Consider the following 72,089-nt stretch of genomic DNA (forward strand, 5'->3'; position numbering starts at 1 on the left):
CTGTGAGTGTGTGAAAAAAAAGAGAAATAGTAGTGTGCGATTTGTATCTAGAAAATAGCTTAAAATGTTTCGAGAATTGGAAAAAAGGCTTGCAATTATATGTTACAGGCTGTGCTTGTACGATTGTGTAAGTATGTGTGGTTATACATCCTGAAAAGGGGATATTGGTTCTGTGCAAATGTTCGTCTGTATGAGTCTTAAAGATGTTGAGATTTTGCATTCAAGTTCTTGTATACCCAGCTCAGTACAACTAAGTTTAAAAATAGTATGTTTAAAATTATTATAAAATATTAAAATAATAATATCTACATTAATCCGAAATACACATGTAAAAGATTTTTTTTTTCGTTTTGCGCATTCTTTTCAATTAAAAACCAGAATCGAATTGAATCAGTTCAAAAGCAATTTTTGCTTTTCGCCTTACGTGGTTTTAGCTAGGATCCCAACCTTCGTTTACCACCGTACTCCCATAGGCTTCGTCTTCTCAATCTTCCGTCTTTAATTAATCGAAGGAAAACTCTTGGTGTTCTTTTTCTTCACAAATTGATTATTGGCGAGATTGATTCTAGATCCCTTCTGGCCCGCCTCACCTTTTCGGCCCCCCGCAGGTTTACTGATTACGCTTCACAAGGTTCGTTTCGTGTTTTATGCACTAACTTTAATAGCCTCTTTCACGTTGTCTTGTTATTAATGATATCTTGGATTTAATAAAGACATCCATTGGCTTTGAGGGTTCAGTCAAGAGTGTTCTCTTGGTTTTATTCAAATATGTATTTCGCTTATAATATATTATATATTAAGTGAACTCTGCCGCTAACAGCGTCGGCAGAGAAAGAGAGAGAGTTGCAGTACGTATGTGCCCATATACATATTCATATATATGTACTGATGGTACATACTCAAGAAGTGCTTAGGCCAGCGATCTCACGGTGCGGCCAGTCCGCATAAGTGGCGGATCGTATTACTGCACTTATGTATGTATATTTGTGATTGTATAAACATTGCGACAAAGTGTCGTTATGTTATGAGTTGTTACTTTACTTAGAAGTTAACATATGATTCACTTGACATATTGTATACACTACAATATGTTGGGCATATGCTCACTTGGCATACAACATACTACACCTCCCTTTTTTAAAAAAAAATAACGTAATATAGTGTAGTTATTTAATATAAAAATGATTAATAATATTGTTTATTTTTATAGCATTATATACTATGTTGTATTTATGTAAGGTTTAAAATTTTTAAAGTTTAAAAGAGTAAAAATTTAAAATGTAACAAAAAACAAAATTGTTTTTTTTTTTTTTTTGTTTGATAAAAATGTTATATATATATATACTTATTTTTTTTTTTTTTTACTTATTTATCTTTTTTAGTCTATCTTTATGCACTTTTTGCTCTTTTTTTTGTTTTTTATTATTATATTATTATTCTTTTCTATGCTAATGACCTCAAATGGTCCTATATAAGAAGATTCTAATTTATGACCTGTTTCGTTCTTTAAATAAACTTGGTCTCCTATTTCTATTTTAAAATCTAATACTTTCTTATCATTTATTTCTTTTTGCTTAATTTTATTCTTTTCTAAAAGTATTCGCGTTTTCTAATCTAAATTTAACTTCCTTAGAGTAATCTTCTTTATTATATATAGGGTCTATGGTATTTATGCTATTAAATTGTATTGGTAAGTTATTTTGTCTACCGAATACTAGTTCATATGGACAATAGTTATGAGTTACTGATGGTGTTGTGTTAAAACAATACACGAAATACTGTAACCATATGTCCCAATCAGTTTTATCTACTGAAATATATGAACGAATGTACTCATTGAATGTCCTATGACTTCTTTCAACGGTACCTAATGTCTGGTGGTGGTGTGCTGTAGATGTTATATTATCTATTTTAAATATTTGCACAGGTCGTTAATAATGGAATTTTTGTATTCTGTTCCCATGTCCGTAATGAACGTCTTCATTGGACCGTACTTCAGAATAAAAGATTCAAATATAGCTTTTATGACAGTTGTTGCACTTTGTTTGCAACAGGAATTGCTACTAAATACTTTGTCAAATCACATATTAAAGTGACAGCGTATTCATTCCCATGTTCTGAACGTGGTAGTGGACCAATTGTGTCTACTATAACTCTGTCAAAAGCATATATTGGTGTTTCCGTCAGTATCATAGGTGATCTGGTATGTTTCGTCGTTTTCGACGTCAGACATTTAGGACATTTATTAATGTACTCTTTGACATGACGAGTCATATTTTTCCAATAATAATGCCTTTTAACTTTGGCCAAAGTTTTTGTTATGCCTGTGTGACCTCCTTGTATCGGACCGTCATGGTATGTAAACAGTATTGCTTCTTGATCTTTTATATTATTTATTTGGGTCACCGGCTTGAGTAGCGCTACTCTTATTGATTTTAATGTTTTATTGCCCATATTTTTAAAAGAGTCTATTGAAATTGTTTCAAAGATCTTTTCACTCGGTGCCACTTTGAGTTTGCTGATTTGAAGTATACCGGCTTGCCATTCAAGCCTTTGGAAAAACTGACCTAAGTCAAGGATTCCATTGGAATACAAATCGCTAACATCGATTCTTGCTACAACTTTATTTCCTTGTTTTAATAAACATTTGGATTCTGTTATACGCAAGGTCACTAATTTTCGTACCTCGTCGTTTTAAGGACTTCGTATACGTTGGGCTTAGAAGCTTTTCAAGAGATTGTCTAGGCAAATCTACTTGTTCATTTCCTGCGCAGGAATTTTCTGTTTACTTTGTTGCCTGGTAGTGACTTTCAGGACTTTTGTTTGAATTTCTTTTAGATCGGATATTGTTATCCGTGAGAGGGCGTCAGCCACGAAATTATCTTTACCCTTTAGATACTCCACTGTGAAGTCGTATTCTTCTAACTCTAGCCGCATGCGTGTTAATTTGGAACTTGGATTAACCATTGAAAATAGATAGGTTAATGGTCTGTGGTCTGATTTGATTGTAAAATGTTTGCCATAAATATATGGTCGAAAATGTATTATTGCCCAGTGAATTGCAGCCAATTCTTGTTCTGTAGTGCTCTTGTTACTTTCACCTTTTGTGAATGATCTTGATGCATATGCAATGGGAAGTTGGAGTCCATTGTGGTTTTGAGTTAAAACCGCTCCACATGCTTGTTTGCTTGCATCTGTGATTATGCAAAATTCTTTGCTAAAATCTGGGTATTGTAACAGAGTTGGTTCCATTAGTTTATTTTTAAGATATTGGAATGCTTTTTGGCATTCATCTGTCCATTCAAAAGGAACATTCTTTTTACATAATCTTGTTATGTGCCGTGAATAGTCAGCGAAGTTTTTAATAAAACGTCTATAGTAATTGCAGAATGCAACAAAACGTCTTGCGCTGTCCGCATCATGTGGGACTGGGTAATTCATGATGACATCATATTTTTTGTCATCAGGTAATATCCCTTTATCTGTACACTTGTGACCAAGAAATGTCACTTCGTGCATGAAGAATGAACATTTATCTGGATGTAATTTAAGATTGTACTTTTTGCAAAGTTCAAAAACATTTGTGAGATTTTTCATCATATGTTTTTCTGAGCATCCAATAACGATTAAATCGTCCATGTAAAGGAATGCTTGAGATGGTTCCAGACCGGAAAATGCTATTGTCATCATTCTTTGAAATGAATTTGGGGCTATTTTTAGTCCAAATGGTAATCGCGTGAAGCGATATGAGCCATTGCTCGTTAGATCTCTTGACTTTTCATCAAGTTCGATTTGATGAAATCCTGACATTAAGTCAAGACATGAAAAATATTTTGCTCTACCTAATTGATCTAAAATATCGTCAATTCTAGGTAGTGGAAACTTATCGGACAGTAGTTTTTTATTAATTTGGCGATAGTCTATAACTAATCTCCATTTCTTTATATTTGAACCATTTCTTTATATTTTTCCGAGTTTTGAGTAACTCGAACATTGTTGTTTGTCTGCTGGCTTTGGTTATAACCTCGGTTGGAGTTATTCCGACCTCGGTTATAACCTCTTCCCCGGTTGTTTCTGTTATTATTATTATTATTATTACCGTTGTTGTAATTATTGAAGTTGTTGTTGTAACTTCCTCGGCCATTTCCTCTACCTCTTTGGTTGTAACGGAAATTATTACCTCTTGGGTTTCGGCCGCGCTGGTACAGAACAGTACTAGCGTTTCCAGTCATTTCGGTGCTGCAATGGATATATTTACCCATCACATCGTTGAAAGTGACAAAATTTCCAGCTTCTAGTATAATGCGAAGCTTGTCATGCTCGCAATTTTTGGTCATTGCAGAAATTGATTCTTTAGTTGAGAATTTTTCTGCATTGTCCGGGTCTAACCCGTCATCAATATACGCTGCTTCTAGTTGCTTTCGCAACTTATCAATTTCAGTGGTATATTGGGATGCTGTTTTTCCTTTTTGTTTTATGTTTAATAGCTTGGCTTTTAATACGTCAGTGGATTCTCCCTTGATGTTGCCTTTTAGCTTTGCTTCTATTCCTGTGATCGTGGTTTCATTTTGTACTTTATACAAAATTGTACCAGTTATTTTAGACTTAATCACCTCTACGGCTAAATCTTCTTGATCACCTTTTGTTCTTTCTGACAATACGTAATGCTGTCAAGAACCTGTTCAATGATAACTTGTTGCCATCAAATTCAGGAATGGAAGACGAAACTTGCTTCACATATTCCCTGTCTTTGGTTATTTGATCTGCCATTGTTACTATATTTTCTTTATAATCAATTGTACCTGAGCTAGAATTCAGTTCGGTTTCCTGATCTATATCATCATCTTGTGTTGATAATGTTATTAATGCAGGAATTGTAAGATCGTTTAGATCGGTTTCTTTTATCTCAGTTTCTTCGTTTTCAGAATCTGAGTCTAATTTGACTGATTGCTGTTCTTCTAGCGATTCTAATATTAACGGAGTATTTAGAATGGTTGGTATGAAAATATCTAGTTGATGTTTTACTTTGACGTTAGTTAGATTTGAACGTAACTTGATCAATAATTTTGATACTTTTGACCATTTTGTTTTATTTATTAATAATCTATTTTCATGCACTAATATTCTTGCATCATTGAATGATTGTACAAGAATTTTAGCATGTCTATCTAGTGTATCTTTTGAATGTTTCTATTTTGACTTACACATTTATAAGATTTATCAAATGTTTCTTTTATTTCTCTTATTCGTTGGGTTAACTGCTCCCATTCCATGTTTTAACATTCATTGTATGTATATATATATATTTCATTTTTCTTTTATCTATTTTTATCTAGTTCAAATTTTTACTTTTATTCCAAATACATTACGTTATATATTTATTTTCTTTTTATTTATTTTATTTTAGTTTTAATTTTTACTTTTATTCCTTATACATTACTTTATATATATATTTTCTTTTTATTTATTTTATTTTATGTGTGTACGTTATTTTAAGATTTTGTCTAAATCGTTAGCTTGGCTTAAGGCTCTTTTCTTTATACACTTATTGTGCAAAATGTAAGTTTATAAATAACGTACGCACAGAAGACAAAAACGATTACTGACAATAATATGTTTGTTAGTTGTAAGTCAGCATTTGAAGATTCTATCTTATTGATTACGTTTGCAGTGGAATCCACTGTTTTGGTATCAATTAACCCATTTTGGGTGTTATTATATATATATCGTCGAATTTACTTTATACTGTTTCTAATATATATATTAGAGTTTTGATATTCTAATTTTTATGTTTTTGTTTCTATTTCGATCAACAGCGATCTCCTACCTAGTGTTTTGTATGGCTTCACGGGCCATACTCTAGCGGGCAATGCAGTTATCGCTTCCGCTTACAATGTTTGTCTTAATTTTAATTACAATATTTGTTTTTATATAAATGTGTTCTTATATGAGTTCTGCTGCTGTTGATCATCCTCTGCACCAGCTGGGCGTCGCCTGGTCTGGCACGCTGGCGCTCCCTCGTTGACGCAAGTGGCGGGTGCCTCGCGCTTGGTGTCCCTAGTTGTTGCTTGTCCGATGTTGCTCGATGTCCGGATCCGCTGCCGTGCAGTGCTTGCACGTGTATCTGCAGAACGCACTGTACTTAGACATTCAAACGGTCCCCTGCAGTCGTCTGGGCACTTCTTGGCAGGTTTACTCAGCTGGGCTTTTGGTGTTCTTGTATCTTTGGATATTGTATTGTCGATTAGTTTGATATTTTTGTAAGCCTTCTGCGCTTGATCAATCTGATCTAGCTCGGCTTGTAGTGCTATTGTTGCCTCCTAACGTAATGGTGGGTTGGTGGCAAACAATAGTTTTAAAATTTCCGCCTTCCTCTTTGGAGGCGTACTGTAAGCCGCTTCTCCCGGTCTTTTCTTTTTACTATAGCATTCATTGAACCTCTACTCACTCAGACAAGAAAATGTAGTTCCCAAAGCTGTTCCTGATGCTCGTTGCCTTTGATGAGCTGCCTTTGATGGTTTTTTGGAATTTGATGATGGACTGTTGTTGCTGCTGCCGATGTCCTGTCACGGTCGCCATGTTATTAATGATATCTTGGATTTAATAAAGACATCCATTGGCTTTGAGGGTTCAGTCAAGAGTGTTCTCTTGGTTTTATTCAAATATGTATTTCGCTTATAATATATTATATATTAAGTGAACTCTGCCGCTAACAGCGTCGGCAGAGAAAGAGAGAGAGTTGCAGTACGTATGTGCCCATATACATATTCATATATATGTACTGATGGTACATACTCAAGAAGTGCTTAGGCCAGCGATCTCACGGTGCGGCCAGTCCGCATAAGTGGCGGATCGTATTACTGCACTTATGTATGTATATTTGTGATTGTATAAACATTGCGACAAAGTGTCGTTATGTTATGAGTTGTTACTCTTACTTAGAAGTTGGGCATATGACCACTTGACATATTGTATACACTACAATATGTTGGGCATATGCTCACTTGGCATACAACATACTACAGTCTCCTCAGAACTCTCTGTCTCCATAAAATCTGCACTGCTCTCCTTCCTAAATCGCACTTTTCAATACCTATCGTTAAATGGCCTTACTAATACTAATAACTTGTTATGTTACTTAAAACTAGTCAAACATTCATTCTATTAAGATTAACAATACTAATTTTATTGATCTGATTAGGTTTTCTGGGTTTTTCCCAATCGTTGCAACAAATGTTGGATCATTTATAATTTTGCTTATCCCAGATCTAACTTTAATTTTTTTCTTTACAGTTCATAACTATATTTAATTATACCGTTGCTTAAAAAATAAGTAAAAGGGCATATTGTGTTCGTTGGAATGTATGTTACAGGGAGAAGGAGGCATCTCCGACACTATAAAGTATATATATTCTTGATCAGCATCAATAGCCGAGTCGATATAGCCATGTGTGTCTGTCCGTCTGTCCGTCCGTCCGTATGAACAAAAGAATCTCAGAGACTATAAGAGATAGAGATACCAAACTTTCACTCCACAGACTTCTATATACCCACGCAGATCAAGTTTGTTTCAAATTTAAGCCTCGCCCTCCGCCCCTGAAAATCGCGAAAACCACCACACCCACAGTTTTATGATAATACGTTTTTGTGAAAATAAACGTTATCTATTAGTATTATCTATTATCCCACTGAATTGCATCAAGATCGGACAAGTAGAACGGCAGTTATGGCGATTTAATGTTTTCAAAGTAATTTCTTTAAACAAAAGGATCTCAGAGTCTAAAAGAGATAGAATAACCAAATTTGGCTCGCAGATTTCTACACACCACGCAGGTCAAGTTTGTCTTACATTTTTATCACGCCCTCCGCCCTCGCAAATCGCGAAAACCACCACACCCACAGTATTTAAGATAATACGTTTTGTGGGTGTTAGAGTTGCAAGTTGCTATTATCTATTATCCTATAAAATCGCAGCAAGATCGGACAAGTAGAACAGCAGTATTTACATGCCGAAGCTCTTGAAGCAAAATTAGCTCCTTAGAGTATGCAATAGTTTTAAGATTAGACTCAACAAAAATGCATCAAATAATTCTCAACTGGTTCTGACGACGAAATAGGACATTCGGCTTGAATCGCTACTCGACTCAACCCAAATGGTACCGATGAATCTTCAATGATGATGGAACTGGCATCTATCGAATCGTATTGAGCATACTACTTGCATTTATGCAAGTGTAGTATGTTGTTGAGCGTGTCAAGTCACCGGTTACCATGTAGAGAGGTCGCTAACCAAGGGGATTGACATTTAGCAAAATTATAAACCTGAAGAAGTTGCTAATTTAAAATTTTTTGAATTGACAACTAAGTAACAACAGCAACACAATATGCCAAGCAAACTTTTCTGTCATTCTTGTGCCTAAGAATTCTCAACTGGATTCAGGCAATATAAAATAACAAAAATTAATAATAACAAAATCCTTTTTTCTTAAAAAAAAAATTTTTTAAAAAATACTTTTATACATATTTAAGTTAAGTAACGGGTATCCTATAGTCGGGATCTCGACTATAACCTTTCCCACTTGTTTTATTTGTATTTGTAATCCTTAACTTAATTTTTATACTTGGTAATTTTTTCTTTGTGGACTGCTTTTAGTCGTGCATAAATAAATAAATAAAATAAAATGAGCAAGTTTAAATGAACAATTCCTTGAATTGGAAAATCCTTTTCACAGGTATTTATTTAAGCTAGATGTCTAAAAATATATTTATTTTTGTAATAGTAGTCCCATTAAGAATTTTGGTAGACTGATTTGTATAAATTGAGCATTCATTTTTACCAAAATACTGACTATATGCATCTTTTTCTTTTTTACCAACAAAATTGGAAAATGATTTAGTCATTTCATGCTCTTTCCTTTAAGGAAGCAAGTCCTGCTATTTTTTGTAAGGAACTCAGCTTGTTTGCTGCTCCGATCGTAAACTTGAGTAGGACCGATAGACCGATCGGTCAAAATAAGCACCTAAAGTTTCACCATTGACTGATTAACAACCGGAAAGAAATTGAATGGGCTGAATCGGCAGAGCAAGCTTTTCAAGCTTAAAGTTAAAATATGTACAGCCCTGTATTGTATACTCCTCATTTTGAGGCTCTTATATAGGTTCTTCTATATTGCAAGCAAATCCAGTTTGTATCAGAATTTGGCCATAGAAAATTTCATATCCTAATTATAAGAATAATTTAAAAGCTAGTGACACCAAACTTGGTATGTAGACTCGTCTATATTGCAGGCAGATCAAGTTTCATTTTTGTTTTCGAACCAACCTTGGACAGGAAATATAAAACCAAGTTTAATGCTTACTCTTTTATTTTGCTTACAATATCTCTTTAAACAAAAAAGTTTTTCATATTAAAACTAGTTTTTCGACCGATTGTTCCTATGGGCGCTATATAATAAAGTTGTCCGATTAAAAAAAGAAACAAACTTGATCTACCTGCAATATTGAGGAATCTAAATACCAAATTTGGTGTCACTAGCTTTTAAATTGTTCTTATAATTTGGATATGAAATTTTATTTTTTCGATTTGTGTGGCCGAACAGAAAGCTGACTGATATAGCTCGGATATATATGCGTATGTCTAACTTTTTTGAACGCGCGGCCCCAGATGCACGATATGTGGGAGTATAGGGCTTAATTTTACTAACATTTTGCTGCAACTTTCATCAATTTCTATCAGACAGTTTTTGAGAAATTAGCATTTTAGTAAATTTGCCATTTTAGCTGAAATCAAATACATAAAACAACGTGGCAGCATTGTGTATGTACATATGTAAATAAAGGCTGCCTGATTGATGCAAATTGTCGTGGTCATTTCAATTTTTATGAATGAAAATTACCAAATATTTACAAAATGTTTACATCCATGTCAATTTTAATAGAATATGTTTATGTTAAGCAGGCATTTTCTAAGTAATTAGCATAATGTATTTTGGCGCATTGTCGCCATATGTTAATGGGCTGCAAACCTGATTCTGCAAATATGCGTCGATATTAAACTAGGTGGCAGCCTTGTACATAACGGAACTTTAAAGCTGCATTCCGAAAAGTCTGTTTATGTGTGAAAAACATAAAGAGAAATTGTTGTGCGCGATTTGTATCTAAAAAGTAGCTTAAAATGTTTCGAGAATTGGCAAAAGGTATGTCTTTAATTATATGTTATAGGCAGTGCTTGTATGTTTGTATAAGTGTGTGTGGTTATACATCCTGAAAAGGGGATATTGGTTTTGTGCAAGTGTTCGTCTGTCCGTCTGTATGAGTGTAAAAGATGTTGAGATTTTGCATTCAAGTTCTTGTATACCCAGCTCAGTACAAGTTTGTTTAAATATATTAATAGCTACATTAATCCGATATACACATGTAAAGATAAAATTATATCTTATTTTTTAAAATTGTGAAAACTATTTTAGAATTTTTTTACAAAGTAATACACACACTTATGTACGATGCATATTAAAATATTCGTTGTTTTTCGTATTGCGTACTCTTTTAAATTAAAAATAAACTTTTTCCAGAAACCTATTCAGAAATGCTTTTGAGGATGCGATCGACCTGGACATAATATCTCCAGTTGAAAATCTAAGACAGCCTGATTTTGAATATAGAATTCTTATTGTTAACAATAAGCTTATAGAGCAAAATTGGGCCGGTGTTCAACTGACAGATAATGATCACCAGAGAAAAATTATAAGCAAAAGTTTTAAGCGAGTAAGTGTTCTTATTATATAGGCCCAATATGTATTATAAAATCATTTTTTTTTTTCAGATTCGGGAGAAACGCTTAAAGGATATTCAAGAAAATAAGAGTAAGTTTAACTCTTTGAACTTAGATATTAATAGTATTAGTGATATGTCAAACATAGACACTAATATTATTTCTAGTTCAAAATTGATCATTAATAGTAATATTATTATGTATATGTCAAACATAGACACTAATAATATTTCTATATTTAGTTGCACTGATAATAGTTCGTCCAATAATATTATGGACGCAAGCTATGTTGAAGGTGCACTTAAATGCTTTAGGAAAAAATGCTACAAATCTAACGAAAGCTTAAACAGATCAGTTCATTTAATAGCTAATTTGAAAAGTCGCCAAGCAACATTTTTAGATTGCATAAATTTTGACACTGAAATGCGTATTTCTCTATTTAAAGTCACTTTAAATGAAATTTGTGGTATTTTTCTAACAAAGCAAGTATAGAACACGTTCTTGGAGAAGAATAATGCATGTGTTTTATATTTTAAGAATGTAAGATTTAACAGAGGGTCGTTTGTTGAATATGGATACTGTAAACATCCATCATGCAACCACATTTTGTTTCGTGGGTCTTATGATGGGCTTGTTAATGTATACACAAGCAGTTCACAAATTTCCCACACAATTAGATATAAAAAATCAACGCAGTCCAGATCTATTAACAGATTTATTGAAAAGGCTGCTATTAGAAACAGAACTGCGTTTGAATATAGATCCCAAAAATTAAACAGTCTCAATATGTCTCGAGCTAGAGTTGGTAAGGACCAGATTACCAATGAGAAATTACCCTTTTACAGAAATTTAATTTTGGAGGAAAATCGAAAATTTGATTTCGAGAAGGATCCGTTTAAGGATGCCTACGATATGATTTCCAATGGGTTTTCTCATTTTATTCAGTTTCTTTCCACGAAACTAGAAGTTTTCTTATGGGACAAAGAACATATAAATATGCTTTTGACCCATATAAGACCGCACATATTGATGCTACTGGAAATATAGTGAAACCGTTAAAAAACGTATATTTTTATATTCATTGGTTGCTCATATTCCAGACAGTAAAATTGTTTTCCCTGTCGCACATGCAATCTCTCTAATCATACATCATATGATATACGCAGATTTTATATGATCTGCGGAGTTTTGCAAAAAAAAATAAGCTGAAATGGACTCTTTGCAGAAGAATAACCACCGATGTTAGTTTTGCAATAATTGGGGCCATTTTAAAAGAGTATAATAACATAGATCTAGCGACATATAACGAAATTTGTTATAATTTCGATTAGATTATTAGTCTGTGTTCAATTTTGTACAAGTTGTTGGCTTGAACAATATTAAGCTCAGAACGTTTTTAAGAAAAGCTTTGGGTTGTGCTTACTCAATAAACAATGCTGGAGATTTAAAAGAATGGTTCAAATATATTGCAATCGTTCTTTTTTCCCCAAATATTGATAAAAATGCAGCCATCCATCCACACTTAACTTAATGGATAATATAATTTTGGCAGAAACTAGCAATGTTATTAAAGATCAAACATTGCAGTTTATTGCTGAAAAAAGTCCATTTAGAGTTAAATTTCAAAAAATACGTACAGAACTACAGGAACTCGTATCACAAAATAAGAGCAACTTCTGTACATTAAATACTTATTTGTGTCCAAAAATTTTGGACTTAATTCTAAATAAGTATATTGTGTACGCGCCATCTTGGACATTTTATTCATAAATCTAATAAAAGGCCCAGTAATGCTCCAGTAGAATCGTTTTTCAGAAAACTTAAACATAGTGTTATTAAAACGAATAACAAAAATGGCTTAAAGCTTGGACGATTTATTCGCCAATTAATTAGCAGACAAGTTGAACTTGCTAAGCCAGAGTGTGCAACCATTTAATGAAATGGTTGTGAGACCACGAAAAAACTTTATATCAAAATCTAAAAGGTTTTGATGAATTGTCGTAAGCGAAAGCTTTCCAAGCATAAGGAAAGTTGGAAGAATCGCTAAATAAAAGATTAAAAGTAAGTATGTTCAAAAGTGATTTTTCTAGCTTATTAAAAATTAAAGAAAATCATGAGGCATTAATATGCCATGACCATTCCTACACTTCAATAGAGGGCAAGAATGCTTTTAAAATGGATTTCAAATATAAGAAATATTTGTCCATTTTAAAAAAGCATAGCAATTTAAGTTATATTTCAGAACTTTACATTTTAAGTTGTGAAACTTTGTTTTCATGTGTACAAGCTGGCATCAATTCACCTGCCTTTATGTTTCACATAACTATAAAAGATTTATTAACAAATTTTATTGTCGATGTTTGCCTAACAGCCATTTTATACGAAAACTCAATAAAATTGCTTCAATAATGAGGAGGTTATTAAAAGTGGTTTAAATAATAATACCAATTTAATAATACCTCATTGTTTCGAGAATCATTTTTATATACTATTTATTAATCAAACGAAAAACGAGATAGTCTTTTTAGACCCATTTGGGAAACCACATTGGGTTAGTGTGTTTGAACATTACTATCTCAGATTGTTAAAACGGTTTGAAGCCAGAAGAAAACTATTCAGTGGCTTCAATTCAACATGACAAGCAATTGGATGATTACAATTGCGGAATTTTAATTTTACAGTTTGCAGAATCGTATGTGTCGAACGTTTCACTTACAAATTTAAAGTCTAATGACTTATACAGAAGCGAAATGTTTGATAAAATTCTCAAATTTGGAGATTCTTTAAATGATTTATGTCTTCACTGCGCGTTTAAGACATCATTCTCAGAGTCCAGATGCTCTTATTGTGATCGTTTTATATGTGAGCTTTGTACCAAAAAATATTATAAAACAAATTCAGAAAATATTATTTGCAAGATATGTGAGCTTAGTTCATATGTTTTCAAATAATATACATATCTATACATTTTGAACATAACATAATAATAAATGTATTTAAGTAAATACACAAAAGTTTGTGTTGTGGATTAGGCCTACTGGGGGTACCACACTAAAAAAAACGCGCTGTTAACTCTACCTCAATGGTGGTGCGGAAAGGAGTTAAGCTATAAAGTTTATTCCTCTTTTTAATATTGTAATTTACATATATATTATATGACAGCAGCAAAGCCGGCAAAGCAGAAGGAAGCGGAAGGAAGCAGACGTGCCGCCCAAGATTAAGTCAAGTTGGAGAATGGAGGTTGCGAGGCTTGTGTGTTGTCATCTGGAAGCAGTAAAAGTAATTAGTATTTTAATAACAATTTCTTTGTGGATTGCTTAACTTACCTTGTTGTTTATTGTGGTTGTACCGGGTACGACCACACCGGGTGCAACACCACCGGCTGCTGCAGACCTTGCTGCCGTAGCACCGATTGCTGCTGTCCTTGCTCCCGTAGCGCCTGCTGCTGCAGGCCTTGCTCCCGTAGCACCTGCTGCTGCAGGCCTTGCTGCTATAGCGCCTGCTGCTGCAGACCTTGCTGCCGTAGCACCGCCTGCTGCAGGCCTTGCTGCCGTAGCACCGGCTGCTCTATTTGAGCCTGCAGCTCCTGAATCAGGCGAAAGGCGTTGTCAAGTTGTTGTTGCTGCTGCTGCTCCACAATCTCCAGCTTAATTTGTTGTTTTTTGATTTGATTTTTTGATTTTTTTGCTCCACTTTAATCTGCGATATTGAGTTCTTAAGGCTATGGAAAGCCTGTGGCGTATTGGATTCCAGAGTGTTTATTTCGCGGTTGATATTATTCTGCATTGCCGTAAAGCAGGCCATCCACAGTCGAATTTGTTTGACGAACTGTTCGTCGAACAAGAATTACATTTGCCCACTAACTATATTAAACATTGCTTGCAAACATCATTTGTAGAAAGTTTTCACATGTCATCTGATAACGATACAATAATTGCCTTGATGGCGATACATATTTATTCAATGAAAAAAAAAAAAGAAAGGGGCAGAAAATGGCTCATGGAAGTACCAGATGTTTGGCTTATAAATATCGTCCACTCCAGCGCCAGATCTTTCGCTCCTCTTTATTTTTGAAGCTCGCCTCTGTATGATGCACTCAGGAATTCACCTTTTTTAACAGCCTCAACAGTTTGCCTCTTCATCGACTTCTTTGTATTTATTTAATAATAAGTCCCACGATTTGTTTCGCATATTCTTGTTTTTGTATGCCTCGCTTTTTGCTTGCCACAGTGCTGGCTCATTTTGCAGACAATGAATAAATTCTAGCAAAAATTGCTTCGACATTTTTGACAAATGATGTTTGTGCCAACACTGCCATCCATTATCGAATTGTTGAATCAAGCACATGAACACACACAATACAAAACAAGCAACACAAAATTTGGACACGAACACTACCACCAACGACGACTATTTCGTCAGATCAGAACACGTTCGTCTGCTTTAGAGCGGCAATGCGATTATTGTTTCGCTGCATCTTTATGTTACACTTAAACCAGACTTCTCGGAAATGCAGCTTTAAAGTTCCGTTATGTACAAGGCTGCCACCTAGTTTAATATCGACGCATATTTGCGAATCAGGTTGGCAGCCCACATTAACATATGGCGGCAATGCGCCAAAATACATTATGCTAATAACTTAGAAAATGCCTGCTTAACATAAGCATATTGTATTAAAATTGACATGGATGTAAAAGTTTTGTAAATATTTGGTAATTTTCATTCATAAAAATTGAAAAGACCACGACAATGTGCATCAATCAGGCAGCCTTTATTTACATATGTACATGCACAATGCTGCCACGTTGTTTTATGTAATTGATTTCAGCTAAAATGGCAAATTTACTAAAATGCAAATTTCTCAAAAACTGTCTGATAGAAATTGATGACAGTTGCAGCAAAATGTTAGTAAAATTAAGCCCTATACTCCCACATACCGTGCATCTGGGGCCGCGCGTTCAAAAAAGTTAGACATACGCATATATATCCGAGCCATATCAGTCAGCTTTCTGTTGCGTACTAGTTCGATAGGACTTGCTCATGAACTTTTTGGGGTTAATTTACAATTAATTAATTTTCTCAAAAACTGTCTGATAACTTTCTTTAAAGTAAATTTAAATAGCTTCTCCAAACTTGTAGCTTTAATTTGATATGTGCCACTTTTTGGGCCGTTCTTCCTGAGAAAAGATATTAAGGTTTGAGAATCAGGCATTGATTTTGGCGGTCATTTTGTATGAGCCTTTCACTGAGGTAGCTGCGTTCTTTCCAAAATATCTCAAAAGCGTCCTGATAACTTTTTCTAAATATGGTCCCATTAGAAAGGTGAAACTGTGGGCTTTAATGGTGCATTACCGGTTTTCGGGGCCGTCCACCCTGAGCTTAGATATTTAAGAAATGGTGAAAATGTAAACTTTTTCACTTTTTATCTTTACTTGTTTTACCCAAATCAAAGGCTGAAATTGCCAAAATATTGCTCAAAACTTTAAATAAAACAATTATCTACAATTCTGCATCATTACTTTATTGATTTAATGTCGAAAAACATTTAAAAATGATGAAATTCATAACTGGTTCCGACTCATGAACCAAGTTTCGCTTTTCGTTGCTGGCGAACCGTTGCTATCTTGACGCACATAAAAAATTTTACGATATGCAGTTTGATATTTGGTTCACATTTCTCGCTACGTATCGTTGTGTTAACTATAACATCGCACTGTTCAAGCCACTCTTCGCAATTACGTATTGGAAATAGGTTTCAAAATTATTTTCGTCAGTCAACAATAAAAAAATGAGCGCGCCAATTAAGAGCACAACAAGAATGCGTTGTTTTGATGATTTTGGAAAAGTGGATTAGGTGCAGCTTATAAATGCCGATAAAATGAAGAACGCAGATATGAATAAATATAAAAAAAATAAAATAAGACTTTCTTTAATGATAATATTAATAAAATAAAATTGAATATATGCAATAAGCATGCATAACTATGAAATGACATAAATACAAATAACAAACATAATTAATTTAACGCTTTCCTGTATTTAATTTGGTTAAACAGAGCGAAAAAACAGGGCAGGGTCGCTTAAATACGTATATCGATAATAAAAATACAAAAATTCTGTACATAACATAACAGCTGATTTTCAGCGAGGAAAAAGGACAAACGTAACGATTTAAGTTCACTCGGCGTATGCGTGATATTAATATTTTTTCTGCTTGCAGAGTTATTAACTTTATGAACAGTTTGAGAGTTTAAAGTCTGGTAAAAACGAAAAATCCGGTGTTGTTTGATTAGGCGAATTAAAGTCTTCGTTTAAGCGGTATTCGTTGCCTTGGATGCAACTTCTCTGCGTGTACCGGTCACTGGTACACGAGCTGACAAGTTTTTTGAGCCATTGCATTTGGCACAGGTAGGCTTATAGGTATTCGCTTGACCGCAATCATATCAAACAATTCTCCGTTCTGCGACCCAATCCTGATAACGATGACCAGTTCCACAGTTCCAACAGGATAAACTGATGGCTGCAATACAGTTATCAACATCAATTGTCTTGTCGTTCTCTATTTCAAAGTCTGTTGGCGCATCAATCGCGTGCAAGGAGCGACGAGCAGCAGGTCTAGGAAAATTACCCTGAGGTTTTTAAACTAACTTCATAAAGCTTTCCCGCTTCCTAACCAAGCTACGAAGTTGCGATATCGTTTGTATAGGCTCATAAAGTAGTTCATGCTGTATCTCTGGAAGCAAATTCGAACGCAACGATTCCAGCAGCGACAATGTCGGTAAAGGTTTCGACAGTTTGTCTGATAAATTATTATTTTATTTATTAGCTCGTTACCCAAAAAAAGGGTACTAGAGTCTATTAGATTCGGTTATGGTACACTACTTTGAACACATTTATCTTCGAGACTATAAAAACTAGGCAGCAAATCTAATAAAATGAGCAATTTTAAAGCTACAGCCTTGAGACTTAGCACACAGGATAGACGGACAAGTCCTTAGGTTTCATCGAGATCGGTAAATAAACAGAAGATATTTAAAGAAATATAGTATATGGAGGACATATAATCTCCTGAATCTCAGAGACTATAGGAGCTAGTGCTACCAAATTAGGTGACAATACTGCTATGTTGCGCACGCAGATCAAGTTTGCTTTAGAATTTTGCCACGCCCCCCAAACTTTCTTGTAATCGACAAAAAACTAAAATATCCAATTACAAGGCCAATTTAATAATCTTTATGATGTATGCTGAAAATTTCATTGCGATTGGATAATAAACAACGAAAGTATTAAGGAAATAAGTTTCACGCCGTGGTACGCACAGTCTGGAGGGGTGGGGGTAAAGCAGGTACACATGTTTGGTTAATGTTACAAAAACATAATATAATTTTAGTTATACATGTTATATCAATGTAATTTAAACATAGTATAACTTATGACATGCTATATGAATGTTATGTTAATTAATTTTATGTTAATATACATTTCTTCTGTTAATTCAATTGTTCATTATATAATGTTAATCTATAAATTTTAATTTTCCATATATTTATGAATGTTTGATGGTAAGTATGATTAATTTTCTTTTATTTTAAAATTGTGAAAGTTAGAAGTGTCAATTAAATTTAGCCTCTGTACGAATTTAAATTTTTTAAGTACTTATTTATTTAATTAATGGTAATTAAATCTAACTGCCGCGAAGATGTGGGTAGTGAGCATATAACTGTCGAGTGGGCTCCACTGTAGTCCTTTCAAACCTTACCGCGAGCAATGCGATCCGTGGGTAGGCCCCTTGTTTTGTTCACGATTTGGTAGACGTTGTCCCACTGTCCTCACTGTCACTCATTCACTGCACGAAATTCGCGCTACTTATTGCGCATGACATACTGCGCATAACTTTGGCAGTTGGCGTCGGTCTCTCTTTTAAGCAGAGCGCAGATAGATAAACGTTTATGCGCGGCACTGTACTTCGAAGGCGGCGTCGTTTTTCTCGCTCGGCCGAACTTTTGCGTATGTAGAAGACGCTTATGCGCGATTCTCTTCACCGCGTGTTCGTTGGGCGAGTGTGTCTGTGTGAGCGTACTGTACTTCTCCTTTTTTTTCTTCCTTTTCTATGCGTGCTCATACGTTTCGGCCACGCCACTCGGAGTGCTTAAAACGTACGATATCGTTCGATAAATTCTTAATAAAAATACGCGTTGATTGATACCTCGATCACACAAATCCGATAACTGGTTCAAAAGATAAATAAATTTGAAATTTTTAGTGGACTTCTCAAAATGAAATGAAAAGTCAGTTTGTTTGTTTGTCAAACAGACAGTTTGAATCAAAGCGCTAAAGAAGCTTAAATGTAATGATGGGAATTTATTCCATTTAGCCAATCGGTCCAATATTAAGTCTTGGTGTGAAAATCTTTTTTGTTTTACGAGATATCGTAACCAAATTAATAGAATATGCATTAAAATTAGACTTATATATTCTGAACAAAGTTGGTTCTAATCGAACCACTATATCATATAGCTGTCATAGCACCGATCGGGCGAAATCTAAGTCTTAGTATGAACAACTTTATTTTTTCATAGTAAGTACGTGGTCTCCGACAGTAGAGTATGCTCGGCTGTAGCAACGCGAGCAAAGCGAGCAGGGGGCGGAGCCCCCTAGTTTTTCTTTATAATTTAAGAACAATTTTTTTTAAATATGAAATATGTTGAACAACTAAATTTATATATTTTACTATTTGCCTGCATTAATGATAAAGTTACAATGTCAAAAGCAAAAGCAATTGCAAAATTTCTGATATCCACAAAAAAACCTCTACACGAGGTAAAGTGTGAGCAATTTCTAAATTTCTGATATCAATTTTGTGACAACAAAATTCAGTTTAATCTAAAATTTTAAATAAAAAAATAAATTAATAAAAAAAAGCGAAAATAGGCATTCGGCACTGCAAACTTAATTTTATGTACAAAGAAGCTCACCCTTTTGCTCACAGTGCAATGCCTATTTTCGCTTTTTTTTATTAATTTATATTTTATTTAAAATTTTAGAATAAACTGAATTTTGTTCGTCTAAATGATATCAGAAAGGGGCTAGAAATTCTTCCTAGACTTTTACCTCGTGTAGAGGTTTTGTGATCATATTTCTTCATATTATTATTTTTATTTTCTGCGTTCTTTTTATTGAATATTTTTATGTTATTATTTTAATTTTTTCCGATACTTTTATTTGATATTTTAATCTGATATTTTTGCGATACTTATATTTGATACTTAGCGATATTTTTTTTGGAAATTTTTGAATATGTATATATTTTATGCGATGATTTCATTTGATATCCCCATGTGATATTCAGCGATATTTTCATATGATATTATTATATATATTTCTTGCGATATTTTTATATAAATATTATTATTATTTTTTTTTGCGATATTGTTATATTGTTACTATTTTCTACAATATTTGTATATTTTTTAGCGATGTTTTTTATATTTCTTTTAATCGATGTTTTTATATATTTTTATGAGACATTTTTATATTTCTTATGAAATATTTTTTATACAATTTTTAATCGACGTTTTTTATATATTTTTTATGCAATGTTTTAAAATAAATGTTTTGCGATAATTTAATATATTTTTCACGAGATATTTTTATATATATTTTTTTATGCGATATTTTTATACATATATTTTTATGAGATATTTTTATAAATATATTTTTATGTTATGTTTAAATATTTTTTTTGCGATATTTTAATATATTTTTTCAGGGACCGTAATCATTATAAGTTATATAATAAAAATTACTTAGTAATGATTATATTTTAATTTTTAACAATTTTGTTTTGTGATAATAATTATTTTTGAGTAATTTTATAAAACTTAATCCGTAATCATTATTTTTGATAAAAAAAAAAAATAAAACTCAAAAATAATGATTATTTATGATTTTTACTTTTTTCTTCACTGATAATAATTATTTTTGAGTAATTTTTTAAAACTTAGACCGTAATTATTATTTTTGATCAAAAAAAAATAAAACTCAAGAATAATGATTATTTATGATTTTTATTCTTTTCGCTCAAAATAAAACTCAACATTTAATTAAAGCATTTACTATTGTACATGTATATATTTAAAGTAATTGAAAATACGTCATTACAAATAACAGCATCCTATCGACAACAGCAATTGCAATTGCAATACCTGTTATGTGTTAATAACAAGTAAAAGATAAGGAGAGCTACTCATAGTCGCAACGAAGGGGTATTACGAAGAGATCCGTAGTTCGACTGCGCTTGACTACGCTCATGCGTTTGTTTAATCTATTTTAAAAAGTGCTTATTGTATGCTGCAATCGTTTATGCATTGACACATATTTGTTGGTGATCATTCTTAATCGCTTATCAGGATGGGTCGCAAGCGTAATTGTGTTCTGCGCAATTATTTTACATTCAAAGTGGAAAGTAATGTTTCGGAGTGTAAAATATGCAAAGTGACATTCAGTGGCAACTATTTGTGCAATCTGAAGCGGCACTTAGAAGAGAAGCACAAAAGCGAGTTCAATGAAGTGGCAGAAACCAAAGAAACCGAAGTGCCTGAAAAGAAAAAGAAGTTTTCTGTTGTAATGGGCCAAGACGAAGTCAAGAATGCCTGTATTGACCTGGTGACCGCCGCAAAAGTTCCGTTGGCTGTACTGGACTCAAAGGCTTTAAAACATTAACAGCTCAAATATTTAGTGGCTTGGATATGCCCACTGTAACATCCAGAAATGTTATGAGTATAGTCGACGAGAAATACAGGCAAATAAAATGGGAAATTGGGGAACGCATTAAAAACAGAATCCTCTGCCTTAAAATGGACACGGCCACAAGATGCAATCGCGGTATTCTTGGTGTTAATGTGCAATTCATCGATCGCGGTGTAATATGCGTAAAAACTTTGGGCATGATCGAATTGAGAACAGCGCACACATCCCAAAATCTTTGCAACGAAATAAAGACCATATTGGCTGATTTCAGCATTACAAAGGAACAAATTTATACCATCACGACAGATAATGGTCGAAACATGGTCAAGGCAGTGGAACTGCTAAGTAGTTGCGAGGCAGATGGGGATGACGAAGACGATTTGGACGATGAAGAGCTGCTAAAGAATTTAAAAATTCACTCAATTAGCTCTATAAAATGTGCAGCACATACCCTTCAACTAGCTGTTAAGGATTTTTTACAACGCCTCGAATCCGTTGATTTCATCGAAAAAGCACGACGAATTGTGAAGCTTTTAAGAACGCCGGCGTACAGGTATTTTTATTGGATTCTTATGTTAAATATTGGTACAAAGTCGGCTATATTCCTCTAAGACTTAACATTTTCTTGCAATATTTCCATACTTATATTTATTTTTTTAAATACATAATACATACATAATACATTAATACAGTTAGCGTCACATGTTAATTTAAAACATATTTTTGTTCAAATTAAATATGGAAATATTAGTAAATTATATTTATCTAAAATTTTTTTTCTTTTCAATTTGCGGCGTTTTTTTTTTTTAAAATTTTAATATGGTTTTAATAATAGCATTAAATTTTATTATACAATCCCGATATTCTATGGGGTGTAGGTATTTGTTAACGGAGGAGTCATTGCCACAACCAGTGCTAGATGTTGCGACACGTTGAACTCAACATACACCATGTTACAAGCTGCAACAATTTGAGGAGTTTGCGAACGGCGTCTTAAAAGTTCAATGAAATTGACTTCATCAGAGTGGGGTGATTTCAAAAGGCTTGTTAATACTCTGGAGCCGGCGTACTTCGCCACAGAAAAGCTGCAAAGCACTCAGTTGTTCATGGGTGACTTCTATATATTATGGATGGAGCTTAAGCTCACCGTTTCAGCAGCAAATACCACAGAGAGCCAAGCTTTGAGCCAGTGCATCAGTGTAAGGGAAGAGAGCCTATTGGGGTGCGATGCAATCATTTGCAGCATATATTTGGACCCGCGGATAAGACGAGTGTTGCTGCAGAACCCAATCAACCTAATGCTTGCCAGAGCCCAACTTAAGAAGCTTTTTTTTACAACTTTTTCAGTTGAAAGAACCCGTTAGTATTTATGTCATTAATATATAACATATAACATATTGATATATACATTTCAGACTAGTCCAATAGCACAGCCTTGCTCTAGAAAAGATATCGCATCAACTTCCTTCGTGGCAGAGAATGCATTGCTTTCGCAAAACTCAAACACCTGCTCGCTGTTAAATGAGTTCTTGCAGACCATTGAGGTTACTTCAGATGATGAAACTGAAGATGGCGGGCCAACTGATGAAATAAAGAAGGGATATGCAGAAATTGACGGCTATAGCCCAAAGCCAATTTGCTTGACCTCCAATATTATGGAGTATTGGGAGGAAAAGCGATTTCTATACCCAACTTTATACCAACTGGCCAAAGTGGTACATTCGGTTCCTGCAACACAAGTGAGTGTTGAAAGATCGTTTTCGGCCCTCAAAATGATGCTCACGGATCAAAGGTGCAACCTCGGTGACGAGTCATTGGCGAAATTACTTTTCGTAAAATTAAATAATAATTAAACGTGTCACAAAATCTGAGACAAAAGCTTAAAATAAAAAAAAAATTTTAAAAAAAGCAAATAAATGTTGAGTTTTATTTTGAGCGAAAAGAATAAAAATCATTTGAAATATATAATAAATAAATTATTTAATTTTTTTAGAAAAAAAAAAAATTATGCTAGGAGGTTGCTTTATATTCCATTTATAATAATAAAAAATAATATTGGCAAAATATTTAACCCAGAGGCCGTAAGTTTCTGTTGAGTTTTATTTTGAGCGAAAAAAATAAAAATCATAAATAATAATTATTTTTGAGTTTTATTTTTTTTTTGATCAAAATAATGATTACGGTTTAAGTTTTATAAAATTACTCAAAAATAATTATTATCAGTGAAGAAAAAAGTAAAATCATAAATAATCATTATTTTTGAGTTTTATTTTTTTGATCAAAAATAATGATTACGGTTTAAGTTTTATAAAATTACTCAAAAATAATAATTATCATTGAAGAAAAACGTAAAAATCATAAATTTAAAAATCATGACGGAAACGCAGAGATTAAGAAAAAATAAAGATTTTGGTGTAAACCATTTTTTTCTAGGTTCACTAGAAGTGTGTGATTTTTTTAGTTAAAAAAATAAAAATAATCATTATTTGCGGTCCCTGATATATATTCTTGACCAGCATCAATAACCGAGTCGATATAGCCATGTGTGCCTGTCCGTCTGTCCGTCCGTATGAACAAAAGGATCTCGGAGACTATAAGAGATAGAGATACCAAACTTTCACTTTCACTTTCACTCACGCAGATCAAGTTTGTTTCAAATTGAAGCTACGTCCCCCTCCGCCCCCGCAAATAGCGAAAAACCTTTCGCTCGTCTGTTTGAACAAAGGGATCTCAGAGACTATAAGAGATAGCGTAACCAAATTTGACACACAGATTTCTGTATACCTCGCGCAGATCAACCTTGTTTCAAATTTAAGCCACGCCCCCTCCACCCCGCAAATCGCGAAAAACCACCACACCCACAGTTTTTAAGATAATACATTTTTTGTATTTTTAAAATTAACGTTATATATTAGTATTATCTATTATCCCACTGAATCGCATCAAGATCGGACAAGTAGAACGGCAGCTATGGCGGAGTAAAGTTTTCAGAGCAAAGCAAGTATTTTCTTTAAAGTACTTTTATAAATATTGAAGTAAGTAACAGGTATTATATGGTCGGGATCTCAACTATAGCCTTTCCGACTAGTTAATATTAAACAGTCGATGTTTTTTGGCTTAAAGCCTCTGCACACCGAGCACATCTACGGAGAACGCATGAGAATGATGCTAGATGTGAAACAATTCACACTGCCAACATCTACCATCTAACATCAATTATACTCTTGGCGTCGTAAAAAGTAAAAACGTGAGAAAATATTTGTTAAAGGACGTGCCGGAAAATCATGACCACTTCTTCAAAGAGAGCTTCCGCATGGAAAGGTCGACATTTAACAAGCTGGTCACCCGACTAGAGGTCTTGAAGAAGAAGGACACAAACTTCCGGAACGCTATGCCACTAGATAAAAGGAGAGCGATAGCCCTGTACACTCTGGGTTCGATGTCTGAGTACCGAGCAGTTGGCAGATTGTTCGGCGTTTCTCCAAACAGTGTCTGCAATATTCTCCACGAATTTTGCAGGGCTATTGTTGTGGAGTTTACGGACGAGTATATGAACTTTTTGACTGAGTCAAAAATCGACGAGTGTGTGCAGGGCTTTGAAGCCATAGGTTTTCCCCAGTGCCTTGGTGCGATTGGTAAGTATAATACATAAGTATTAAAAGCTTATGTTTAATTATTTAATTGCTTTAAATGGATCGATGTCACATTGAAGTAGAGCCACCATCAGCGGAGGCAGTTGACCATCACAACTACATAGGCTGGAACTCGGTTGTGCTTTTTGCTATGGTTGATTACCGGTAAGTTAGTAAATAAAATCCCCTAAATATATTTTAATTTTAATACCCTGAGCCCATTGAAAATGGGCAAAAAGGGTATAATGTGTTTGGCAGAATGTATGTAACAGGCAGAAGGAGGGGTTGCAGACCCCATAAAGTATATATACTCTTGATCAGGATCAACAGCCGAGTCGATCTAGCCCTGTCCGTCTGTCTGTCCGTCTGTTTGAACGCGTCGATCTCAGATACTATAAGTGCTAGAGACTTCAAATTTGGAATGCAGGTTTGTGAATACCATACGCACGTCAAGTTTGTTTCCAATTTTTGATGCCACGCCCCCTTCGCCCACAAATTGCACAAAGCGATTTACAAGCGCAATTTTTGACACAGCACTGAACAATAAGTTAGAGGACATTACGAATTAGTACCCATTTTTTTTTTTTGGGTACCACATAAGATTCAAGCGATAAGCAAAAATATTATCGATATCATGTAATGAAAATGTTAATGTATAATTTATGTATATACAAATATACAATTTAATTAAAATATAATTGTGTTAATATATAAATATGTATTTTTGCATGGCAAAAATCAGCAGAAGCTGATAGCTATGCATTAAATTGCATGAGAGAAAAAGCGATCATTTTGCAGCACTACTTTTGCATCTTTGCCAAGCACTAAAAGCTGCAAAATAATAATTTTAATTATTAATATTTCCGATTCCTTACACATATATATAATAAGTATCTGCATATTATAGTTGTAAAAAAAACTTAGCATTTTCCGCTTTAAGAATCTCATAAAATTAGACATTGTCTTTTGTTTCAAATTTCGCGCGCACTGCAGCAGCCTTTGGCAGGCTCGAATCTGTTGCGTAAGAGGGAGAGAGTGAGAGAGGAAAATGGGTGCTGCGAGATTGCAGGCTGAGCGAATTTGTAGTTTGTGGCTACTCTTGACACACTGCATCGATTGCAAGCGATTACGATTACGACTTGCGATTTACCAATTTATCAATTTCTAATTAAATTTAAATAAGTTTAATATAATACCGAGTGATGTATTAGTTCAGTGAGGCATTAATAACGTAGTCTGCAGTGATAAGCACAGTCAAAGATCCACGCTTTGCCAAATGATAGACTCGTGCCCATTGCTGGATTTCAAATCAAAGGAGATATGTGGAGTTAATGTTACCGTTTGCCTCATTGGAGACTCTGCATTTCGGTTTCCTCCGAAGCTAATGAAGCCGTACCCATTCTCGACAGACGCCTCATTAGAGAAAATGACGTTCAACCACAACTTGTCCAAAGCTAGGCGTGTTGTCGAGAATGCGTTCGGCCATTTAAAGGCCAGATTTCGAGGCGTTGGCAACGGACTTGAGAGTCGTCCCAAACATAACGCCATTATGATCATGGCCTGCTGTGTGTTGCACAACATTTTAAATGTGCATAACAGCGCCATTAATGAGGCGTGGGGAGACACACTGGGTCAGAAAGAAAAGGAGCAACCGCACCAAAGTAACACTACCGCTGACTTCCACGAATCGGCCGAAGAAATAAGCTCTGCAATTGCCGAATTTCTTTGCGAAACACATGAATAAATGAATGAATACAGAATATAGTCTTTATTATTTATTTATTTACATATATATGCTTATAGTATATAGTGACATATTCTATGTCTACGTTATACATAATGTCCACGTTATACATAAGTCTAGAAACCAAATTCCCCATTCCAATAATGTAAACTTTCACAGGCTGGAACTATAAACAAAGAGTAGCCAAGCCACCCTAAATTTCGCATACCGATAATGTAAACATTCGCAGGCTGCACTTGTAAACAAAGAGCAGCTAAGCCGGGCTTCTCCCCCATCGTTCAGCATTGATCGAAATAACCCACTGTCAGCAAATTTGCGTTCCCAGCCAACGCTGAGTAATTTCGTTCCCAGCCTTTATAATATTGTAAACATTTAAATGCCCGAAATTAGCTTTCGTTATAACGCAAAGCACAATTATCAGTTAGTCTTAAGTTGTTCTTGAATAAATGAACTCGTCGTGTAATATCGCCTTGTTATACCCTGAGCCCATTGAAAATGGGCAAAAAAGGGTATAATGTGTTTGGCAGAATGTATGCAACAGGCAGAAGGAGGGGTGGCAGACCCCATAAAGTATATATATTCTTGATCAGGATCACAGCCGAGTCGATCTAGCCCTGTCCGTCTGTCCTTCTGTCCGTCTGTCTGTCCGTCTGTTTGAACGCGTCGATCTCTGATACCATAAGTGCTAGAGACTTCAAATTTGGAGTGCAGGTTTGTGAATACCATACGCAGGTCAAGTTTGTTTCCAATTTTTGATGCCACGCCCCCTTCGCCCACAAATTGTAAAAAAACGATTTACACGCGCAATTATTGACATAGCACTCCCTAACTGAACAATCAGTTGAGAAGTATGCGTATTAAACGACCCTGAAAATTTCAAAGCGATTGACCCATAAATAAAGAAGTTATTTCGGAATTTACATTTAATTCAATAATTACATTTGCATGGCAAATCAAACGTGCAGGCGAGACAGCATGTATACGTTTGTATGCAAGGCGCGCACAAAGACAGAACGAATTAGTACCCATTTTTTTTTTGGTACCAAATAAGAATTAAGCGATAAGCAAAAATATTATCGATATCATGTAATGAAAATGATAATGTATAATTTATGTATATACAAATATACAATTTGATTAAAATATAATTGTGTTAATATATAAATATGTATTTTTGCATGGCAAAAATCAGCAGAAGCTGATAGCTATGCATGAGAGAAATAGCGATCATTTTGCAGCACTACTCTTGCATCTTTGCCGAGCACTGAAAGCTGCAAAATAATAATTTTAATTATTAATATTTTCGATTCCTTACACATATATATAATAAGTATCTGCTTATTATCGTTGAAAAAAAACTTAGCATTTTCCGCTTTAAGAATCTCATAAAATTAGACATTGCCTTTTATTTCAAATTTCGCGCACTGCAGCAGCCTTTGGCAGGCTTGCATTTGTTGCGTAAGAGGAGAGAGTGAGAGAGGAAAATGGGTGCTGCCAGATTGAAGGCTGAGCAAAGTTGTAGTTTGTGGCTACTCTTGACACACGCTACATCGATTGCAAGCGATTACGATTACGACTTGCGATTTGCAATTTATCAATTTCTAATTAATTTTAAATAAGTTTATTATAAAGTTTATTATATTAAACTTATTTAAAATTAATTAGAAATTGATAAATGATAAATCGAAATCTAATAATCGATGATGTATTAGTTCAGTGAGGCATTAATAACTTAGTCTGCAGTGATAAGCACAGTGATTTAAGAAAACCGAAAGTTGTTCATAGTTTCGCGTGTGTAATTTTTGATACCCTGAGGCCATTGAAAATGGGCAACAATCAACTTTTATAAAAAAGTACATGGGCTCAGGGTATCCTACTGTCGAGCTCGCTCGACTGTAGCCGCACCTCACCGCGAGCGAAGCGAGCCGGGGGTAGGCGAGCGAAGCGAGCAGGGGGCGGAGCCCTCTTGTCTTTTTATTTTATAATTAATTCAACTTAACCGTTAAAACTGTGCGCGGTTTTTATAAGATTCAAACTCACAGTAAATAAAGAAAAATCTAATTTGCGCAGCCGGTAGGATAACAATAAATTGTGGATCCTGATGCAATAGCTAAGTTATTAATTCTTGTGTCCCGTTTACTGTTATCCCCTAAAACAACCAACGCGGAGGCAACCCAAGCGACGGTCAATATCGCGTCAAGTTTTTATTAAACTATTATTATTGTCAAAGCCGCGGATTGTGCAAAAAAAAGAAAAACTTGAAAACAATTCAAGAAGACGCGATAGAATTCGAAGAGAAAATAATTCCAGAAACTTCTGGTTATCTTAAAAAAATTCGAAAGTGCTATCTGTGCAAACCAATCAAACATTTTAAACTATAAGTTAACAAATTAAGTGAATACAATAAAAATATAATCAACAACTAAAAGAAACTGAACCTAAAATAAGAGAAGCTGAAGTGAAACAACAAAACTAAAGACAAGAAAAATTAAAAATAAAACCAACTAAATAAAAATAATTAAATAAAAATAAAAAATTTATTATAATAAAACAAACAAACAAAAAAAAAAAAAAAAAACAATAATGGAAGGCAACGCAATAACACCGATGCCAACATGGCACAAGTGATCAACCAACTTAAAAACGTTGAGAAGTTCACTGGAGATAAGAACGCTTTGTACACGTTCATCAACCGGATCGACTACATTTTGGCCCTCTACACCAGCAACGATGCAAGGCAGAGGTCAATTCTTTTTGGACTTGTGGAACGCTGCATCAGCAGTGAAGTGATGTTATCCCTTGGCGTAAACAACTTGATGACTTGGACGGATCTTCGGAAGCAACTAATACTGAACTACAAGACGCAAACTAAGAACCACATCCTACTGGAGGAATTCAGGAGCACCCCGTTTAAAGGCAACGTGCGAACTTTTCTGGAAGAAGCAGAACACCGTAGGCAGACATTAATGAGTAAGCTAGAACTAGAAAATAACATTGACGAAAAAACATTGTATGCGCGACTAATCAAAACTAGCATTGACGACCTTATTCAAAAATTACCTACAAACATTTGCATTCGAATTATAAATTGCGAAATTCCCGATTTAAGATCTCTAATTAATATTTTGCAAGAAAAAAAATCTTTATAACGAGCCCTGTCTTAATCCAACCACAAATAAAGTAAAACAAGAAAAATATTTGAAGCCATTGTATCAACCAAACCCAAATATTCAAAGATTCCCCACTTTTCTTCAACCAAATCAACCCTATGTCCCATATCGACCCCATCAACCTTACATTCAACAACCATATCATCAACCATCACCTCAACCAATGCAACAAATACCTAGTCCAATCAGACCAACATACTTTACACCCAGATCGAACTTCCGACAGAACCAATTCGACAACAATCGTTTCGGACAAGTAACTCCACAACAAAACTCTTTCAATAACTCTGGCGTAGCCAATCAACCGACTAAACGAGTTAGACCTGCAGAAAGTGGACAGAGTAAGATGAGTATTGACCAAGAAGCTAGAAATCAGGAAGAGTTAAACTGTCATGATTACATGCAACAAGACTACTATAATCAATACGCTGCTTATCCTGAATATTATCCACAATATTATCAAGCAGAAAGTTACCCACAAAGCCCAGACTTTACAAACACACAACCAAATGAAATAGAAATCGAGCAAGCCGAAAATTTTCAGCTGCCAGCCTTGAAAATCACTTATAAGGCAAATATCTGAAATGTTTAATAGATACAGGATCTACTGTAAATACGATGACATCAAATGTTTTCAATTTACAAGTTCATGACACCGACTGTTTCATTCAAACCAGCAACGGACCTTTAACTATCACAAAGAAAGTTAACGTCCTTTCCAATAACCTATTCAAGGGCAATAATGAATTTCTTCTACACCAATTCTCCTCAGACTATGATCTATTAATTGGTAGAAAAATGCTTTCAGAAGCACAAGCCATTATAGATTATAAAACCCAAACTGTTACTTTATACAATAGTAAGTATAAACTAACCAACGATATTCCAATCACAAATCAGAACCACTTCTTAGCCCAACCAAATCCTGAAACTAATCAACATTTTAAAAATCCAATTAGAGAAATTTCCGATAACCAAGAATCTGCAAACTCAAGCCTTTACCGATTAGATCATTTAAATGAAGAAGAAAGAATCAATTTAATCAGTTTGTTGAAACAATATTAACACATACAATATAAAGAAGGCGACCAACTTAGTTTTAGTAATCAAGAAAAACGCATTATAAATACTACCCACAATTCAGCCTTACATACAAAACCATACAGTTATCCACAAGCATAGCAATTCTCCTTATTGTAGTCCTATATGGATCGTACCGAAAAAGCAAGATGCTTCAGGTAAACAAAAATTCAGAATCGTAATTGACTACAGGAAATTAAATGAAGTAACCATAAGCGATAGGCACCCAATACCAAATATGGACGAGATTTTAGGAAAACTAGGTAGATGCAATTATTTCACTACAATCGACCTTGCAAAAGGATTCCACCAACTTGAAATGCATCCAGATTCCATTCAAAAAACAGCTTTCTCTACTAAACATGGCCACTATGAATATCTTCGTATGCCATTTGGATTAAAAAATGCACCCGCAACCTTTCAACGTTGCATGAACAATGTTTTACGACCGTTACTAAATAAACATTGTCTGGTATATCTTGATGATATAATTGTATTCTCAACATCCTTAGAAGAACATTTGCAATCACTCCAATTAGTTTTCGAGAAGCTTTCTGAAGCAAATCTCAAATTACAACTTGATAAATGTGAGTTTCTAAAACAAGAAACTTCATTCTTAGGACATGTCATAACTAAGGATGGAATAAAACCCAATCCTGATAAAATCAAAGCAATTCAGAAATATCCAATTCCCACAAAAACCAAAGAAATAAAAGGTTTTCTTGGATTAACCGGTTACTACAGAAAGTTCATTCCAAATTTTACAGACATAGCCAAACCAATGACAGCAGTACTTAGAAAAGACTCAAAAATTTACATTAAAAATCCTGAATACATTAGAGCTTTTGAAAAATTAAAACAACTAATTTCTAATGACCCAATTCTAAAAATTCCAGACTTCAAAAGTAAATTCGTTTTAACCACTGACGCAAGTAATGTAGCTCTTGGAGCAGTACTCTCTCAAGACGGACATCCCATTAGTTTTATTAGCAGAACTCTCAATGACCACGAAACTAACTACAGTGCCATGAAAAGAGCTTTTAGCCATTGTATGGGCAACAAAAACTTTAGACATTACCTACTAGGACGACATTTCGAAATCAATAGTGACCATCAACCATTATGTTGGCTGTACAAAATGAAAGAACCAAATTCAAAATTAACCCGATGGAGAGTTAAATTATCTGAATATGACTTTGACATAAAATATATAAAAGGAAAAGAAAACCACATAGCTGACGCTCTATCACGAGTAAAAATACTATCACATTTCATACGATAACATGACTAAAGATAAAGCCGAAAAATATTTAATAGACCATTTTTGCACAAAAACCAGTGCAATGTTTATAGACAGTGATGCAGATTTTGAAATGATTCAAAACGCACACAAGGAAATTATTAACACTAGCCATACTAAAATTCTTCGAAGTCTCATTCAATTAAAAAACATTAACTCCTATGCCGAATTCAAAGAACTTATTTTGAAAACCCATGAAAACTCCTACACCCCGGAATTCAAAAAACAAATAACCTTTTTGTGAAACCTATTATTTCCCTAACAGCCAAATATTAACACAAAACATAATAAACGAATGTCATATTTGCAACTTAGCAAAATCAGAACATAGAAACACAAAAATGCCGATGAAAACAAAAGACTGGATAGAATGCAAAAATGCATTAATGCGTATATTTAATCAGTTAGGAAAACCAATATTATTAAAAGCTGACCGAGACGGCGCATTTTCCAGCTTAGCACTAAAAAAATGGCTTGAAAGTGAAGGAGTAGAAATACAATTAAATACAACAAAAACAGGAATAGCAGACATCGAAAGACTACATAAAACAATAAATGAAAAAATCAGAATAATTAACACTTTAAATGACGAAGAAAATAAACTCAGCAAAATAGAAACAATTCTTTACATTTACAATCACAAAACAAAACATGACACAACTGGACAAACTCCTGCACACATTTTCTTATATGCCGGACATCCAAATTTAGATACCCAAGAAAAAAAAGAAAAAGTAATAAATAAAATTAACAGTGACCGACAAGAATACGAAGTTGATACAAGATATCGAAAAGGACCATTACAAAAAGGAAAATTAGAAAACCCTTTTAAAGCTAATAAAAACGTTGAACAAACAGACCCAGACCATTATCAAATTACTAACAGAAATAGAATTACACGCTACTATAAAACACAATTTAAAAAACTAAAGAAAATTAACCAAATTCAAATTCCACAGGTTTCTACTTCATAATCATACTATCGTTCACCCTCTTTAACATATGTCACACCCAACAAATCCAGATAAATAACTTGGACACGGATCACGGATACTTGCTATTTTCAGACAAATCTTTAGAATTACCAACAAGGTTCGAACATCACTCATTGCGAATTAACGTAACTGAAATAATAATAGCAAACAAATATTTCCGTAGATCTATTCCTTTATTTAAAAATTCAACACAAATTAATCACTAATACAACAAATTACAGCAAGAATTAAATGGTATAATCTTTCATCATGAAAATCGTAATAAACGCGGACTGTTCAATGTAGTAGGCTCATTATACAAATTCCTTTTTGGTACACTTGACGATAATGACAGAGTAGAATTCGAAAAAAACATTAAAAATCTATCTTTAAATATTTTTCAAATTAATGAAATAAATGATATAGTAAACATAATCAACAATGATATGAAAAGAATACAAGAACATCAAAATAAGAAAAATATACAAGATACTTTTACTTACAAATTATCACAATTTATAGAATACATAGAAGACATTGAAATGGGTATGCAATTGTCAAGACTAGGACTTTTCAATCCAAAACTACTTACCTGTGACAAACTTGACAGCGTCAATAACCGAAACATACTACTAATTAAAACATCCACTTGGATTAACTACCAAAATAATATCATACTAATTATATCCCATATTCCAGTTGACTTTCAGTCCACTAACACTATCAAAATTATCCCATATCCTGATCATAATGGCTATCAACTTGATTACATTAGTACTACTTCCTATTTTGAAAAAATTTATAAAATTTATAATCGAGATAATAAACCAGTAATTGACGAATGCATAACAAAAATTTTACTACACACAACACCAATTTGTAACTTTGAACGCATAAATAACAAAGACATGATAAAATACATTGAACCAAATACCATTGTATTACAACTGTAACTAATACAACTGTAAAACAAAATTGCCAGAAAAATAATGTTGATCTTAATATTCAGGGCAACAAAATTATAAGTATAAATCAATGCAAAATGCAAATAAATGACATAATTTTAAGCGACAACTATCTACAACCAGAAGTTGATCTTACACCATTGTATCCCCCCTTAGAAATAATTAAAGTTAAACCTATCAAGCATGATGACATTGTAAAATTGTATCACAAAATAATGTCTTTACATATGCAATCATCATAATCATAACCATCATATTCATAATTATATTCTTATATCTTAAAATATGTATCTTGTAATCCCATAATGTTAATCCATAAAAAATTTAAGAAACAAATTCACGAACCCAAGAACCAAACAACGCCATCGGTTCAACCAGAAGAAGAAGAACAAAGAGACACAATTATCGAGATGATACAAATAACATTGCCAAAACTTTACCCTTCAGTGTCACCTTGACTCGCAGGCTCGCCTCTTAAGGAGAGGGAAGTGACATATTCTATGTCTACGTTATACATAATGTCCACGTTATACATAAGTCTAGACACCAAATTCCCCATTCCAATAATTTAAACTTTCACAGGCTGGAACTATAAACAAAGAGTAGCCAAGCCACCCTAAATTTCGCATACCGATAATGTAAACATTCGCAGGCTGCACTTGTAAACAAAGAGCAGCTAAGCCGGGCTTCTCCCCCATCGATCAGCATTGATCGAAATAACCCACTGTCAGCAAATTTGCGTTCCCAGCGTTCCCGTTCGTGGCGGGATACGTACATTCATAAATTTATAAAGAACTCGATTACAAATACTTACTCGTGTTTGTTAATCTCGGGGAGTCGACATCATGCACTCGCAAGCCTCCCAGAATGCAGTGCACCTTGTCTAAAAATGCCCATGAAGACGGCTCGCCACAACTGGGTCCAATTTTTATTTTCTCTGTCCTGCAAATACAAGAAATAATAATTAAAAATTATGCTAGCTCAAAATTTTCTATATTACTTGTACTTCCTGGTGAGGTTATCAATTGTGGTGCGGACATCTGACCATGTGCCACTAAAGCCGGCTGACTTGAGCTTTTCCGCCATTTCCATGAACACATGGGAATTTTTCCTCGTGCCTCTCAAGTCGGCAATGCACTCACCCCAGAGGTCCACAACCATCTTGTCCAACTCACCAGACCACCAGACCGCTTCGCAGTTGATTTGTTGGTGGCTTTTATAAAAATAAACGGATTATTATACAAATTTATTTCTATCATTTCTTTACTTACATGACGCGGACATTTCGAATTTCTTATTCTTCTTGATCTTGCCGTTCATTTCAGTTGACATTGTTTACATTTTCGTAGCGAATGTCACATTTTTTAGTGTTACTATCGATAACTATCGGCTTAAAGCCGATTGGAAACGAATGAAACACGAACATCAAAGCGGAGATGGCGGAACGAATGTGAAATTTTGGCACGGGTAAACTATGGGACCATCACGAGAATTGATGGTAGATGGTAGATGTTGCTCAGTGTGAATTGGGTATTATATTCTTTGCTGTAAATATTTCTTTTCAAATTTGCCAAACATTTTTCAATTGGCCTTAATTGAGGCACGTTTGGGGGCACGCAGCCGAAATTTTAAAGTCTCTCTCTGTTCCTCTGTGACTTTAGGAACGGATTTTTTTTAGCATTTCATCACTCCCATGTCTTTTACATACCTTTTTATAGTTTTGTCGCTCACATTGTATTTTTTTGGCAAGCGCACGATATGATTTAGCTGAGCGACCCACAATTTCAGCCATTAATTTGGCTTTAACTTCAGCATGCTGTAAGGAACATTTTTCCGGACCCAGGGGCTCTCTTCATTTTTTTCCATTCTGGACATCCGAAATTGCATTATAAATAAAAGTTTTCTTAAAGTCCATAGCAGAAAACTAATGAAAATTTAAATTTTCGGCTGAGAAGGGTTATTTGCGCGATATGCGCAAATCAATTTTCCACGCTCTGCTGTGCTCAAAGACATTAAGACATGTTAATCTATGTTCGTATTTCATTCCGCATACGTTATTAATTAAATATTTAGTATATCCTTGCAATTTCAATAGCACTTACTAGTTTTTATATGAGAAACAAATGGTTTTGTAGTACAATTTTAAAGCGATAAGTGTTTATACGTATATTTAAAGCGGCGTAAAAAATTAGCGACGGGTTTAAAAAACGAGCTTCGCTAAATCACTGTTAACGTTAAAGCGCAAAGAAGGCAGTTTAAGGTAACTCGCTTTCAATTAAAGCAACTTAAGGCATTGTATAAACATGGTATATGTTAGACATGTTATATGAATGGTATGCTTATTAATTCTATGTTTATATACATTTCTTCTGTTAATTCAATTGTTCATTAAATTATGTTAATCTATAAATTTTAAATTTCCATATATTTGATATGTTTGAAATGACGATTTCACAAGCACTACTTTTTTCAATGCTAGTGAAATGAAATTTCATTAGCACTACTTATTTCAATGCTAGTGAAATGAAATTTCATTAGCACTACTTTTTTTAATGCTAATTAAAAAGAAATGATAATGCTTATGGACCCAACTCTGGTAAGTATGTTAATTATTCTTTTATTTTAACATTTAAAGATCCCGTACTTAAGCCGAATAGCGCCAGCGTTACCATATGGTAACACGCAATATACATTTACTGAAACTTAATTTTTAGGCAACATATTAACATTAGACTAACTAATTTTAATACTTAACTATATGCAATCCACACATCAGCACACAGAAAGGTAAAAGAATGATCTTTTTAATTATGGAAATAATTCGGAATAAAAAACACTTTTTCTCGGTAAGTTTACGCTTTGTTTTTCTTGTTACCATATGGTAACGCTAGTACAGACAGAGTAAAGGTTTTTTCTATACATTTCATTCGCATTTCGGTACTGTTTTGTTCATAAAATATGATTGTTCCTATCTCAGCTATATAATAAAGTAAACCGATTTGAACCAAATTTGAGCAGAATGTACAGAACCAACTTATATACATATTCTGTGAGTTTGGTTGAGATATCTCAAAAAACAAAAGTTTTCCAAACTAAAGGTGAATTTGACCCCGATTTTTCCTATGACACCTATATGATAAAGTGCGCCGGTTTGAACCAAATTATATATTTATTTATTGTCAAACTATAAGCAGCCGACACTTAACTATACATTTAAATTAACAAATAAATTAAAATATTACTGTGTAATGTAAATGTAAATATAAATATTCTGGGAGTATCTAAAATGAAAAAGAAAACGATTGGTGCAACATTTGTTGCAAGGATTGGGGAAAACCCAGAAAAAACCCAATCAGACCAAGATAAAAATTAGAGATTAGTTAGTTAGTAAGATTAGTAAGAAATACTAATATAAAGGCTTTAATAGTAAGCGAAGAAAACTCGAAACTAATCGTACGGTATAGATTGTTATAATCAGCACACAGAATACGAAGAGGTTCATGCAAAGCCCAGTTAGTGGTGCAAAGCGGAAGATACAGAAGATTAAAGTTACGAGATAATCTAATTAGTATGTTGAAAGTAATTTCTTCCATCAAACTAACTGAGTCTATTTGACCCTGTAGTAATTTATGGACGAACATTACTCCAAGCATAATTCTACGATTCGTAAGAGAGGGAAGATTGATTAAGCGAAGTCTTCTAGAGTATGAAGGCATCTGAATTTCTGAGATCCAGCTGAAGCCAAGAAGAGCAAATATTAAGAATTGTTTTTGAACCGATTCTATCCAGGCACGATGTGATTTGTATTGAGGGGACCAAGTGCATGACCCATACTCAAGAATTGGGCGAACAAAAGATGTAAAGGGTGTTTTTTTTAGAGGTATAGAAATTTAAGTTGGCATCACTGTTCAAGATGGCGACCGATCGACCAGCTGTTAAGTGATTTTTTCTCAGTTTGGTACGGCAAATCATCATGAGTAGACTCACGCCTGAGCAACGCTTGCAAATTGTGCAAATTTACTTTGAAAATGGTGCTACTGTGCGGAACACGTTTCGCAAGCAAATTTTGTTCAGCGATGAGGCTCATTTCTGGCTGAATGGCTACGTGAACAAGCAAAATTGCCGCATTTGGAGTGAAGATAATCCTCGTGCCTATATCGAAACACTATTGCATCCGGAGAAACTAACTGTTTGGTGTGCTTTATGGGCCGGTGGAATCATCGGTCCTTATTTCTTTAAAAATGATGATGGCAGGAGCGTGACAGTCAATGGCGATAGCTTCAGAGCCATGATCACTGACTTTTTGGTTCTGTCATTGATCAGCCATGATGTCAAGGACCTGTGGTTTCAACAAGACGGCGCTCCCTGCCACACAGCTCGAGCTACAATTCAATTGCTGAAAGGGACGTTTGGAGACCGCCTAATTTCCCCGTTTTGGTGCAGTGAGTTGGCCACCACGATCGTGTGATCTAACCCCGCTAGATTACTTTCTGTGGGGTTATGTCAAGTCACTGGCTTATGCGGATAAGCTGCAAACCCTTGACCACTTAGAGGACAATATTCGGCAAGTTATTGGCGATATACGGCAACAATTGTTGGCCAAAGTGATCGAAAATTGGACCACTAAACTATGTTAAACTATGTCCGGGCCAGCCGTGACGGCCATATGCCTAAAACTATATTCAAGATGTAATGCCATGAATTGATCTACCAAATAAAAAAAATCATGCCAATATCTTTATCCATCGTTGTGTTATTCCAATTTAAAGTTTTATACCCCTCAAAAAAACACCCTTTATATAAAAGCCTAGTAATATAAGGATCATCAAATTCCTTGGACCATCGCTTGATAAGCCCAAGAACTCCCATTGCTTTAATGACTGCTGCAACAGCAATATGTTTATCGAACTTCAGTTTATGATCTAGAATTATACCCAAATCATTTACTGAGCGTTTAGAATCATTTTCGGAATCATTTAAGCATTCCAAGATAATGCCATTAAGTGTATACTGACAAATATGCCGAAAGGATCTGTAGGAAGTCATTACTTTACATTTTACATTTACTATTTAAAATTAGAAAATGAGTTTGACACCAAAGAAACATGCGTTTCACCCCGCTTGCAAAAACCTATCAGAGAAAGGTTCACTATAGGTTAAACAAAGCTTGACGTCATCCGCATACATGAGTGCACGTGAGTGAGATAGAACAGTTGGAAGATCGTTTATAAATAGCTTAAATAGAAGTGGGCCAAGATGACTACCTTGCGGTACTCCAGACGTAGCTTTAAGAGATTTTGAAAATGAAGTTTTGAAAATAGCTCTTTGAGTTCTACTACTTAAATAATTGAATATCCAAAGAAGAAGATTATTCGGAAAGCCGAGAAGATCAAGCTTATGAATTAGTAGGGAGTGATTTACAGAATCGAAAGCTTTACTAAAATCCGTATAAATAACGTCAGCTTGCATCTTTTCCTTGAACCCTTTAATCACAAGAGAAGTAAACTCAAGAAGGTTAAATGTTGTCGATCTACATCTCATAAGTACATGCTGAGTAGGGGAGATAATAGAACCACATAAATGTTGAAGATGAGAAGTTATTATTTTCTCAAGCAACTTCGAAATTGCAGAAAGCTTAGCAAAACCCCTATAATTCTGTACGTCGCACTTAATACCCTTTTTCTGAAGAGGGATAAGAGTCTTTCCATAGATTTGGAAAAGATGAAGAGTCAATTGACAAAGTAAATAACTTATGTAGCGGTCTACACAAGGAATCCGCACAGTACTTTAATACGGAACCAGGTACACCATCGGGACCTGGTGTATGTACTGGCTTAATTAATTTAAGCTCACAAAGAAGCGAGCTCTCTGTGATTGCGGGACTGTACATGCAGTTTATACTGTTCAGCATTTAAGGGTGAGAGTGACCAGCATGGGGACAACTCGTAGAGTATGTAGTTTGGAAAAAGTCGGCAAACAAATCGGCTATGGATTGGTCAGAATTAGCTTGAACGTTATTAAAGGTGAGAGATGATGGAAGTGATACAGTTTTGCGATTAGAGTTTGCAAATCTGATAAGTGCCGTAGCACTTTCGAATCTTTCGTCCGACCACTCCCCCGTGTTATTAAATCTACTACAATCCCCAGAATATGTAGAATATTCTAATAGCCTTACAACACAACTGAACCAACTGGCTCAAGTACACGAAATACGTTAGCTCTCACCTCGATATTGCAGTTCAACATCGAAGCGGACATCGACTGCTCTGCTGACTTATTAGAATCTGTACTTGTTGCAGCAGCTAAAATCTCTACTCTACAACACGCGCATGTGCAGACCAATCAACGCCAAACTAATAACTTCAAATAGAACAACGACGGAAAAGCGTTCTGGAAAAGCGACGATCGCGACGTGAATGGCAGTCTCACCGGTCGCCATCTACAAAACAACGCTTAAAGATTTTTCACGCAGACTCAGCAAAGCTCTAAAGCATGAAGAAGCAGATGCCCAACGCCGCTACTTAGAGCAATTATCACCCACCAGCACCAAGCATCCCTTGTGGAGGCTACTCTAAGTGCGCCGATCGTAACGCTAACGCCTATAAGAAACTCCTCAGGCTGCTGGGCCCGTAGCGACAAAGACAGAGCTAACACATTCGCAGCTCACCTACGTAATGTATTCCAACCAAATTCCGCAACAAATTCTTTTTTACTATTGTCCTGTGCATCTCATACTCCTGGCGAACCTGAACCACCTGAATTTCGTCCACATGAAATTGCAAAAGTCATTAAAGAACAGTTGAAACTGCGATCTATTCACTCAAAAAATGATCATTGAACTTTCAAACTGTGCTATTTCCCTCATCTGTCAACTTTTCAACGCGATTACAACCATCGGCTACTTCCCAAAAAAATGGAAGAAATCGGTCATTATAATGATTCCTAAACCAGGAAAAGACCATACAATACCATCATCGTACAGACCAATTAGCCTACTACCGTGCTTGTCTAAGCTTTTTGAAAAATGCCTCTTGACGCGCATAATTCCTCATCTCAGAACACACAACACAATCCCAACACATCAATTTGGCTTCCGAGAAAAGCATGGAACTATCGAGCAAGTTAACCGAATAACATCAGAAATACGTACAGTATACGAACATCGGGAATACTGCAGCGCAATATTCCTCGACGTCTCCCAGGCCTTCGATCGAGTGTGGCTTGAAGGTCTCATGCATAAAATCAAATCGACGCTCCCAGTGTACACTCATAGGCTTCTCGAGTCGTACCTCTACAATAGAGTCTTCGCAGTGAGATGCAACACCACTACATCCGATGATCATATTATAGAAGCTGGAGTTCCCCAGGGAAGTGTATTGGGACCAACACTATACGTAATTTACACAGCGGACATCCCATAAACAGGCGGCTAACAACATCTACGTTTGCCGACGACACCGCAATTCTTAGTCGTTCCAGATGCCCCATTGAAGCATCAGCACGTCTAGCTGAACATTTGGCGGTAGTAGAGAAATGGCTAGCCGACTGGCGTATTAAAATAAATGAACAAAAGTGTAAGCATATCACGTTTACTCTCAACATGCAAACATGTCCTCCGTTAGCACTGTCTAATACACAACTCCACAAGCCAGAAGTAACGTACCTTGGCGTTCATCTTGATAGGCGGCTCACCTGGCGTCGGCACCTTGAAGCAAAAAAACGCAGATTAAACTGAAAGCCAACAACCTCTATTGGCTTTTGAATCCCGATCTCCTCTCAGCTTAGACTACAAGGTTCTACTCTACAATTCCACCATAAAACCAGTGTGGACCTACGGCTCGCAGCTTTGGGGAAACGCGTGCAGTAGCAATATTGATATCATACAGCGAGCACAATCAAAATCTTGAGGACTATCACTGGGGCACCATGGTATGTTCGAAACGAGAACATTCATAGAGATTTGAACGTTACATACGTCAAAATGAGATAACGCGAAAGGCGAACTACAATATTAAGCTATCCTTGCACCCAAATCCTCTTGCTCGGCGATTAACTCAGGTCTGCAGTCGACCCGCCTTAAACGAAACGACCTTCCAGCCCAGCAATAAACCCTTCGGGCGCCGTAGCTCATTTAAAGTCAACATGACTGTTTAAATATAAGATTTGATAAACTTATTGTAAGTCTCCCTTGGAGAAGATTCAATAATAAGGGCAATGTAAATTTAAAAAAAAAAGAGTTTACAAATTTATAGAACTGTTTAGGATCTCTAGAGAATTCAACCTTACAACGTTGAAAGTAATTGTTGTAGCACTGAGAGCTAAGTACCAGAAAATTGGAGTTGGTAATTACGTATCGAGAGAAATCGTAAGGATTTCCCGACTTTTTATATTTTTTAAAAAGCTTGGATTTTACATTGCTTAAATGTGATAATTCTCTAGAGAACCAAGGAGGTCTAGCAGAACAGATAGAAAATACAAGCAGAACGCAAATATCAAGTAAAGAATTTAGAGTAATATAAAAAAGCTTAATGGCATTATACAAATCAGAACATGCGTATAGTTCAGACCAATCCATACACGAAATCAGATTGTTACGCTTATTGAAATCTGTTTTTCTAAAACACCGACTGCGAACAGCGGTATCAGATGATAATACATCTGAACGCAAAGGTAAATGGATTCATGTATTAAGAGTTGGATGATATGGGTCTTCTGGCATAACCAATGGGTCAATCCTAGATACAATGGTATTGGTGGAGTCCAATATAAATAGCAGGTCGAGTGTCCTGTTAATAGAATTTCGAACTGGATTGATCTGAACCAACGATAGCTCTGAGAGGCCATCAATAAAGCTATCGGAATTATCAGTAAATTCGAGTCATTTGAGGCAGACTAAAATCACCCAAAACAAAGAGCAAGTTTGTGTCAGAAACTAAACATGATATATATTTAATAGCGTTTAGATGAGTATCATATACTGTCTCATCAGCAGGGGATGGAGTGTAAGAACATGTTGAATAAATAAAAAATGTATTGAAAGATACTTTTACACAAATGAACTCAATGTCTGAATCAAAAGTGGCTGGAATCGGTTCCGACGGAAGATTGGAGTTAACAGCCAACACTACTCCACCTCCAATTCGAGTAATACGATCGCATCTATATGTAGTATATTTAGAAGAAAGAATAGAAAAATCTGATGTGGCAGGTTTGAGCCAGGTCTCAGTAAAACAGATGATGTCAAAGTCAAAGGAATGACTGTGTAGAAATAGTCTAGATAGCTTACTATTAAGGCCTCGTACATTTTGGTAAGCTACAGAGATAGAGGAAATTAGTTTTTTGAGACTACGTTTGAAGATATAACAGGTAAAGTGGAGCCATCACCTGATATCGGGTTCCGATCTCTCTTTCGATGTGCATTTCCTTTCTACTCAGCCACAAAGATATGTTCAGGCCAAAAGTGTGTTTGACAAATATTAGCGAAAACACTTTTTGAGCACGATATTTTAAATGATGAGATTTCCCTGGGGTAATTAAAATTAAATTTATCCACCGAAATATCAGCACCTTGTAATTTGTTTTGGACATAAGCCTTAACATCATACGAAGACTGATCTTTAGAAAGCCTAGAGATAAAAACATGTCTCTTAGGATTCGGAGGGGGAATGTCTTGGAGGGGCATTGACAGGCGAGGCGGTACTGTAGTTAGTGGATTGGCTGCCGTACCGGCTGGCGATACATTAAGATTTACACTATTGATTGTGAGGCAGATATTTCACTAACATGTGGGTTATGGTGAGTCCTAGCATGTTGAGTTAATAAATTGATTGATTGAGAAATGGAATTTGTATTAGAGGCGGTACTGTAGTTAGTGGATTGGCTGCCGTACCGGCTGGCGATACATTAAGATTTACACTATTGATTGTGAGGCAGATATTTCACTAACATGTGGGTTATGGTGAGTCCTAGCATGTTGAGTTAATAAATTGATTGATTGAGAAATGGAATTTGTATTAGATTGCTGCAGATCCAGGTCTGATGGCTGATGGATCGAAAAGGAATTCTGCGCATGGCGCGAAGCTGAGCTACTCTTGCTCATTCAATAATGACGAATTACTGAACAAGTTCTCCATATCCGAAAAAACGACATTTACTTTATGAAAAAGCTTCGATAAGTCCTTAAAACTCTCTCTGGTTCGCTCCATATATTTGCAAACTTGCACGTCAATGTCCCAGCAGTTTTCACAACGCCATCTCAAACCAATGTTTTTCTCAAGAAAATCTTTGACTTTAGTTGTTAAACCAACACTTTAAATGATAAGTCCGGTCACAGAAATAGCAAGCAGTAAACTCTTGCCTGGAATCCGTAAAATGACACTTGTTAAAATAACAGACCAAATCTGATGGCATTGTAATATAGGGTGTTTTCTAGTCGGTGCAAAAGTTTCAAGGGAATGCAAATCGAAATGTCAAAGCAAAACAAGATCACAGAAAACGACAAAAGCAATGCTTGGTTACAAACCGACGCAAATATGCAGAATGTAAATAAATAGCAACACAAAGATAGAGTGAGAGAGCTAGCCAACGGAGAAATAGGCTTAACGCACGAACAAAAACAATGCGCTTGCGCTTGCAATGCTTGAGACGTTGTTAAGTGAGAGCGCAACTAAGCACACTGAGAGCGAGAGAGCAAGTTAACAGAATGTTAAATACCCAAACAAAAACAAGTGGGAAAGGCTATTGGCGAGATGCCGACAATAGGATACTCGTTACTTAAATTAAATATATATAAAAGTATTGTAAAAAAATTTTTTAATGTTTTTTGAGAATTAACTATAATTATTAAAATTTATTATTAAATTTAATACAAAATATAAAAGAATTGTAAAAAAAATTTTTTAAAAAAGAAATTGTTTTTTAAGAATTTACTATAATTTTTAAATTTTATTATTATAGGCCCTGAATCCCCATTGAGGTTTGTTGCTCAATTTGCCTCGTCCTCCTAATTAACAGAATCAAAAAGGATGGTTTTTGTCCAAATTTGAAAATTAGCAGCTTCGTCAGGTTAAAAACTGATTTTGGTTATCAACTGCTTCATGTTCACAATTGTTTCAACATCTTCAGGTTATCAACTGCTTTATATTAGCAACTGCTTCAGGTTTAATTCAAGTAGCAACTTCTTCAGGTCTAAGAAAAAAATTATGTATACTTTGAAATCAATTCAAACTTTTATGGTTTACAAAATATTTAATGAGATAAATAAGGCAAAAACAAAAATTGTGTCTTTTGTTGGTTTACTGTCGATCTGACATCGTCAGCAAGCAACACAACACTTGCATAAATGCAAATAGCATGATTTCATGAGATGTTAGTTTTCCATCCGCAGTTCATCCTCGTTTCTGCTAATTGACCCACAATTTAAACTTAATGTTATCTTTGCGTCGCTAGAACCAGTTGAGAATTCTAGGACGCAAGAATGATAAAAAGGTTTGAATGCCATGTTGTGTTGCTGTTGTGACTTAGTTGAAACATAATACATAAGATTTTAGGCCAACTTTTAAATCTCTTTGGTTACCGACCCCTCTACTGAGTAACAGGCCACATTTAACAAACAACAACGCACAGCACTTGCATAAAAGCGTGGAGCATGGCATGGTACGGCTGATTCAAGAAATGGCAGTCCCTATCATCAATACCATTTGGGATGCCTCGCTTGGCGATTCAAGCCGAATGTGATATTTGCGTCGTCAGAACCAGTTGAGAATTATTTGAAGCATTTTTGCTAAGTCTACTAATATTAAAACTATTGCATACTCCAAGGAGCTTATTTTACTTCAAGAACTTTGGCACGTTATTTCTGCTGTTCTACTTGTCCGATCTTGCTGCGATTTTATAGAATAATAGATAACAGCTACTTGCAACTCTAATACCCACAAAAAAAGTATTATCTTAAAAACTATGGGTGTAGTGGTTTTTCGCGATTTGCGACTGCGGAAGTGACGTGACAAACATTTAAAACAGTCTTGAAGTGTGCGCGCCAAATTTGGTTACTCTATCTCTTTTAGTCTCTGAGATCCTTTTGTTTAAAGAAATTACTTATATTACTTTGAAAACATTAAATCACCATAACTGCTGTTCTACTTGTCCGATCTTGCTGCTATTTAATAGGATAATAGATAATAGCAACTTGCAACTCTAATACCCACAAAAAAAAAATATTATCTTAAAAACTGTGTGTGTGGTGGTTTTTCGCGATTTGCGGGGGCGGAGGGGGGCGTGGCTTATATTTGAAACAAACTTGATCTGCGTGAGGTATATATAAATCTGTGTGTCAAATTTGGTTACGCTATCTCTTATAGTCTCTGAGATCCCATTGTTCAAACAGACGAGCGAACGGTTCTTCGCTATTTGCGGGGGTGGAGGGGCGCGTGGCTTTAATTTGAAACAAACTTGATCTGCGTGGGGTATATAGAAGTCTGTGAGTGAAAGCTTGGTATCTCTATCTCTTATAGTCTCCGAGATCCTTTTGTTCATACGGACGGACAGACGGACAGACACACATGGCTATATCGACTCGGTTATTGATGCTGGTCAATAATATATACTTTATAGTGTCGGAGATGCCTTCTTCTCCCTGTTACATACATTCAAACGAACACAATATACCCTTTTACTTCTTTTTGAAAAAAAATATAAAAATCAAAAGAGATCTTGTTAAAGTGGATACAAAGGGAATTCAGGAGGCTATGCGCAAGGTACCCGGAAATATAAGAAAGGCTGATCGCTATGGTTATGAATATTTTGTGTAAAAATAGCCAAAGGTCTAATAAATAACATATACAAAATTGAAGTTGGTCATTCGTTCGTATTTCATTCCGCATACGTTACACAATAATAACTTTATAAAGTCGCACGTATAAACACTTACAAAAATATGTTGCAAAAATAAACGATTTAAGTTAAAATCAGGTTTAGTTGATCTATAAACATTGTAATAAATTATACTATGAGGGATTTCACTTGACAGTGGCAGCATGGCAGTGAGCACATGTGCCATACGTCCCAACAACAACTTGTACTGAAAGATTTCCTGCCAGGGTGGTAGACCCAGACCCTTGACTACGAAAAGTCAGGCCCATATGCCCATGATAAAAAACACGACTAAAAGTCGATAATTTCAATCGAAAGCTAGTATTTTTGGCATATTTTAATGTAAAAGTTTTGACAACACTTGTTTAGTGACGTTGAAAAATTGTACAATTCAACCCACAACATTTTTTGCAAGTCGAAACAACAAAAATGTAACGGTATTTTTATATATTACTAGGGGGATCCGCACCTGCTCGCTTCGCTCGCCAACCTCCGGCTCGCTTCGCTCGCATAATTGAAATTAAGTATGTATGTTAATTAAAGTTTAGTCACAAAATTAAAAAAAATTTTCCTCATTTCCACACCACCAAAGAGGTAGAGAATTTTACGCATTTTTTTATAACGTGGTTTTCCAAAGAGGTATAATGAATCCATTTGTTTAAAAAATCGACTGGATAACGGATAGCATTACCAAGTTCAATGACTAAGTGTGCTCTGATATCCAACCTAATGATTTTACGCAAATTAAGCTCTTCGAGAGATATAAGAACTGTGTTCAATCGACAGGGCTTCGGTTATTGAGAGACTTCCTTATAAACAACATTTTTGGCTTTGCTATCAGGAGCCAGAATATATAAGTCTCTAGCAGAACTAACTCTTGGGCACGCCACATAAAATTGACCATGGGAGAAACAATTATCTTTTGGGTCTAGTCCGGCAAACTTGTGTGACTTATTTATTGCTATAGCAAAACAAACCTTAACTGGAAATTGTACTCTCTTAAATTCAAGGGGTTGGTCAGATATTAGGGGTATTCTTGGTATTATTACGGTTTTCCCTTTGGCACAACCAGTGAATACTGTGGCTTCAATTGTACATTTTTTAAGAGATTTTATTTGCAATCTTGTGCCATTGCATAGTTTTTGCGGACTTTTTTAAAATTGCTCGTTCAGCTAACCAATCTAATGATTTATCAGAAATATGTGAAATATCACGATATATTGATAAAATGAGCTCTTCAAGAGATGTTACAACAGTTCCCAAACATGAAGGTATGGTTATTTTGTCATCAACTGTTTTAAATATTCCTTCTCCGATTTTATGTAAAGTATTTGCAAAATTATTTGCACATGCATCGTCATTTAGGTGTACGCGCATATATTTGGTAAGTGTTACTTTTTTTTTATAGTAGGCCACAAAAATGAGGACTTTAGGCACGATTTTATCTCAACGGCTCTTGTTCTCGGGGCACAACTGGAAGCGTTTGCCGAAAATCTCCAGTTAACAGAAGAGATAATACATTGAATTCAAAATGGCTAAATTTATAGTGAAGTTTCTGACAAAACGGCTATAATGATTTCTGTAACGTACAATTTCGCGTTTTTTGGTATATGAAACATAAATTTTGGTTGAGGGGTTCGGAAGATATTACCTGTTAAGTGAATAAATACATTTTTCTATCGGTCGAAAATCACGTTTTAGTACGAAAACTTTTTTTTATGAGATATCTCAACCAAACTGATATAATATGCATTTAACTTGGTTTTATATATGCTGACCAAAGTTGGTTCAAATCGGGTCACTAAATCATATAGCTGTCATAGGACCGATCGGGTCAAAATTAGGTTTTAGTACGAAAAACTTTATTTTTAATGAGATATTTTAACCAAATTATAGAATTTGCATTTAAGTTAGTTATATCCTGACCGAAGTTGGTTCTTATCGAACCAATATATCATATAGCTGTCATAGGACCGATCGGGTACCGGGACCGATTAAAGGTACGCCTAAAAGCCCTCAAACATACCTTTCCAATGATATATAGTACATATCTGTAGCTTCTATGGTTTGGAAACTGTTAAGGTTTCAATTTTAGAGGGATTAAGCGTTCTCCCGCTAAAGTAGCTGTTTTTTCAAAAAGTCGTAGAACAAACATTTCTAGATTTTTGAAATGGAGTAGATCCCCATCATTACATCTAAGCTTTTTTAGCGCTTTGATACAAACAGACAAACAAACTGACTTTTCATTTCATTTTGAGAAGTCCACTAAAAATTTCAAATTTATTTATCTTTTGAACCAGTAATCGGATTCGGATGATTGAGGTATCAATCGCCGCGTATTTTTAAAAGAAAAATTTAACCAAAAGACCCCAGCTGCCCCATTAGCTGCAATCATTTAAATTTTTCCCCTCCCACTTACACCCCCGTATCTCATGACCCAGGTGAGTTAGAAAAAGTTTATGCCATTTTGTAAGTTAGGACTAAGCCTTTCGATCTGTAGAAAACTCGATGTGATCGGACAGTCGTAGCATATTTCCCAACTTAGCTGTATATATTGATAGACGCCTTTAGCACCCTTCGTGATGCTTTCGTCACTAACGCGAACTGCCGTCCGCAGTGATCTAGCAGCTTAAAAACTATTTAAAATGTATGAGTGGAGCTAATACTAATTTCCCCTTATATAGGTACCGCTTTCCTATGAAACTGCGAAACATGGAATCTTTCTAAAACTGGTGACATTTTAAACTAACTAAATATATGCCTAAATCTATAGAACTTATAGGCTCATCATAAAAGCTTCTAAATTCTGCAAATTTTCTATCTATGATTAAAATTTCTTCTTATTATTTTTTAAAAGAAACTACCATAAATGGAATGTTTTCCACTGTAATAAAATACTTGTCACGCCTTCTATTGCTAAGGGAACATCCTTTTAGTTTAAGTTTTCTACCTATTAACTCTATTTTCTCTTCTCTTCCCCAATGTGTCTTCTATCTTCAACTATTTTCCTGTAAACTTGCTTTAGTACCTTGCATGAGAACCCTTTCGGACAAATCGCTTAAGAGTTTGCAAATAATTTTTAAATGAGTAAGACGAACCTGCAATCGGGTCTCCGATTTGTTGAATAGGTTCTCTTACATGAAGTAAGCCGTGAACATTGTTAGAAATACTGTTTTTCCCAAAAACACGAGGAAAATTCTCTACAAATAGATTTAACATCTGTTGAGAAGTTTCAAGGCTAGATTCCCTTTGTTTTTGGGAGCAGAGCAGTCTGTAAGCACAGTGTAATAACAAAAACAAGTAATACTGGTCATCAAAAGTTGTATCTTTATGAGCTACAATACCAGTGTATAATACGAACTGCCAGAATTTATTTGAAATGGTGAGGACATTTTTAATAATGTCTGACAATTCGCAAGTAAATTTTGATAATTATGATTCGCAGTTTAATGGCTTATTGTTACAAAAAAATGCGCCTATTGGTAAAATATGACGATTTTTTATATTATTCAATTAATATAGGCCAAAATTGCCACAATTGAAAAAACTTAAATAATGTTTAAATTTTTCTAAAATTTTAAACATTTTCTTAATATTTAACATATATAAAATTTAAACATAATTAAAAAACTTTGACTTTCCTAAAACATTACCATTTATTTTAATTATTATATATTTTAAAACTTCATCTAAATTTTATATTTTTTATAATAAATTTTAACATTTTAAACATTTATTCACTTGTTTTTATTAAGTTTTCTTTTTAACGAAAATATTTTGATAAATTGCAGTTTATAAAATCCAACTATTTTTTTACCGCGACTGTAATTTGATACTTTGGCGAAGGCAGTACTATTTTGTTTGGCACATCTAAACATACGGTAAGTCTATTGTTTTTGTTGACAAGGTTGCACAATAAATGCATTATATGCAACTTGTTGCAAATATAGTTATTTTATGTTGGCTACATTTAAACACATAATGCTCGCAGCAACATGACAATAAAAACTACCCTTATGCACATAATATCATCATATACATAATCAATCACAAAACGATTATTCTGTTTATCTTCACTTGACTTACCTTAACTTGTGTATTTTTTCTATTTAACAACACAACACGTGGTTTGCTTTGCGGTCAAGAATCAAATATACTCGCGAACAATGCAACGCGTGCCAAAAACGAATTAGAGAAACAACAACAATGGGTCCCGTTATTCCTTTTTTCGTTGAGACAAACGTGTTGTTGCATAAATTCTCTGCCGCTGTTGTAGGCAGCGGGGTTTCCGTTCCGCGGGTAAATTCGGTTCTAACAGCGGATAACCGAAGTAGACTTTCAGTCGACGTTAGCGCCGTACGCTAGACAGAGAAGGAAACAACAACAAATGCTAGCAGACACAGCCTCTGCCTGCATCGTACGATTTTTGTCGACGTCAACGTCGAACTGTACGCTAGACAGAGACGAAAACACAAAAAAACGAACAGAAACAATCTCTGCCTGACTCGATGTAGCAGAGTTTGCTTTTCTGTCGACGTCGACAAGAGGCAAAGCAGAGAATAAGAAGAGAAACGGACATAAAATATATCTGCCTACGTCAACCGAGCAGCGGCCAGTTGACGCTAGCAGAATTATTACAAAACTAACAACAACATCATTGAAACGTAAGGGAAAATAAAGAACAGGGAGTCTTAGTTCTTCAGGGTATCATTATCAATACACAAAAGTAGTTTCTGCTGCTGAAGATTTATATATTTTGATATATATTTATATTTTTATGTATATCCTTACGATGCCCTATGAAGTTAGCCAACTGATCTATTTGAGCATCTTCAACATTTAGCATCGACGTGTAAGTTGTTTCCAAAGTGCCGTTCCTCTTAATGATCTAGGTACATTTAATCCACATGTTTCTGAAAAACTTTTTTAGCAGAGCGCAAGTACGTATACATATATTGTTTTCCAAGCGGATTTGAATATGGAACGCTAAAAATATAACTTGGCAGTTTGACTACAGCTTCAAGTCTATATTTTAAGATTGCGTCAATGCAACGGCGATCAAAAGGGCTTAGTGGCACACCAAAACTGTTTAGTTTCCCTCTTATTCGTAATCTTACAAATTCCTTATCGATGTTATTTTTATACCCTAAGCCCATTGAAAATGGGCAAAAAAGGGTATAATGTGTTTGGCAGAATGTATGTAACAGTAAGAAGGAGGGGTGCAGACCCCATAAAGTATATATATTCTTGATCAGGATCAACAGCCGAGTCGATCTAGCCCTGTCCGTCTGTCCTTCTGTCCGTCTGTCCGTCTGTCTGTCCGTCTGTTTGAACGCGTCGATCTCTGATACCATAAGTGCTAGAGACTTCAAATTCAGTGCAGGTTTGTGAATACCATACGCAGGTCAAGTTTGTTTCCAATTTTGATGCCACGCCCTTCGCCCACAAATTGTAAAAAAACGATTTACACGCGCAATTTTTGACATAGCGCTCCCTAACTGAACAATCAGTTGAGAAGTATGCGTATTAAACGACCCTGAAAATTTCAAAGCGATTGACCCATAAATAAAGAAGTTATTTCGGAATTTACATTTAATTCAATAATTACATTTGCATGGCAAATCAAACGTGCGACCGAGACAGCATGTATACGTACCCATTTTTTAGACCCCGTACTTAAAAAAAGTACAGGGGTCTATTGGGTTTGTTTTACCGAATATGTGCGTAACAGGTAGAAGGAGGCGTGGCAGACCCTATAAAGTATATATATTCTTGATCAGCATCAATAGTCGAGTCGATATAGCAATGTCCGTCTGTCTGTCTGTCTGTCTGTCTGTCCGTCTGTCTGTCTGTCTGTCTGTATGAACACTTAGATCTCGGAGACTATAAGAGCTAGAGACACCAAACTTGGTATGTAGGTTCCTCTATACTGCAGGCAGATCAAGTTTGTTTCAAAAATCAGCCACGCCCCCTTAACCGCCTGCAAATCGACATTGAAAATTTCATATCCAAATTATAAGAGCATTTTGAAAGCCAGAAATTCCAGATTTTGCACAGATGAAGATATAATTGTCCTAAATTTTTGCTGAAAATTTCATTCTGATCGCACAGTAAATAGCGAAGATATTCAAATAATAAATTTTGCTGTTAAATTCGTTGATGGCGCGTTGGCAGTAATTAAAACTTGAATATCTTGATAAAACAAAAAATTTATATTAACATATTATATAACAAATTGGCGTCCATTCAGACGTGAGCTTCGGTGGCGCAGTGTACTGAGTCGCGGAGTCGGACAGTGCTCGTGGTTCGAGTCCTGCCGTGGGCGAAAGATTTTAATTTATTTATGTTCGAATTCAATTTCATTTTATATTAAAACAAACTCAGTGCTAATTTAAAATGTAATATTAACATTAAATGTTAAAATATAAATTATTTCTTTTACTTTTAGTTGAGCACTAAAACAAGCAATATGGCCATTTAGGAGGATAAAGACATAGTGCGAGAGTGGCTCAACACTTTGAGCCTTTGTCTTTGAAAATTTTGCAATTTTGTCGCGGGTCGATTCCAGGGAACAACTTTTCCAGCTGAATTTAAGCTTTTTTTTAATTTTACAATTTATTGAAATTGTTATTTATGAATGTTATACTGACATTTAATATTGAATACATGTTTAAAAATTTCATTTAAATAATTTTACATTGGTATTTATATAAACGTTAAGTTAAAATTCTATGTAAATTTCATGTTTAATTTAAATTTACTGTGTAAATCTATGTTTTTAGTAAATTTGTCTTTTTTTGGTTTTCAATTATTTTACTATTTGATTTAACATTTAGCATGTTTAACATGCAGTTTTAATTTATTCTCTGTTAAGGTTTCACTTATGCTTAACATAGCCAAATATGCATAAACGCATGTTTATATATATGAATGCTTAGCTAGAAACTTCTTTTGTTTTGGCGCGTGCCAACATATGTATGTATATGTGCACTTAACAGATCTTTGAATTGCACATATGGATGTCCTGCTCTTCCTAATGATTAATGCATATGTATGTCTATTTGACTTTAAACTGACTCTTTTTCAACTCTTTTGTGCGCGCTGTGTACAAGTGATTTTGAAATTTGATTTTGTTGTGCTACCAAGTTTCTTTTGGAAAAAAGGACCCCATTACAAGTGTAATGGCCTCCACGTGGTGTTCCCTGGGTGCCGATAAAATTTTTAATTATATCGGAAGCAAATTCGAGCGGCGACAAATTTAATATATAAGAGTTTATGGTAATCTTAAATATTATTTTTTAGTTTTTAGAAGTGACTGATTTTGGATAGTAAGTACGGGGTCTCCGACAGTCGAGTATGCTCGACTGTAGCACCGGCCGACTAGTTTTTTTTTGCGTACCAAATAAGAATCAAGCGATAAGCAAAAAATATTATCGATATCATGTAATGAAAATGATAATGTATAATTTATGTATATACAAATATACAATTTGATTAAAATATAATTGTGTTAATAATTAAGCATTTTCCGCTTTAAGAATTAGACATTGTCTTTTGTTTCAAATTTCGCGCGCACTGCGTGCAGCCTTTGGCAGGATCGAATTTGTTGCGTAAGAGGGAGAGAGTGAGAGAGGAAAATGGGTGCTGCCAGATTGCAGAGTGCTCGACTGTAGCCGCACCTCACCGCGAAGCGAAAAATCAACACATTCGCCGATAGCTTGTGCTGAGTCATAATTTTCAATGGTTAGTCTTTCAATTTCGCTCGCGCGACTAAGATTGAAAATTTGTAGGCTTATTAAGGTCGTTCCTATTAGGATTGACCATTCCTGCAAATCTATATTTTGTTTTAATGTTCCCAGCGATTAGAAGATTTCTGTTTTACGAACTCGATCAAAGTCTTCTGATCATTGTTTGGTCTTCAACAGTTTTTAGACCCCGTACTTAAAAAAAGTAAAGGGGTCTATTGGGTTTGTTTTAATGAATATGTGCGTAACAGACAGAAGGAGGCGTGGCAGACCCTATTAAGTATATATATTCTTGATCAGCATCAATAGCCGAGTCGATTTAACAATGTCCGTCTGTCTGTCCGTCTGTATGAGCGCCTAGATCTCAGAGACTATAAGAGCTGGGTAGGTTCCTCTATATTGTAGGTTCCTCTATATTGCAAGCAGATCAAGTTTGTTTCAAAATTCGGACACGCCCCCTTTATCGCCAACAAATCAAAAAAAAATTTCATATCCAAATTATAAGAACAATTTAAAAGCTAGAGACACCAAATTTGGTACACCAAATCTTGCAGGCAGGTCAAGTTTGTTTCTTTTTTGAATCGGACCACTATATCATATAGCGCCCATAGGAACAATCGGTCGAAAATCTAGTTTTAGTATGAAAAACTTTTTTGTTTTATAAGATATCCGAACCAAACTGATACAATAAGCATATGACTTGGTTTTATAAATGCTGTCCAAAGTTGGTTTAAATCGGACCAAATGTATCAAAGCGCTAAAGAAGCTTAAATGTAATAATGGGGACTTATTCCTTTTCGAAAATCTAGAAATGTTTGTTCTACGACTTTTTGAAAAAACCGCTAGTTTAGCGGGAAAACGATAAATCCCGCTAAAATGGAAGCCTCAGCTGTTTCCAAGCCATAGAACCTACAGATATGTTCTATATATGTGTTATAGGGCTTTAAGGCTTACTTTCTTATCTAAAGTACTCTGGTACCATTTTACAGGTGAAATAAGGATTTTTAGCTTACATTTTGGCGAATTATGAAAAAACGGCTATAACGATTTTTATTAAATTTGAATATGGTGTAGAACGAAAAATTTTGGGTTTTTTGGTACATGAAACATAAGTTTTAGCCGAGGGGCTTGGAAGATATTATCTGTTAAGTGAAAGTATACATTTTTCTATCTATATTCATTTTTCTAAAATCACGTTTTAGTACGAAAAACTTTTTGGTTTTATGAGATATCCCAACCATACGGATGCAATATGCATTCAACTTGGTTTTATGTATCCTGACTAAAGTTGGTTCAAGTCAAACCACTATATCATATAGCTGTCATAGGACCGATCGGGCGAAATCCAAGTCTTAGTATAAAAAACTTTTTTTTCATAGTAAGTACGGGGTCCCCGACAGTAGAGTATGCTCGACTGTAGCAACGAGAGCGGGGCGGAGCCCCTAGCTTTCCTTATAATTAAAGAAAATTTTTTTTAAATATATAAAAAAAATTAAACAACTTAATTTATATATTTTACTCTCTGCCTGCATTAATGATAAAGTTACAATGTCAAAAGCAAAAGCAATTGCAAAAATTTCTGATATCCCACAAAAAAACCTCTACACGAGGTAAAAGTCTAATGACGAAAGCAATTTCTAGCCCCAAAATATCTGATATCCAATTTTGTGACGAGCTAAATTGGTTTAATCTAAAAACTTTAAATAATAATATAAATTAATAAAATAAGCGAAAATTGGCACTCGGCACTGCGCAAAAAATAGTTTTTAAGTACAAAGAAGATCACCCTTTTTGCCCACAGTGCACAATACAAATTTTCGTTTTTTGTTTTTATTAGTTTATATTTTTATTTAAAATTTTTATAAGAATTTTGTTCGTAACAAAATGTTATTGGGTTTTTACTTGTAAAATTAAATTAAATTGTTAAATTTTAATTTTATGCGTAATAAAGAACAATGAATCCAAATTAAATTAATACTAAAGAGTTTCCATAGATTATATGTGCACTAATATTAAAACTGGCTATCGATATTTTTGAAGCTTTCCTTCACAAACGATATCCGTTTAACGATCATTGCAAAATGTATCATCCAACAAGACGCTACAACTTAAGTAAAAATTTTAAATTAGAAATGAAATACAAATTTTCTAAACGTAATTTTCATGCTATTTTGATGTTTTTTTTAGAATTGGATCCCAGCCCGTGGTCGTGGATCAACCTACGGCCGCTGCCAGTACCATTGCCACAGGCAATGTGGAAAGTGCTGCCAGGGATGGGAGGCTGCCCCATCTCAGCACAACTACGTTCCCGTGGCACAGGGATGGATTCCAGTAGACGAGATGCAAGGTGGAGCAGCAGCTCCTCCAGGCTGGATGGGCGTATGCCAGCGACAAGGAAGAGTGTCCCAAGTTGTGGCTCAACCGGGGGCCCAAGTGGTGGATCAACCGGGGACCCAAGTGGTGGCGCACCCAGTGGCCCCAGTGATGGCGCAACGAGTTGATCACAACCAATGGGTCCAACTGGATGAGGACGGCAACAGACAAGCAAAAAAAATTTGTTTTGTGTTTGTTTTTTAATATTATCAATTTAATGTATTGAAAATCGAATAAAAATGATTTAGTATAAACAATATAATAAATACTTATATTTAGTATGAAATAAAAATTATAAGTATAACAACTTTATTACTGAGTCCGCCCCTGCAGGCAGCTCGGCGGCGCCTTTGTGCATCCCAAGAACCGCCAAAACACCCCTGGTACAATCCCAGGTCAGCAACAAGCCCCAAGCATCTCAGTTCGCCAGCGATCTGCCTTTGGACTCTTCAGATATCCACTCCCATTAAGACAGCACCTCATCGACCGTTGTAAACTCATCTGCGCCGCCGCCACCCACTTGCCACAGCTTATGCTGGCCAAGATTGGCTCTCGTCCTTTAGTTAATTAGCTTCGGCAAATGTACATAGTTTTTTAATAATTAGTTCCGAATTGTACATTTATATACATTTATATGTGTGAAATGGACACACATATATCGTTAAGGGTGGTCTGTTCATTTATGTTAGATGTTATTTGTTAAAAATCGAGTGGGAAAATGTTAGGGCTTATTATAATAATTATTATTATTAATTAAAAATTTATAACGTTATCTTAAATGATTTATTAATTTATTTTATTCGGGTGAAATGGGTATGTGGTGAGGTACGGTGAAGTTTGAAGTAGAAGGAAAGCTTAAATTTGAAATATGTCTTGTAAACCGTCAATCCTTCATTAATTCAACTATGCAACCAACAAATCGTCGAAAATACATGATGGATCCGTGATATACATTAACATTCTTATACATACATACATTTAATGTAAAACTTATAATAAATGTTGCAATAAACAATTTACAATTTAAGAACTAGACTTAAAAATAACGGAGTTTTTTTAGACTTGAAAATAACCGAGTTTTTTTTAGACTTAAAAATAACCGAGTTTTTTTTCGGATTTTTATTTGTGTGAGCGACTTTCACCGAAAGCTACGGCTTTTTTTGGGCGATCTCAGTGTAAAGTAGCTATAAAATGTTGCATTTGGGTCTGGGCAAGTTGATAAACAGCTATATATATTTTTTTATCGATATTTCGATAGCTCAAATCTGTCCAGCGCGGACAAGTGTGACCGAAGGCTGCGAACACAACACAGGGTTGTTTCCGTCGGTGAGATCGAGTATAAGAGTCAGAGAGAGAGAAAGAGGCCTTTTGAGTGTATGCGTGAGCGGTTTACTATGCAGACTGCATCGATGGACTCGAATATGGGTCAAATCCAAGGGCGATCGGCCGTTGACTCGGTTGGGACCGTTGTGCGTGGGCGAGAGAGGTAGAGAGATAGAAAAAAGGGGAATGGGGAAAAGATAGAAAACTGAGGCTTAGCAACAGGCAGTTTTGGCAGGCATCGAGAGTCTGATTGGAAACTCGAGCGTAGACGCATGCGCTGGGATTTTCTTCGGCCCAAAAACTCGAGTCGTGTGCGGTGCGGTATATACATATATATATACAGATTAATATATATATATTTATAAATAGATATATAGTTACAAAAGTGTAGTGGCGGGTAACAAAATATATTTGTACGAAAATCAAAATAAATATAATTAAAAATTAAATAAATACACACACATACACATACATTCAGTGAACAACACTGTGCAGTGATACTGAGCAATAAATATATATATTAGTTTATTGTCACGACACAGCAACAGCAATATCACAAAACAACAACAACCCACCAAACATTTGTGATCATACTCGAATCGCTTTTGAGTCCCCTTGCTGATTAAAATAGTCATAAATGCGCTCATTATCTGATCATAAATGACTCATTCGTCGGGAGAAAAAAATATCTTACCCGCGACTCTTCTTGAGGAGTCGCCTATGACCCCTTTTCTAATCAGTTTCGGCTCACTTTCGAGTCATATTTTTAAACATACGCGACTCGTTTCTGAGTCTTTTTTTATTTTTTTAAATTAAATTCAAAACATATTTTTATTATTATTTTTACAATATTCATTTCTTAATATAGATATATATATGTATATTTCAAACAAAAACAAAAATTAAAAAATAAATATTATAATAACCATAATAATGTACATATTATTTTAAGTTTTCGTAACGATAGAAAAAAGTCAAAAAATTAGAATACTTTTTCAAAATGTCATTCTTAATAAACTATACTTATACTATATACTTATTCTACACGCTTTTTTTGGCCAGTCGATCGTTTGCGTGCACAAAATGCTTTTGCAAGACGGCGTTCATATCTTTGTCAGTGCATTTCTACTTTATATGACAAATGTCTAAAAGAAAATAAAAAATAGTTAATATTGTAAGTCATTAATAGAGATTATATACATACTTTTTATTGCAGTTACAAGATAGCACTTTTCGGCACTCGGCTTAGTTTTTGTTCCCTTCCAGCTGTAGTTGGAAAATAAATTGTCGGTAAAAGCTTTTCTGATGGCTGCCCTGAGAAATTGATGAATGTCCATCTCCTCCTGTTTTTGCTATGAATTTCACAATTATTCTACTCTGGTAATGGCTCGTTTATTGCCAACACTTTTTGGACACTTGTCTTCTTTTTAAATGCTTTGTTATTCCCAAACAATAATTTAGTTGTTTCTCTCTTTGCAATACTTCGCAATTGCTTAGCTGACATTTTTACCTTTTAATATATATGTTGAACTTTAACTTTATTATGCGTAACTGCACCGAACTTAGCCTTGCACTTGTACGAAGTAGAATGACCAAAAATGCACATTTTAGCATGTGCTCATACAGATGCGTTAGAAAAAAAAAATCAATCAGATAAAAAACTGGTTTGGCCTCTCTTTGAGAGAGCGAAAGATTACTGCACAGAAGAAATGAAAACCATCGCGTTTCAATCGCCAGTACGATCAATTGGCGATTGCTGTGCATTTTGTTGTTATGCTTTGAACTAATCGCACTTTGATCATAAAGGCGACTCATTTTGGACGCTTTCTTGAATCGCTCATACGATTAATCATTTTTTAATCTTCCCGGGGAGTTAAAAACGACTCGCCAAATTCAGTTCTTACAAAATGATCTCCCAAATGCTAGGTGGGAACAATCAACAAGTGTTCAATTTTTTCGTCCCCCATACACACATACATTTATGCAAACACACACACCTACAAAAAATATATAAATTTTTGGCAACAACACAACAATAACCCAACCCCACGACGTCAGCGCTGTCTGGCTGCGCTAAGATGGATTTCTGGTGGGCTGTACCGTTTATTTCGTCCCCTATTCCTGGACTTGATTGGCAGTTCTTTGTTTTTGCCATCCGTCCCTAATTTATTTATTCTACATATTCCCTCAAATACATTTATATTTTTTCCACAGGATCCTTAATATTTACCCCCCAGAGCTCTGTAGGAATATTAGGAGTCCCTGTTTTGCCCTTCAAAAAAAAAAAATAAAAGTAACATTAAATAATAATATAATTAAAAGAAAAGGGAAATACACAAAGAGGAATTGCAAAATAATTAGAAATCAAACACAAGCACTTAGAGTAACGGAAACAATATTTATTTATTAAAATATAAAATTTTTTTTTTTTTTTTTTTTTTTTTTTTTATTACTTTGCCTTTATTTATTGAATCTTCTCCAAGGGAGACTTACAATAAGTTTATCAAATCTTATATTTAAAGTTTAACTAACAGTCATGTTGACTTAATATGATCTACGGTGCCCCAAGGGCTTATTGCTGGGCTGGAAGGTCGTTTCGTTTAAGGCGGGTTCGACTGCAAACCCGAGTTAACCGTTGAGCAAGAGGATTTGGGTGTGAGGATAGTTTAATGTTGTAGCTCGCCTTTTGTCTTGCTATCTCATCTTTGACGTATATAACGTTCAAATCTCTATGAATGTTCTGTTTCGAACATACCATGGTGCCCCAGTGATAGTCCTCAGGATTTTTGATTGTGCTCGTTGAATGACATCAATATTGCTACTGCACGCGTTTCCCCAAAGCTGAGCCGTAGGTCCACACTGGTTTTATGGTGGAATTGTAGAGTAGAACCTTGTAGTCTAAGCTGAGAGGAGATCGGGGATTCAAAAGCCAATAGAGGTTGTTGGCTTTCAGTTTAATCTGCGTTTTTTTTTTGCTTCAAGGTGCCGACGCCAGGTGAGCCGCCTATCAAGATGAACGCCAAGGTACGTTACTTCTTTGGCTTGTGGGAGTTGTGTATTAGACAGTGCTAACGGAGGACATGTTTGCATGTTGAGAGTAAACGTGATATGCTTACACTTTTGTTCATTTATTTTAATACGCCAGTCGGCTAGCCATTTCTCTACTACCGCCAAATGTTCAGCTAGACGTGCTGATGCTTCAATGGGGCATCTGGAACGACTAAGAATTGCGGTGTCGTCGGCAAACGTAGATGTTGTTAGCCGCTCGTTTATGGGGATGTCCGCTGTGTAAATTACGTATAGTGTTGGTCCCAATACACTTCCTGGGGAACTCCAGCTTCTATAATATGATCATCGGATGTAGTGGTGTTGCATCTCACTGCGAAGACTCTATTGTAGAGGTACGACTCGAGAAGCCTATGAGTGTACACTGGGAGCGTCGATTTGATTTTATGCATGAGACCTTAAGCCACACTCGATCGAAGGCCTGGGAGACGTCGAGGAATATTGCGCTGCAGTATTCCCGATGTTCGTATACTGTACGTATTTCTGATGTTATTCGGTTAACTTGCTCGATAGTTCCATGCTTTTCTCGGAAGCCAAATTGATGTGTTGGGATTGTGTTGTGTTCTGAGATGAGGAATTATGCGCGTCAAGAGGCATTTTTCAAAAAGCTTAGACAAGCACGGTAGTAGGCTAATTGGTCTGTACGATGATGGTATTGTATGGTCTTTTCCAAATTTGGGAATCATTATAATGACCGATTTTTTCCATTTTTTTGAGAAGTAGCCGAGTGTTGGAATCGCGTTGAAAAGTTTACAGATGAGGGAAATAGCACAGTTCGGAAGTTCAATGACCATTTTTTGAGTGATTAGATCGCAGCCAGGAGCTTTCTTTGGTTTCAACTGTTCTTTTATGACTTTTGCAATTTCATGGACGAAATTCAGATGGTTCAGGTTCGCCAGGTATGAGATACACAGGATGATAGTAAAAAGAATTTGTTGCGGATTTCGTTGGAATACATTACGTAGGTGAGCAGCAAATGTGTTAGTTCTGTCTTTGTCGCTACGCGCAGCAGCCTAAGGAGTTTCTTATAGGCGTTACCGTTTCGATCGGCGCATAGCGTAGGATGACCCTCCGCAAAGATGCTTGGTACTGGTTGGTGATAATTGCTCTATGTAGCGGCGTTAGGCATCTGCTTCTGCATGCTTAGAGCTTTGCTGAGTCTGCGTGAAGCATCTTTAAAGCGTTGTTTTGTAGATGGCGACCGGTGAGGCTGCCATTCACGTCGCAATCGTCGTCCAAAACAAGTTGTTCTATTTGAAGATTAGTTTTACGTTTATTCGTCTGCACATGCGCGTTGTGGAGTAGAGATCTTAGCTGCTGCAACAAGTACTGATTCTGATAAGTCCAGAGCAGTCGATGTCCGCTTCGATGTTGAACTGCGGAGCAAGATCGAGGTGAGCTAACGTATTTCTTGTACTTGAGCCAGTTGGTTCTGTGTGTTGTGAGTCTATTAGAATATTCCACATATTCCGGGATTGGAGTAGATTTAATAACACGGGGAGTGGTCGGATGAAAGATCCGAAAGTGCTACGGCGCTTATCAGATTGCGTGGGATGTTTTTTGTCACAGCAAAATCTATTAAGTCTGGTTGTTTGTTGGGGGTGCTGGCCAGTATGTAGGACTACCCGGGAAACATAGTTGAGTTTGTTGCTTGGCTTTATGATTGCGTTGTATAGCTGCCTTCCTTTTGCGGTCACAAGGCGAGAGCCCCAGTGCAGGTGTTTCGCATTATAGTCTCCTGCTGCTATAAATCGCTGTCCCAGTGAATTGTAGAATTGCATGAATTGATCTTCAGAGATTGAAAAGGGGAGGACAATATACAGCGATAGTAAGATTGCTGATGTCCGATTGTACAATTATAGATGTGGCTTGTAGATAGTTTGCCCGCAAACCTTTGTGGAATTCGTGTTTGATGCGGTTTCTTATTAGAATACCGGTTCCGCCGTGTGCTTTTCCATCCGGATGATGTCTGTAGAATATGTATCCACGTATTTGAAAGTTATATTGTTAGTAGGTGCGTCTCAGACAGCAGCATTACATCAATGTGATTGTCGTATAAGGTGTAAGTTCAAGTTTATGCCGTGAAACACCGTTGGCGTTCCACAGAGATATTCGTAGAGGCGCCATTGATTATTTGGATTGTTGAGATGCAAGCATCTGTATCAAAATGTTTTGATTTTGCAAGATTTTGCATAGTTAATCTCATAAACGACATGAACTCCATCATACTTTGTTGTAGGTGAAAATCATCGTTTCAATAGGGCTTTTAATGACTGCTGCATGGGCTGCTGCGCGTTATCCATACCTGAATCTTCTTGTAACATTACCCTTGGGGGCACTGCTGAGGGAGCTGATTTTTTGAAGGCCAGATTTTAAAACATTGGCAGAAGATATACCGTTGACAGTGTTTGCAGGACCAAATGAGGGACCTGGCTGCTTTGGTGAAGACGTCAGGTGTAGTTTGGAAACCTGCTTTGGCAGTGCGGATGGCGTCTGTTGGTACACGTCGGATGCGGCTTTTTTTTAGTTCCTTATTACACTGGACAGCCTCTGTAATTAGCTGTGTGATTTCCACCGCAGTTTCCACTTTTTTGTACTAGGGTCATTCTTGACTTGGCAGGAATCAGGGCCATGGGAGTCTCCTGGCTACACGCTACCGAACGCAGCGGCTGAGTACGTCCTGGTATTCATCCCATATTCCTGGCGGTTGAGCATTGAACTGGACCATTCCGTTGTGTAGTTCCTCAACAGTGATCCGGCGATGGCGGAGCTATGGTTGTAGATCAGGTGCACTTCATTTTCTTTGGAGCTTTACTATCTGGCCCAGCTCAACTTTGAAGAGAGGTTGCAGTATTTGCTTTTGTTTAAAATATTGCTTAACTCTATCATGGCGAGAAGAAAGCCCTTCTCTTTAGCACTTGCGACCTCGGAAGGTTACATCCGGTTCAATACCTTTAAGTACAACCTGCAGGCCCTTGCTGCTTTTAGTTGATAAATGTAGAAATTTTTCTTAGCTTCATTTAGATACTTAGAGATTTGGAAATGCTCCCCGTCTTTTGATTGAAGCAGACTTATTGAATGTTCCTTTAATTAAAGGAACGACATGAAATTGTTGTTTCCAATAGGTCAACGATCTTGTTCACCAATGCACGTTGGATATCTTTCCTCGAATGAATATTGGGTGAGGGCTTTCGGTTTTTTTGGTCCATTTCAGCTTCGGTAGGCTGATCGTTGACAGTATCAATGCGGTGCAAATCTATTGATGGTGTTTACTGGGTCCCCAGCAGTTTAGTTTTAGTTACCGCGGTTAATTTTTGATTTATTTTCCCGTATTTTTTGTAGGCTAAGTTTTCGCTTTATTTGAATGTAGCGATCCATTTCCGGTCTACTAGCCCGGACCCATTGCTGACGCTGCGCTTGCAATCAAAGCATAAAATTATAAAATTGATAAATAAAAACTTTAATGATATGCATACATATTATAAATATTTATTAAGGAATCGGAAATGAAAATTATGTGCTTAAGAATTTATTGAGGAGGAGGATCACATCGCCATGGAATAGGGTAGTCGTCGAACATTATTTGGCGCAACGACGTTTAAATTTGAATTGCCGCCACAGGAAGGGTGGTACGGCAGTGTAACTTCTAAGCTGCCGATAAGTGTCCGATGTTTTGTTGTGTCTGAGGTGACCAGCAGCCAGCGTTGCCCCAGAGAAAAAAGTCACAATATGGCGCCCAAACTGGAAACAAACCGCTTCCAGAAAAAAGGAAATGTAAAGCATAAGATGACGAGTTCTCAAAATGCATGTTTTGCTGTATGGGCCGATACAAAGCGGTGTCTTGTAGGGCGTTAACGCTCACCTACAATTGCACGTGGAGTGGTCGACCTGTACAGTAAACATGTTTGTATTTGTCCAATGTTATAGTAATTGTTGTAAAGTAACGCTTTTTTATGCAGGTTTTCGGGTGTCGTCGGTCCAGCTGCTGAGGCTTGATGACTGGGTGACCCGTGACGAGGAAGATCTCGCACGCGCTGCATCATGGATTTCTATACCATCGCGGGCAGGCGATGAAAGAAAAAGTCAAACAATAAAGTAAAGTTGTAAGGAACGGAGTGTTCTTAACTGCCGATCATCATTTTGAGTGATGATCTGTGCAGTTCACAATACTCACTTGTTCGTTTTCCATTGTTTTTTGTGTATTGGGCACCTATCGAACTTTTAAAGCTGGCGTAGTGTCTGAGGCGGCTATTCCGGCAGCATTCGATCCCCCCTATATTATATTGATCGGTAGAACTAAAAAAAATATATATATATATTAAAGTCGTTATATTTGATATTATAAGTATTCATTTATTTTTTGTCCAGTATTTATTCAATTAATGACTAGTATTTATTTGTTTATTGTTAAATGTTTATTTATTATTCAGTGTTTATTTAAGTATTTATTGCTTACTAATTATTTATTTATCTATCGGTATAAATATAAATTTATTAATCGATATTTATATTAATTTATTGGACAATAATTATTTATTTATTCGTTATTTAATATTCAGCAGTGATCAGTATTTATCTATTTATTTATTATTTAGAATTTATTGAAATATTTGTTGGGCAATATTTACGTGTTGAAATATATATTTATATATATTTAGGTATTTATTTATTTATTATTAATTGCAAGAATTATTGATTAATTTTTTTGCCACTTATATATTTATTAGTCATATCTACCCAAATATTTATTTATTATTATTATATTTATTTATTTGTTCCCTTACCTCTATATATTTATTATTAATTTTTTTTTGCGCGTTTTCTGGTATTGTTGCTGTTGCGATAGGTCACAGGCCGATAGTTACCGGAGCTTTGGGTTTTCTTTATTGGGTTTTCAAAAGAAATGGCTTAAGGCGGTAAAAAGGGGCCACGCAAGAGCGGCAGACCTCTTAGGAGACCGAACAGGCAGGTTTCGTGGAAATCATGAAGGCGATAAATGACCTCGCTCGGCCACAATTACCGGTCTTTGACGCAGAGGCAACGGAAGAGCAGTTGCTAGCCTTCGATGAGGATGCAGGGCAGGCAGTAGGATGCAGCAAGGCGCAGTGCCGAATGTCTCGATGGCGACTGCAGCAAGTCTTCAGTAGAAGATTTTTATATTCCGTGTTGAGTACTTGCAGTACCAATCCAGATACCCTGAAGTGCTCCGCTGCTTCCATCTCTTGTTGGGTAGGGCTCGCAATTGGTATTGGATTTATTTTCGCCAGCACCAAGTCGACGAATGGGAGAACTAAAACGAGACAGAGTGCCAGAGGCACCCAGACCGAGCTATAAGATGCACGACCTAATGCAGCGTAAGCAAAAGCGTGACAAGAGCGCGGACGACTTCATCAACGCAATGCAGAAGCTAGCGTCGAGATTGCGGGAACCGTTGCCAGAAGCGCGCTTGATCAAGATCATCAAAAAGGGCTTACGGGACGATCTAGCTCGGTACATATACGCCTTAACGGTGTATTCTCTTGATCAACTACGGGACGAATGTAGCGAGGTAAATTTATGTTTCATACACCAAAAAACGAAATTCTACGTATTTCAATATATTCAAATTTAACAGAAATCGTTAGAGCCGTTTTGTCAAAAATCGCCAAAATGTAAGATAAAAACTTTATTTCACCTGTAAAATGTTACCTGAGTACTTTAGAAAAAAGTTTAAAGGTACGCATAAAAGCCCTCAAACACACATTTCCATAGAACATATCTGTAGCTTCTATGGTTTGATAACCGTTGAGATTTCAATTTTAGCGGGATTTAGCGTTGTCCCGCTAAGCTAGCGGCTTGTTAAAAAAGTCCTAGAACAAACATTTCTAGATTTTTGAAAAGGAATAAATCCCCATCATTACATCTAAGCGTTTTTAGCGCTTTGATACAAACAGACAAACAAACTGACTTTTCATTTCATTTTGAGAAGTCCACTAAAAAATTAAAATTTAGTTATCCTTTGAACCAGTTGTCGGATTTGGGTCATCGAGGTATCGATCGACGCGTATTTTTGATAAAATTAAAAAAAATAAAAAAATTTTACCAAAAGCCCCAACGGCTCCACAATCTGCGATCATATAAATTTTTCCCCTCCCACTTACACCCCCGTATCTCATGACCCAGGTGAATTAGAAAAACTTTAGTATGCCATTTTGTAAGTTAGAACTAAGCCTTTCGATCGGTCTGATCGGACAGTCGTAGCATTTTTCCAACTTAGCTGTATATATTGTTAGTCGCCTTTCGCACCCTTCGTGATGCGTTCGTCACTAACGCGAACTCCCGTCGAAGTGATTTGCATTTTCCACTTCACACTTTTTTTGTGAGTTTGCGTTTTCGTTTTGCAGAAGCATTTTGACAGTTGTGGTCGTTAGAAGCTGCTGCTCTGTTCTCTCTCTTACTACACATCACTCCTTGAAAGTCTAATTTTTCGAATCGACCGATGCTGACCGCTTCCCTTTCAGGTCTATTTTACGCATCCATGCTTCAGGTCCGAACTAGAAGCCATATCACACGTCGCATTCCCGCGAAATGATCGTATGTAGAAAAATGTGATTTTACAGGAGAACGTTTTTTTTTAATTTTCTCAAAGTAGAGTGGTTTTAGCAGCCATTTTTCATAAGATCTTATTTTATAGTTTTAATAACGAATGCTTGTTAAATTTTTTTTAAATATGGCACAATTGTGTTTACAGCAGCAATTTATTTAAACATACGATCATTTCGCGCGTCATGTTTTTGGTGCAAAACAATGTAAGTTCAACATACGATATGAGAAAATCCTTATTTATTTATATAAAAAAAGTTAAAATAAAATTTTGTTTTTGTTTTTATTAAACTTATGTAAGAAATTCATATAAATCATATTTTTCTGTATGAAATTAAAGTATATATGAATATAAAAAAAAAAAAAAATATTGCATAAGGCAAACATCTTCAGTTTTCATCTTCTACATCGGTTTCATCTAAACAATCTACGATTGTTTTACAATTTTTAAGATATACATATTCACTATGATATTTAGTAGGTATACTGTTAACATTGCATAGATTTTTTAAATCTAAAAACTTCTTTTCTGAAATGCTTAACTTGTTCTTGTATAAACTTTTAATATTTTGATTCAAGTTTGATATTTGAATAATTTTTTTTGTATTTGTGTTTTCGAAATATTCATAATTCAATTCCATTTCTCCGTTGTGCAAAATAGCTGTACGTAATTTGCTTAAATTTAATGTTTGATTTTTAAATAATGAATTGGCAAAACGATTCCAATTTTGGAAATCCTTGTACGTTAATTCAACGCACTCGTATCCGGATGGATGTGTTCTTGAATTTCTTATAAGAGTCGGCCATTCACTTGGCGCCCAAACATTGCGATTTCTAATAAAAGATTCAATGGTGCTATGTACAGAGTCTACAGGCAACATTGTATGACCAGGAAGCAAATAGGTGACTTTAATTGTTTTCAAAAAAGTTGAAGTCTTTAATAAATGTGCTAAACCAGCCAGCACAGCCTTGTTTTTATTTTGACCAGCACAACTATCGCAATAAAGGCTTAGACTTGATGTTGTTTTTTTACTATCTAGAATAAGCAAATACTTTACAAGAGCTGAGCATATTTCATTACTGCCTCTTTTGCCATCAATTTCTCCCCACAAAAAGCAGTACCCATTTCGTGTACCATTTTCATACAGACTTAGATTGTAGTAGGAGTATTTGCGTGAGTAAAAAAGGGTTACATTTTTGGAAAATGGAGTATGCAAAACCTTTTGCATATCAAAACTTGTGCAAAGAAATTCTTTCCTTATCTTACTTTCACTTTGGTCTTTTAAAATAAATTTTACTTAAATTTTTATTTTCTATGTGATTTTGAAATTGTTGTGAATTACGAAATTGTAGTTTTTCTTCATTATTTAGATACTTTTCATTATCGCAAATCGTGCATTTGTCCTTTTTAGGCAAATGAAATTCGATTAAGAGCTCTGTGTTAAAAATGGCTCGGAATATTCGACAAGAGACAGAAAAGTCACTTAAGTCTTGATCCCTTAAATAAGTAAGATACAATCTATATAAATTGGAAACATTCCTTAATTCTTGTGGTAAATAAACCCTGGTATTATTTTGACGGCAATAATGGGAAGGTACTGCTGGCAATTTTTTTATGTAATCTTTAACAATTTCTGTTTTACGAATGTCAGTTTTATTATGTGGTGTCCTGTTTTGGCTTTTAGAACAATTCGGTCCTTTTAGTGCACGCCTCAAAACCATTTGGGAAATATTTATTTGATAATGTATATTCATAAGTCCAGTTCCGCCTCAATACGCGCTTTGTTTTCTGTTCAGCTCGCCTTTTTTAATATGCTTTGGCTTAATTCGAGAGTGAAGCCATGATACCTGTCTTTTTTTTGACAATCCCCAGTATTGTTCATTTATATGTGTCCGCGAAATTTCGGACACACTTAGGCAATCCTTTTTACATTTTTTCCCAAGACAAGGGTTTGTAAGAACACTTCGGTTGCATGTCTTCTTTGTAACATCTTTTCTTTTTCGTTGTATTTTAAGTCCACGTTCGCCGACGCTGCACTCTTCTTCATTTTCATCGCTGTCGCTATAGGGCACTAGTGATTTAACAAGCTATAATAAACCAATTGATCAGTTCTGTCAGTCTGGACATCAAACATCAACTAATACTTTTAATGAAGTGACACTTACATTTCACATTTACTGAAATACGATAGGCTAGCTAAAATTCACATATAAAACATATTAACAGTTACAATGGCACAAAACAATTAAGCTTCACATCATCACATCTAAATGGGAGCTTAAATACAATATAATATACATATACATATTGTAGAAAAGTAATTACATCGTTTCTGGCAAATGACATTTTTTTATATTTGTTTCTCACAACTAAAGCAATTAATAATTTTACATTTATGCTTGCGACTTTATGCACTGAAACTCGACGTAACACTAATTATAGCTTTCGCAGCATCGCTTCTTATCTGCTTAATCAAAGAATATTAAAACGCCAAGGAATAACTGCACAAAAGAAAACGACCAAAAAATACGCAAAACAAAGAGCTCAAAATTCGTTTATCTCGCCTTATTTTTGTACGTTTAAAGTAGTTAACAACACTTAAAAAAAAATTTATATGGACATACGATAATTTCGCGCACAGAAAATGTTAGTAAACATACGATTAAATTGAAATTGATTTTTTTCCGAAACTAAAGCGAATTCATTTGTAATTTTTTGCAAGTATGTGAGACAGACGTTTTCTAGACGTTCTGCATTAAAATCTCAATTTCGCAAAAAATCAACATACGATTATTTCGCGGGAGTGCGACGTCACAGGTCTGAACTGGAAGCGATTGGTTAAAACAGCACTTAAGGTAGAGCATGTGTGTGAGAATGTGTGTATGTATGTGAGGGTGTATGTATGAGTGTGAGTATGTGTTTTATTTTTTTTAATTGAGCAAGATAGTATGTACAGAGCAAGATATAAATAGATATAAATAGTAATACATTAAAAAGAAGAGGAAAAGGAAACAGAAGAGTAGGCTTGGCAAGCTCCTGCTGGATTGCCAATGATGTTCTACTTCGCGGGGTGAATAACAGCCTTGATAAGCTCCTAGAATTATTCAGAGGTCCTGCGCCTCTCTCGGCGATGCAACTCCTTCATTATGGTTGATGCCATCAGCCGTACGGCATTCCAATTCCCTTCTGTTTGCAGCATATGATCGACTATGTTGTCCGGTGACAGTTGGTGGCCATTTGAGCTCATCCTGCTTTGTAATGGGTCAAATAAAGGACACACAAAGAAGGCGTGTTCCGCGGTGTCAACGATTTCGGCTCGACAATGATCGCAGTATGGGCTGTCAGTGTGCTTAAAGCGGTACAGGTAGGCTCTAAAACAGCGGTGGCCTGTTAGAAGCTGGCAGATATAGAAAGCTACCTGACCATGAGACGCCTCTTCCAGCTTCCATCTGTAAAGTTTACCCATCTGGCTTGCCACTGCGTTAAGGTGTTTGCCCGTTGATCCCTATTTCCTGCTGTTCCACTGCATCGTTCCGCTGCCATGAGATCTAAAGGATCATTCCAGCAACTACTAGGGATGCTGCTTCTGAGATAGTTCGAAGCCGCAAGCGACTCGTAGAGCGCATCGCTGGAGCCCAGATTGATGATCCATTAGGAGGATTGAGGTGACCATTCCCGCTATAGCTTCCTGCTTTGTTGCTTTGGGCCTCTAGTGTTTGCCATCATTCTGCTTATGGCGTTTGT

The 72,089-nt window shown here is 35.5% G+C and overlaps 1 protein-coding gene across 1 annotated transcript; it reads right to left on the minus strand.

Moving 5' to 3' along the window:
- Positions 1–22,385: 22,385 nt before the first annotated feature.
- LOC117782622 lies at positions 22,386–35,546 on the minus strand. The gene is made up of 3 exons (XM_034619642.1): positions 35,386–35,546; positions 35,200–35,327; positions 22,386–22,480 (listed from the first exon to the last, which is right to left on the minus strand). The coding sequence occupies exons 1-3, from the start codon at positions 35,544–35,546 to the stop codon at positions 22,386–22,388; spliced, it is 384 nt and encodes a 127-aa protein (XP_034475533.1).
- Between the last annotated feature and the right edge of the window lie 36,543 nt (positions 35,547–72,089).

The sequence above is a fragment of the Drosophila innubila genome (assembly GCF_004354385.1).
Source record: "Drosophila innubila isolate TH190305 chromosome 2L unlocalized genomic scaffold, UK_Dinn_1.0 5_B_2L, whole genome shotgun sequence".
Lineage (NCBI taxonomy): Eukaryota > Metazoa > Arthropoda > Insecta > Diptera > Drosophilidae > Drosophila > Drosophila innubila.

Excerpts from the sequence above, each read along its gene's own strand:
- LOC117782622 (XM_034619642.1), bottom strand. The coding sequence starts at position 35,546 with ATGGTTGTGGACCTCTGGGGTGAGTGCATTGCCGACTTGAGAGGCACG. Across the intron at positions 35,328-35,385 it reads AACCTCACCAGGAAGTACAA|GACAGAGAAAATAAAAATTG; the intron begins GTAATATAGAAA and ends TTGTATTTGCAG. Across the intron at positions 22,481-35,199 it reads CCCGAGATTAACAAACACGA|CTTGTAACATGGTGTATGTT; the intron begins GTAAGTATTTGT and ends AAATTGTTGCAG.